The 72,089-nt window shown below is 37.8% G+C and overlaps 2 pseudogenes; both read left to right on the top strand.

Moving 5' to 3' along the window:
* The first annotated feature begins 30,316 nt into the window (after positions 1-30,316).
* Positions 30,317-30,817, top strand: LOC149211911 (amino acid transporter AVT3B pseudogene; annotated as a pseudogene).
* Positions 30,818-31,800: 983 nt separating this feature from the next.
* LOC149211910 (amino acid transporter AVT3C pseudogene) lies at positions 31,801-32,996 on the top strand (annotated as a pseudogene).
* Positions 32,997-72,089: the final 39,093 nt, after the last annotated feature.

Below are 72,089 nucleotides of genomic sequence, written 5' to 3'. Positions count from 1 at the left end.
GAATGTGTTGATTTCCTCGAATGAAAGGAATTGGAATGTAAGGTTTTAACCTTGAAATGGGTCAATGAAAAGCTACACTCAACCATGGAAAGGTTAATCTAGGTTAGTAGATTTCAAATACTATGATAGTGGAGTCCCACCCAATTCACAAAAGAACTATGGAAAGTTTCACAAAACAATGGGGGAAACCATGTACTATCTTAATTATTAGGATTATCAAGTTAATATTTAATTAATCTTGGGATTAGTGACTAATATCACACTGTATTGATCTTTGAGTGGTGAATTTTCAAAGGAATGGTGCTAATAATAGAAGGCATGTAATAAAACTCATTTTTATCACATGACAAGGAGTTCTTCATCGCGTTCTGCCAAGTTGGGTATTCACCTATTTTGCATCTTAGGATGATGGAATTAAGCATGATGATGTGGAGACGTGGAAGAAGAGGACTCTCATTGGATCCTCAAAATTTAATAAATGGTAAAGTGTTGAATCACATGAAGGATCAGGCTCAAGTGTGACCTAGGTTTGATCCCATGTGGCAAGTACCACATAGGTTGCATATGGCCACGTCAAATTCCACATGTAGTCCTAGTTGACATGTACTCCTAGTTTCCGGGGTGGAATGGTGTTCACACGGAAATAGTAGAGAAGGGGAAGTTTCCAATAATTTAGTCACATATTCGGCAAATTACGAACCCCCCATTAGTGGTGAAATTTTGAATAAGTGTACCAAAATATCACTTTTAGTACTAGTGAATAAAATAACCTCACAACAAAAATGGAAGAAGACCCTATATTGTGATGGTAAACACCTGTCTTCATATATACACATAAAATATTAGAAAACCCTACAGAAAAATATGAAATTACACCACAAAATAATGTTGAATGGAAATATAATGTTTAACACTTGCGAGTAGGAAATTCTAACATGGATTAATAACATCTTCCTCTATGGGAGGGTTCTTTTATCCCTTGCATTGTAGAATGTTTTACTCTCTCTTCTCTGTATGCAAGTGGGAAAATATATGATGAATAGAAATTAGACATGGGTTGATAAGTTTGATGATGATAAATAGTCACGAGTAAACGGTGAGGAACAAATCTCTCTATTTATAATAAAATGCTAGGCTAGGTCTTGATATGGTCAAATGACAAAATCATGATCTAACCATTATGAGTATTTTATTATTTTTGGGAGAGGAAAATATTAAATAAATAGTCCATAATCTTTATTTAGTGAACTAACTCAAAAAAATGATTGATCTAGTTAATTAAGAAAAGTGGGTGAAATAATTAATAAATGAAAATGATTTATTAATTATTTCTAGTTAATATGGACAAAATAAGTTTGAAATAATTACTAAATGTTGATTGAATAATTATTTCATGGGACAAAAGTGAAACGATTAAGGAATAATAAACAAATAATTATTTATTTAATTATTTTTATGGAAATGGTAGAAGTGGGTGAAAATAAAATTAACTATTTCCACAAAATGGGTAAATATGAAAATAACATGAAATTAACTAAATGAATTTCTTAGTTTTTTTGTATGTGGGTATATTAATTAAACATAAAGTTTCCTAAGGTGAAAGTGGGGTTTAATGTGTAAGACCATTGATCAGTTGGTACTCGATGGATCTGAGTCGTAAAGGTCTCTTCTATTTCGAATTTAGATGCTACATGGTGTATTTCGATCTCCCTAGTGGAAAATGGGCACGTGATTATGTTTGCTATGATAATAGATTGTCCCCCAATGTTTGAGTGTTAGGAGCATATCATATGACTGAAATACATTACAGTTTTCCTTTTACGAGACACAAGAGGAGGTCATGGAGAGAGAGACACACACTCTACAACAAAGGGAAGAACCACATGATGAGGATGTGAGACCTACTTATTAGAGAAGAGTCTCTAGGTGGTGCATATGTGATTTGAATGAGGAGGGGGGAGGCATACCCATACCCATTGGGACAACTTAGTACAAATAATAACAATATGCCCAACAGTGTGGGTATGAGAAAAATAATACCTAGTACATAATGTGCTTGCATCAATGGGGCAAAAAATGATACAATGATAGAAAGAGTCCCATATACATGTTCCTGGAATGAAAAATCGAGGTATGATACAATGAATATTGTTGAACTAAGTCCATAGGACCAAATGCACCCAAGCGAATGAAAGGGGCCCCCACAATCAATGCAGACCACTAACTCGTGGTGGCTTAATCATGCCCGTGGGAGAGTCAGGAGGGGTTTAACCTTGTGCTTCATAATAAATGAACATAAAATGTATGATGTGCTTCTATATTCTATGATCTGAAATCACCCCTAGGTGACCTCAGGAAATTAATGAAGGTATTACAGACTCATGTGTTGGTGTGTGTGTCTATGTTATCTTAGGCAACGGATCAATAAGATTGCAAAAGACACAGACACTTGAAACAGTAAAAGATCATGGTAAGCAAAATAGAAACACAACAAAATTTAATAAGGAGTTCACCCAATCCTCCTGGGCTATGTCTCCTAGTCCAACCTTCAGTGGTGGCCTTTTCATTATGTTCTTAGAAGCAGAGTCTTACAATAAGGAGCTCAATCTGAGTCTCACTTAACAGAGGATAATCAGTAGGATGGCACTTGGAATTCCCAAGTCCTTAGATTTCATAGACTCCCCTTACTGAATTTCAACCTCAATTGGTCTTTGTCTGCTCGATGTCGCCCTTACTCTGATGGTCAACTCGGCTTCTCTATTCTCTGCAATTTTTCCTCTCTTTCTGTGTCTCTCGGCCTTCGGCTTCTTCACTGCTTCTCTGCCTCACTTTCCCCTTTCCTGTCTCTATCAGCTCGTGGCCTTAAAGCCAGTTCACTCCTTCGACTGTTCGTTTTGTCTTCCCAGCTCTCTGGATCACCTGCCTCTATCTACTGGGACTCCTCTGCCTTGCATCATCGTTGCTACGTAACACTTCGCAAAGAGCTGGCCACCTATCTCCTTGCGAACTGAGTGTCAATTCTTCCTGAACGGTCGTTTTTCCGTTATTTTCCCAGATGCCTGCAAAACGGATCCTTCTGTCGATTCATCAGTCAAATTGGAATTCAAATCTTTATGTGTTGTAGCTTATTTCTCCCTTGGGTCTGGTCATCCATCGGGTTGAACCTCCTCCGTTGATCTGGAGCCCCCCCAAATCCTACAGTCTTTGCTCCTATCTTACGGTTGAGTTGCTCGATCTTTAGCCTGTGATGTAAGCGGTTTTTCTCTCTCCCTGCCGGACACACGTCACTCGGTGTATGGAATCGTTGGATCCTCGGCCAAATCCGCTTATCGCCCGAAATGCCTCCGCTATTCTGCCAGTTTTGAGGGCGGGACCCACCTGTCGGTTTTAGCGCTTTCCCACGGTTTTCTGGTTTCCCTTGTGACAAAGCGCTCGGGGATTTTCCTTCTCAAGGGTTTTTACCCAATGATTAGTGATTAGAGTATCAGAAACAACCTCCATTTCTGGATCTGAGCTTCCTAATTACCGTTTTTTATGCCATACACAGTCTCCATGGGCCAACGGTCAACGCGCTTTGACCGAAGGTCCTCATTGCTCCGTGTTGGCTGCAAATTGCCATTATTCACAGGTTATTTCTGATAGCTATAAGATTTATTGAAGTCTGTCATTCATTCTTAACAATAATGGAATTGTTTGAGGATCCAATTTGGATCACGGCCTTCCCACTGAAAAAGCTTTTGGACCACCAAAAGTTGGTTTTCAAGCATCGACTAAGTGAGGATACAACTTTCTCACCTGTCCAATCTCTATCCATTTTGCACTGCTTGGCTTTGAACCCTTGAGCCCAATTCTGAGGTACTCAACATCTCCCCTACGCGTTGTTCTCACCTTCCTATCCAGAACTGTGCCTTCCTGCAATTCATTAAGATATTCAAGTAGCAGGTCATCAATAGAAGGCAATTGACTCTGTTCTTCAGGATCTTTAATTAACAAAGGTTCAAATAGTCTCAAGCTGTCTGCATTGACGATTGAGTAGATGTGCATATAAGCTGGCAAATCAAGGCGAAAAGAATTCTCACCAATTTTCTCAAGGATCCCGAAAGGTCCATACCCTATTGGTTTTAGCTTCTTACCTTCACCTTGCATCCTGTCCTTGCTGATATAAAGCCAGACTTGATCGCCAATTTGGAAACTATTCTCCATCCAATGCTTGTCATGCCTTTCCTTGTATTTGGCCTGGCTCTTTTCCAGCTGTTCCTGTACTACTTGATGGATCTCTTGGATTTGTTCAATGAACCTAGTTGCCTTGTCCACATCGTTGTGTCCCTCAACTGTTGTGTCCTTACCAAAGACAAAATCCAAGGGAGACCTTGGTGTGAAACCAAAACAGGTCTCAAAAGGAGATCTCTGTGTGGAAGAATGTTTGGCTCGATTGTAAGCATGCTGCACATAACACAAATGTTCATCCCAAAGCTTGGGATGCTTGCTGCAATATCCCCTGAGCAACTGGATCACTGTCTTGTTGACTACTTCTATCTGGCCATCAGTTTGTGGATGGAAAGTTGTGCTTTTCTTTAGTTTGGTGTCCATCAGTTCCCACAGACTTGACCAAAACTTTCCCACAAATCGGGTGTCTCGATCAGATATAATGGAAGTGGGTAATCCAAAATGAACCCATACATATTGAAAGAACATTTTTGTAATTTGTTCAACTGTAATCTATTTATTACAAGGTATCAAAATACACATTTTGCTGAATCTATCCACAACAACATACAGATAATCGTGACCTTTCCTAGATTTAGGCATTCCTCCAACAAAGTCCATGGAAACACTTTCCCAAGGATGAGAAGGAACTGGCAATGGAGTGTACAAGCCTAGTTTTCTATTGCTGGGCTTGCTTTTAGCACACATAGTACACCCTCTTACATATCTAGAAACTATCTCGTTCATTTTTGGCCAATAAAAAAATCTTTGTAGTTGTGCAACTGTTTTACTTACCCCAAAGTGACCTGATATTAGAGAAGTGTGTGCTTCTCGAATTATCTTTACTCTTTTAGTTTGTGGAATGCATAGCTTCCCACAATGATATAGGAGTTGGTCCTTAATGTGATAATCCAATTCTTCTACTCAACTGCCTTGACTTAAATTTGCATATACATCTTTAAAGTCTATATCTTGAGCATATTGTTCAATGTAGCTCTCATGTAACACAGAATTATGCTTAAGTATAGTAGATGCATTTATAATGGGTCTAGATAACATATCTGCAACTTTATTGTGTATGCCCTTTTTATATCTGATGACTAAATGAAACTGTTGTAGAAAACCCATCCATCTATAATGTCTTGATTGTTGCAACTTAGTTTGGGAGTGTAGATATTGAAGTGGTTGATGATCAGTATGTATAATTGTTTCTTTGCCCATTAAGTAATGTTTCCACTTTTTCACACTTTGTACTAATGCATACAATTCTTTATCATATGTGGGATAGTTAACTACTGTATAATTAAATGTCTCAGAATGATAACATATGGGTTTACCATGTTATGTCAACACTACTCCCATGGCATAGTCATTGGCATCCGTTTGGATCTCAAACGGTCTTTGAAGATCTGGCAGTGCTAGTACTGGTGCTGTACTAATCTTTTCTTTCAAAGTGTCGAAGGCTTTCTACTGTTTGCCTCCCCACTGAAACACCTTGTTCAATCCTGTTAAACCATGTAAGGGAGCTGCAATTAAGGAAAAGTTAGAAATGAACTTTCTCCAATATTGTGCTGCTCCTAAGAAGCTCCTAACTTCTGTAGCAGATTTGGGTTTAGGCCAATTTACAATGACTGCCACCTTAGAGGGATCTATTTTCAATTCACCACCCCCTACTATATGTCCCAAATAATTCAAAGATGTTTTTCCAAATTCACATTTTGAGAGTTTAACATGAAGTTTTTCTCTTTTCGAAACATCTAGTGTCTACTTAACATGCTTTAAATGTTCTTCCCATGTTTTGCTAAATATCAGAATGTCATCCAGATATACAATAACAAAATCATCAAGAAAAGGTCTGAGTACATCATTCATTATTCTCATAAAAGTAGCAAGAGCATTAGTTAGGCCAAAAGGCATAACCAGCCACTCATACAATCCCTGCTTTGTTTTGAAAGCAGTCTTCCATGCATCTTGTTCTGCAACTCTGACCTGATGATATCCACTATGCAAGCCTAACTTGGAAAAATAAACAGCTTCTTTCAATTGATCTAATAGATCATCTATGCGAGGAAGGGGATAACGATTTTTTATTGTTATCCTATTCAGTACTCGGTAATGAATGCACATTCTCCATGAGCCATCTTTCTTTCTCACCAAAACGATTGGTGACCCACATGGTGATGTGTTAGGTCTGATGAACCCCTTCTCGAGCAAATCCTGCACCTGCTTCTTGATTTCTGCATTCTCTAAAGCGGACAACCTGTACATCCCAATGTTAGGCAATGGAGCATCTTGCTACAAATTAATATCATGCACTATTTCCTTTTTGGGTGGTAGACCTTTAGGTTCTTGAAACAAGATATCATACTCTAAAACAAATTTTTCTAAATCAGCTTGCTGTTTAGCATCACAGCCCTCAAATAAATTGGTTTTATCAAGTTTCTTTTCCTTTACAACCATCAGTAAAAATTGTTTGCATGAATTTACAATTCGTTTCATCTGCCCTGAGTTTATGAGAGTATAATTATTCTTGAGCTTATGAGCTCTTACAAAGTATTCGATTCCATCTTTAATGAGTAGATACTTGTTCTCAGCTCTATAGAAAATATCTTTTCTATCATACAAGTAAGGACTTCCTAAAACAATTCCACATATATCCAAAGGAATTATGTCTAACTCAACCTCATCTACAAATGCTGACCCAAAAGAAAACTTAAGCTTGCATTGTCTAGTCGCTTGTAGTTATGCTTTATCACTTAACCATCCTAATGGGTATGGTTTCTTATGAGGTATAGTCAATAATCCCAACTTATTCACAATTGCTTCAGAAATTAAATTTACTTGTGAGCCACTATCAAACAAAGTATCAATCTTTTGATGTTTGGAAATAACTCGAATATGGAAAAGCTCATGTCTGTTTCTCTCATTTTCTTCATCAATAGTAGATTGTGCAGAATTACTAGTAGATGCTTCATAATTCTTACCTTTTATACCTGTGGCTACAATGGTTGTTTCATCTCCTGAGTCCGACCCCAAATCTTTCTGAATAGCTGCAACAGTCTTCTTCTTCTTACCCTCAAACTTCTTAAGTCTCAGCTCTGGATGCAGAATCCAACAATGCTCATCATCATGCCCATCCTTCTTACAGTGAGTGCACGAAGACTTGCTTTTCTATGCAGTGTTGGCCTTCCTTTCTTTCCATTTCTGTTTTATTTTCTCCTTATTCTTGCTTGTAGTTGGTTGGGATGATCCCCCAACTTTTGGGTTCCCATTCTTTCCTCTATCTTCTAGATGCGTAGCTTGAATAGATACCTCATCTATACTAGTGGGATTAAACATGAGGATAGTGTGCCTCATGTAGCTATGCAGAACACCGATGTACTTCAACAGAGTCTCAGGTGAGTCTAATGAGATTCCTAGAATCAAAGCTCTCTTCCTAAATTCTTGGGTCTAACTTTGTACGCTTTGCCCTTTCAATTGTCGAAGGGTTTGCCAGCTCATCATGGCTTGCTACATGTAGGCTAGTGGATAGAACTATTTTTTTATTGCAGAAGCAAATTCACTCCAGACAGAAAGAGTCTTGCCATGTCTCTTCATGTCAGCTTGGGTCCTGCCTTCCCACCAAACCAAGGCAGTGCCTCCAAGGCGTAGGCTGGCCAGCTGAATCTTGCTCTTGTCTGAATCGATACTCTACACTCTGCAATAAACATCAATTTGTCTAATCCAATTGTCCAACTTTTCTGCTATCAACTCTCCATCATATATTGGTAAATCAAATTTAACATCTAGTTTAATCAAAGATGTATTATTTTTATGTTCAGGGCTATTAGGAGGTGTGAGAAATTTTTCTTCTTTCCCCTTGCCTTTTGAGTGGTCATGGAGGAGAGACTCTTCTTCTCCTTTATTTTGTTTGGAGCCTGATGAATCTTCATCGTTATGTTTTCTAAAGTCCCTATACATTTCCTCTACCATGGACCTTATGGCCAGGAAACTATCTATAAATTGAGGGTCTGGCCCCACAGAACCTTCCTCCGACATTGTCTTCTGAGGATAGACTCTTCCAATTTCAGGATTAGTTTTGACCAACTCTCCTTCTCTTAATTTGAGCTTTGATCTAGTTAGTATTCAGCAGCTAAATCCAACACAAGCTTGTCTAACCTTAACAACCTAGAGCTCTGATACCACTTGATCTGAAATCACCCCTAGGTGACCTTAGGAAATTAATGAAGGTATTACAAACTCATGTGCTGGTGTGTGTTTCTATGTTATCTTAGGCAACAGATCGATAAGATTGCAAAATACACAGACACTTGAAACAATAAGAGATCACAGTAAGCAAAACAGAAACACAACAAAATTTAATAAGGAGTTCACCCAATCCTCCTGGGCTACGTCTCCTGGTCCAGCCTTCAGTGGTGGCCTTTCTATTATGTTTTTAAAAGCAGAGTCTTACAATAAGGAGCTCAATCTGAGTCTCACTTGATAGAGGATAATCAGTAGGATGGAACTTGGAATTCCCATGTCCTTAGAGTTCACAGACTCCCCTTACTGAATTTTGACCTCAATTGGTCTCTCTCTGCTCGATGTTTCCCTTACTCTGATGGTCAACTCGGCTTCTCTGTTCTCTACAATTTTGCCTCTCTTTCTGTGTTTCTCGGCCTTCGGCTTCTTCACTACTTCTCTGCCTCACTGTCCCCTCTCCTGTCTCTGTCAGCTTGTGGCTTTAAAGCTAGTTCGCTCCTTCGACTGTTCGTTTCATCTTCCCCGCTCTCTAGATCGCCTGCCTCTATCCGCTAGGACTCCTCTACCCTACATCATCGTTGCTACGTAATGCTTCGCAGAGAGGTGGCCACCTGTCTCCTTGCGAACTGTGTCAGTTCTTCCTGAGCAATCGTTTTTTCTGTTATTTTCCCAGATGCCTGCGAAATGGATCCTTCTGTCGATTCACCGGTCAATTCGTACTTCAAATTTTTATGCGTTGTAGCTTATTTCTCCCTCTGGTCCAGTCATCCATCAGGTTGAACCTCCGCCGTTTATCTGGAGCCCACCCAAATCCTACGGCCTTTGCTCCTATCGCATGGTTGAGTTGCTCGATCGTTAGCCCGCGATGTAAGCGGTTTTTCTCTCTCCCTGCCGGACACGCGTCACTCGGTATATGGAATCGTTGGGTCCTCAGCCAAATCCGCTTACCACCCGAAATGCCTCCGATATTCCGTCGGTTTTGAGCGCAAAACCCGCCTGTCAGTTTTAGCGCTTTCCCATGGTTTTCTGGTTTCCCTTGTGATCGAGCACTTGAGGCTTTTCCTTCTCGTGGGGTTTTGCCCAAAAACAGCCTCCATTTCTGGATCTAAGCTTCCTAATTGCCATTTTTGCGCCATGCACAGTCTCCATGGGCCAACGGTCAGCGCGCTTTGACCGAAGGTCCTCGTTGCTTCGTGCTAGCTGCAAATTGCCATTATTCAGAGGTTATTTCTGATAGCTATAAGATTTCTTGAAGTCTGTCATTCATTCTTAACAATCATGGAATTGTTTGAGGATCCAATTCGGATCATTCTAAGTGGATAGTGTGTCTATGTGTTAGAGTCAAAGATAGTAGGGACGGTGCCTCAGATTTGGTACCAATATCCATTATGCCCTTCTTGAGATAAGTTGTGATGGCACTAATGCATTGACTAGGGAAGGTTTGCACTAATGTGGATTAAAACGTGGTAGCGCCACATATGCCACATGTTGGGGGCTTGCTAATGTGGTAAGAGGATTAAAAGGTGAATTTTTGAATGACTGTAAATTTTGCGCCGGGTATTGGATCACAATAAAAATTATATCATCATAAAACTCTCAATGAGCCTAATCCAATGGTGTTTCTCAAAAATTGATTTTGAGAGATCTTGAAATTGATTATTTTTATAATCCCATCTTCATAATGAGACAATGGAGTTAGGTTGATCGAAAGTAATGTCTCTCATTCAACCTCGAAGACTCTAAGTCTTCTAAAAAAGTGGGAGGGTGTGTTAACATAAATTCAGACTTAAAATGGGGATCTATGATAGTACTCATACAATTCAACTTAATTTATGTTTCCTCAACTTTTCTATTTTATCCATAATTGTGATTTACCAATCTCACATTCAATTACTATACTTTTAAATTACATTTTCAATTTATAGATTATTTCCATAAATAATTAAAATATAATAATTTAATTTACAATCATTTTTTTATGAGAAGAATTAAACATCAACCATCCATCCAGAGTTCCTTCAATTATTCACATAACAGAGGTAATTGACTGATCTTTATTTCTTGTTTGTTAATATTTAAGTTGTTATTCTTTTTCAATATTTTAAAAAATAACTGTGTTTTAAAATTAATTTAAGTTTAAAATCAATTTAACTTTATTTCTTTATTTCTTTATATATTCATTTCAGAAAGAAAATATATATATATATATATATATATATATATAAATATGCCAGTTCAATAAGTTAAAAGTCCATTTTATATAATTATGTAATATACTACATTATGCAATAAGGTAGTGAATGAGTAAAAAGTTTAAATCCTGAATACTTTTTTAAATTCTAAACATCTAATTTAATACAGCCAAATTAAAATTTTAGTAATTCTTAATAAACTTTCAATTGAAAAATGCTAAAATAATTTTTAAATGACTAAAAAAATTAGCTAATCTAAAATTCATTTATTCAACAATTTTATTCTTAATCTGTGCATCATTATTCTTCTTTGTCCTTTTTCTTTAATCTATAGATATTCAATTATTAACACTCTTTTGTTTGTCATCCCTTTTTTTATCATTATTGTTTATTCTTTATAAACTAATTAAAAAAATTCTAATCTACTTTAATTGTTTTATTTCACAGTATTTTTTATAACCATTTAATTTATACTCCATAAATTTTATAATTTTTAAATTTCAATTTATTTATAATATTATTATTTAATTAATTTTTTTTGCTAAAGCAAGAGTCGTGCCTTCTATTCCTTATAAACAAAGTTACAAATTACATATAATACAACTGCCCAATGAGACCTAAGGGAAAAAAGATCAACAATCTACTCAGGGCTTGGGCACCAAGCCAAAAACTAGACAAACGGACCAAGAACCCACAAACTTAACTGTGGGACCTCCAAAAAACAAGCTAAAGCCTAAACCGTCCTCGCAGTTTGGAAAGTTCTTATCAGAAGAGACGCATATCGGGACCGAAATAGGTATATTCTCAGATTCCCAAAACGGATCCGATGAAAAATAGAATTCATACTAAACCGATTTCGGGTCCACATGGTGGAATAAACATCCCGCATGTAATCCGCCCGAATGCCACCGATACCGACTTCACAGCGCGACATTTCCGGTAGATAACGGTGAATCTTCACCCGAAAATCGAAAGACCCAAAATTGCAACCCGCCTTTAGAAGCCCGCGAGATCTTTCGCCCACCAGACCCTGAGTGAGTTCCTTTGATCTGAGCCGTCCATTCCGTCGCTTGAACCAACGGTTAGGGATGATTTTGCACCACAAAGACGACTGAAGATTAACGGGAAGCCCCTCCAAGCTGTAGAAAAGATCATGGCCGTTGATCCACCCAGAAAGATCCAACGGTAAAGAAACATATCACATCGCACAAGTTAACCAAACATTAGTGTGCGATGGAGGGCAGTTTTCCGCACCTTCACTCTGCCACGTGTAGGAAGATGTATGGAATCGCAGCCAAATCGCTAAAACCGTATTCCATTTTTGAGCAGTGCGATCCTCCCAATACCGCCAAGAACACGGTTTTCTCCTCCAAGGCCCAAAACTGCGAAGCTTCCAGTAGCCGGTCAAACAATGATTCCTACCTCGTCTGCCCAAATTTCTTTCTTGAACCTGAATCCCAGAGAATAAGAGAGGCTCACCTGTAACTAAGAAACTATGGTATCTACTGCAGTCCCCCCGATGTTGACTTTAGGGTAATTCGCGACCCTCCATGCTAGAGACTTATGACACATATTAAGGCCAAAAGGTTAAGAGCTTGCCTCCATAGCTTTGAGCCTGAACACTTTCATATCTTCTTCCTCTTGTTCACAGCAAAGAGTTCTCAATCTACTTTATTGCAATTCCTGCCACTCCATCGAAACCATGACCTCTGTATTGCTGACCCCCTGGTTGGTAAGAAGATCCGCTAGCTTGTTGGCATTTCTGCAAACATGATGGAAGCTAACAATGCACAGATTTTGAAGGTGACCCTAAATTTTCTAGAAAACCCTGATTAATTTCCAGTGTTTGGAGACTTTCTTTGGCGCTGTCCCACTAATTAATCTCTTCACTGAGTTAATTACTAATTCAGAGTTTACTTCTACTATTACACTGTAGCAATTATCCTGACTTAAAAAATCCAGGCATTGTTCTAAAGCCATTAATTCAGCCATGTTATTGGTGGCTATTCCTAGGTGACAATGGAAGATGAAGATAATACTTCCCTTGGCATCCCTAAGGACTCCTCCGAACCCTGCAGTTCCCAGGTTTCCTTTTGATGCTCCATCAATATTGTATTTTAGAAATCCTTTTGGGGGAGGCTGCCAAAAGTCCTTCTCCATATCCCTATCTGTAACCTTCCTAATAAGACCTTGAGGAGTAAGACCCTGCAGCCCCAGCTGTCTGAGAATTTTTCCATCCAAATCTGAGGGAGGCTTATTAGGGTGGTTGCGAACAGTGGTGCCCACTGTTTCCTTAAGTTGTTTCAGGATTGTCTCAAACAGGTGATAAGGGGGATTTATTTCTCCCTTGAAAGGTCTTTTGTTCCTCTCCTTCCAAACATTCCATATGATGAAGCTTGGTATAAGGGCCCAGGCTAAATTGAGAATCTCATAGTCCGAAAAATTTCCCCTCCAACTATTGAGGGTATTGATAATGCTTCCTCTGTCCCTGTCTGATTGTTGAAAGATTTTGGCAAATATGTCCCATAACCAGGAGGTGAAAATGCAATTGTTGAGAAGATGCTCCATTGTTTCTTCATGTTCCCCACAGAGTAGGCATCTAGAGGGCCCCAGAACACCCCTTTTCCTAATGTTGTCCCAAGTCAGGATTTTTCTGTGGTATACCAACCACATAAAGAGTTTAATTTTCATCCATCCCTGGTGCCTCCAAAGTTTCTGCCAGATTTTGTCTGGAACCTTGGGATCCAGCCCAAGTAGGATGTCTTTAGCTTCTTTAAGATTAAAGGTGCCCTCTTTATTGTTACCCCATCTTAGTTTGTCTTGTTCTTCTAAAACTAAGATCATTCTTTGTGCCACTATTTTCCTTAGCTCCTCTCCTTTTGTTTTCAAGGGGTCGTTGTTTCTACAATCAATGTTTTTCCAGATTCTCCATTTCTCCATCTGTTGGGTGTTCTCCCAGAAGTCCCTTACTTTAGTTAATCCCTGTGAATCTGTCTCATGCTTAAGGTTGAGGAAGTCTGCTTTTAGAAGTATTGGTTCCTGTTGCCACTTATCTTCCCAAAAAAGAGCTAGATTCCCTTCTCTGATTTCCCAGAAACTATTGTCTTGAACTAATCTTCTATTATCCCAGGCTTTGTTCCAGATATATGAGCCCTTAATGTTCCCTGACATTCTTATGAGATCACTAGTTTGCCAGGATCTTGCATATTTTTCTTTCCAGATCTTTGCCCATTGAGTCTCTGGATTCTGAACCCAGCGCCACCATAGTTTGGCCCCTAAAACTTTGCTGAGTATTTCCTGATCGTCCAAGCCCAGCCCTCCATGGTTTTTGGGTTTGCAATTTTTTTCCCAAGACACTAAGGCCCATTTCTTCTTCATCTCCTCCTTACCCCAAAGGAAGTTTCTTTGTATATTTCTGAAATGCTGCAGGACTCCTTTAGGAGCTGGGAGAGCAGATAACATAAAAATAGGGATGGCTTGCAGAACCGCTTTCGTCAGAACCAACCTACTAGCAAGATTTAAAGTTCTGAAGGTCCATTTACTGATTTTATCCTGCAACTTATTAATCAATGGTTCCCAAATGCTTTTAAGCATTGGTCTAGCTGTTAGAGGGACTCCCAAATATTTTGAGGGAAGGGAATCCCTTTGAAAGCCAAGAATTCTGGAAATATTCCTTTGAATCGCAATATTGGTATTAAAGAAAAATATTTTTGATTTGGAGAGATTAACTTCCATACCTGTGGCCATGGCAAAGACTATCAGGATCTGTTTATATGCTGAAGCTTCTTTGACTGTGGGGACTCCTTGTAGCATTGTATCATCTACAAATTGTTGATGAGTTAGAGCTTGACCATTCTCTGATAGTTGAAGGCCTTTAATCTTGCCTGTTTCCTTAGCATGCTTGATAGACCTACCAAGCCCTTCCATCATGAGAATGAAAAGAAATGGAGAGAGTGGATCTCCCTGTCTGAGGCCTCTGGAAGGACTGAAAATCTCAAAGGGAGAGCCATTCACCAAAATAGAGAAGCTGGAAGAAGTAACTAAGGCCATCACCCACCTGACCTAATTTTGATCAAAACCAAAAGCAATAAGTACCTTCTTTATATAGGTCTAGTTTACCTTGGCATAAGCTTTGGCTATGTCTAATTGCATGATCATTCCAGCCTATCTTTTGCTGCTTAATGAATGAACCACCTCTTGGGCTTGAATGATGTTATCTAAAATTTGTCTTCCTTCCACATAATCGGATTGTTCCTCTGAAATTAGGGTAGGAAGCAGAGGTTTAAGTCTATTAGCCACTACTTTGGAAATTATCTTGTAAACCACATTGCAAAGAGAAATGGGCCTAAACTTATCCGGTGTTTGAGCCATGTCCTACTTTGGGATAAGGGAGATAAAGGAGGTGTTGAGCCCCTTCAAAATAGTTCTGTTTAACCTGGAATCCTCCACTACATCCAAGATATCCTGTTTGACAATATTCCAACATGCTTTGAAAAAATCCACATTAAAACCATCCGGGCCTGGAGCTTTTCCATTCTGCATTTCTATGAGGACCTCATCTAGCTCCTTTTCAGAAACTAGTCTATTCAGATTGAAGTTGTCTTCTCTGGATACAACCTTTGGTATGTTTCTAGTAATCATACTGATGGACTGTTCTCTATCTGAATTACTTTCCTGAGTAATGCTTCGGAAGTGCTGAACTAACACAACTTCAATTTTCTCATGGGAGGTAAGAAGATTTCCTTCTTCATTCTTAGTTGAAGATACTATGTTGTGCGTTCTATTCGCCATGGTTGACTTGTGAAAAACTTTGTATTACGCTCACCTTCTTTTAGCCATTGAATCCTAGACTTTTGTCTCCAAAACATTTCGTCTTGTTTACACAAATTCTCCCATTCTTGATGGTATTTATCCACTTGGTTACTTTTGACTTTATCAAATCCATCCTTCATCAGAGCTTGGTTGAGCATCTTCATTTTATTTTCAACCACTTTTTTCTCCACAAAAATATTGCCAAAATCATTTCTGTTCCAATCCTTTAGTCTAAGTTTGATATGCTTTAATATTTTATGAAGAAGAAACATTCTTGATCCCTGTATCTGTAAATCTTCTGACCACCATTCTTTAATATTATGGAGGAATTCTGGGTGGGAAAGCCAGATATTTTCAAATCTGAAAGGTCTGTTTCTGAGGATGCCCATACCTTTGATCTCCAGTTGAACCGGCCAGTGATCTGAGCCTCCAAAGGGGAGAACTTCCGCTATTACTTCCATATTAGTTAGCATCAGGTCCTCTGAGATCATGAATCTGTCTAACTTTGAGGCAACCTGAGACTCTCCTCCTCTTTTATTATTCCAAGTAAAGAGGCCAGTATTCGTTTCAGCATCTACCAGGTCCATATTATCTATAAAAGTTTGAAACTCTAAAGAGTCTTTACTTAGTGTTCTGATTCCTCCTTTTTTCTCCGAAAGAGATTTGATCATGTTGAAATCCCCTCCCATGATCCAAGGTTTTCCTGCATGTCTGTCCCTGAGATCTACCAGTGAGTCTAGAAACTTGATTTTGTCGTCAATTCTTTGAGGGCCATAAACATTTGTGACCAGATAGGTGAACCTATCTCCTATAGGTTGAATGACAACTGATAGATAGTTCCTTGTAGCCTCAACATCTATTATACTAATTTTTAGAGGGTTCCAAAGAGTGAGAATTCCCCCGCTGTATCCTCTGCTTTAACTTCTAGAAACTCAAATCTACTGAGCCATTTACTATGGATTTGTCTTAATTTTTGAATGGAACATTTCGTTTCTTGTATAAAGATTATGTCTGGCATTTCTTTTTGCATCCTGTTACTAAGGATTCTTTGCTTTCATTACTCCCTAGCCCTCTGATATTCCAAGATATGAACTTCATAATTAAAGATTAGTAAAGGAGTAACTGGTTAGATCTTTTATCTTACCTGAGTTTATCATTAGCTTGCCACACTCCATCAAGAGTTCATTCTTTTTTTCCTGCCTCTTTTCTTGCCTGGGTTTCTTATTGCTAGTCCTGAAGTTGTTTTCATCGGCTTCACCCCTCTGTTATCCTGCTTATCTATATTTTTTCCTTTCTCCAACGCATTGGCCTGTGTTTTCCATAAAAACAATTGTTGTATTCTGTTGAACTCTTCATGAGGTACCGAATCCACTCCTCCTGTAGTTCCCTTAATCAGGAACCCTTCTAGATCTAGATTTTCTTTATCAAGGATTTCCTGTAGCTCATGATCCTCCAGGTCCATTTCACTCTGGGTCATTTCCTGATCCATCTCAAGTTCTGTTTCACTCATCATGGTTTCTTTCTGATAATCAGTATCCTGGGTTTGATCACGTTTTTCTTCTTCTTTCTTCTCCCTAGGGTTTACTTCCATTACTTGATCTTCCTTTGTGATCTCTTCGTCTTTCTCAAGAACTTGGAACTTATTTTGACTGGCTTTTAGCCCTTCATCTTGATGATGCTTTGGTCCTTTCTTGCCCCCTTTTCCTCGATTCACTACTTTCTGGAAGCTATCCGTTTCCTTCACTGTGTTAGCCTTGCTGTTATTTACCACTTTACCGAGTGGACAATCTCTAAATAGATGCCCATGTTCATGACATCTACGGCATCTGAATGGAATATGTTCATAGTCTATTGTTTTCACCCATTCTTCATCAAAAACTTCCAGGATCACCTCATCTGGTAGAGCTCCTGACAGATCCATTTCCACACATATCCTGGCAAAGGAAGTATATTTCCCTCTTCTTGTGGCTTCAGAAGCTTTGACAAAACGACCTAATTTATTGCCTATGGCTGTTAATGATTCATTTTGCCAGTAATCAAGGGGTAAAGAATAGAGTCTTACCTAGACCAGTACCAAAGTAAAAGTCTCCCGTTCGGGGACAAAATTCATCATCCATGGTCTCATGTAGAGTCCAGCTGCTGCATAGAAGTAGGGTCCTCCTTCGAATATTATGTCCTTGTCTTCAATATTCGTGAATACCACAGTGAAGAATCCCTTTGACCCAAGATGAAGGTCAATGCTCCCTTTAGGTTTCCAGTGATATTTGATCCATGTCTATAGTGCTTTTTCAGTGGGCCATAGTCCCATGAACTTACAAATAATAACATATGTCATCATGTAATCCCTGTGTGCCTATAGAGCAGGGTCGTTTAAAATAACTCTGGGTGTGATCTTAGTTTTGGGTTTGCAGGGTCCCTTTTGTTTCTTGTCTTTAGTTCCTTGTTTTTTGTCGTCTACCTCCTTGTCCTTTGTGCCATTGATTTCCTTTATATTATCTCCTACTGTCTCCTCTTCCATATTTCTTTTCTCTTCCTCCAAAGCATCTCTAGCATTTTCTAGATGTTTCTTTCCTCTACTAGCAATGGCCTCCTTGTAGGAGGAAGAGGCTCTCCCTCCTCTACGGCCCTCCATGAGGAACCCTAATTGCAGCTCGCTGCAACCCTAGAAGCTGACCTTCGTTGTTTGCCGCCACTCCACTATCTCCCCTATTATTTAATTAATTTATAACTACTATTATGTTTTATATATTTTATAATAATAATAATAATAATAATTGATTTTATATTTTTATTTAATTTTCAAAATTTCCCTTCTAACTTTAACGCTTCAGCGCTTTTCTTTATGTTCTCCTTTCTCCATTTACTCACTCTATTAAAGCTTTCTTATCCTCGACTATAAATGAATTGTCGACTCAAAACATAGGACACACACAAATTTTCAAATTATATCGTATAGTTATAATTTCTTTTAGAGTTACATAAAGATAACTAGAGTCTTGGTGATGACCTTGCTTAGGACTCGTGGAGACAAGTTAAGGTGAGGTATTTTGTATTAGCGAAAGTTTGTTTCTTTATGGCCACCGCTTCGCTTAGTAATTAGTGTGACATGGTTTTTTGTGATGAATTTACATGGGCTCATATTAAGTAATTATATTATGATTATTCTTGATACCAGTCAGTGATGACTATCTTCATTGTTAATTTAACAATTAAATTATCATAATTTTTTAATATATTAATATACATATATTACTACATAGCACAACAAAATATATATATATTAAACTCTTAAAATTTATTTATTGATTATATAATATAATTTATTAAAATGTCGTCTGTTTGTCATATGCTTCTGTTTGAAAGGAGAAATTACATTATATTAATCTTGATTCCTTGTACGCCTCTTTTGGAATATAAAGGGTGTATAAATAATGCTAAACCACACAATAAAATATATGTATTAAAATCTACGTTTATATAATAAAATTTATTTATTGGTTATATAATATAATTTATTAAAATGTCGTCTGTTTGTAATATACTTCTATTTGAAAGGACAAATTACATTATATTAATCTTGATTCCGCTTTTTTTGGAATATAAATGATGTATATCAAGTCTATTTTAATTTTGCTTTTTTTGGAATATAAATGATGTATATCAAGTCTATTTTAATTTTAATTTTATATATATATATAATATTAATGTATATATAAAATCAAATAGAAATATTAAAATAAAATTATATATATATCTATATCTATATATATAAATTTATATAGAAATATATTAATTATAAAGTTAACATCAACAAATTAATGTATAAGTATAAATATTATAATTTATAAAGATTTATAGTGTATAGTAATATTGGTGGTTTATATCTCGATCGAGGTGTAGCACAATGGAGGAAGTGGGATAGGGGAGATGGGACCGGGAAGTGGGAGGCAGTGTCCAAGTGAGTGAAAGGACAGGCGAGGGAAATGGAGTGAGAGGACAGGGGAAAGGGCAAGTGGACGGACAAGGCAGGGAAGGAACAGACCCCGAGAGAAGGTTGGTGGAGACAGATAAGGAGGACAATGAGGATGGCAGGGGGGCCAGCAGGAGGGCAGGTAGAAGGACGCCAGCAAGTGGCAGGACGAGGGACGAGATCATACGGCAAGAGCAGTCGGGAGTAAGTGAGTGTTAATGAGAGGAAGTGGAAGTCAGGGCGAAGGGTCACCATTCCAAGGTGACGGCATAGGGATCAGTGAAGGGAATAATGATGACAGACAAGTGGACAAAAAGGGAAAGGACAGAAAGGGGAGGGGAATAAAACATAAGGGAAAACAGTCCATAGGCAGACGCATGCAGAGGGAGGAGACGAGAACCAAAGAGAGGAAAGGTGGCCGAAGGACGATGTTGCAGCTTGTGGACGAAAGTGGAAACAATTCTGCAAGTTGGTATGTTGCTCCTCTGGCCCTCAGCTTCTTAAGGCATAGGATGTCTTTCTGCATTAATCTAGGAAATTTGTTAATGATAGGGAATGAGTTTGGTAGGGAGGAACCCAACCATTCCTGGGACCCTAGATGGTCGAAAATTTTAGAATGTGTAAAGAAAATCCTGGGGAGTAAGCTAGGAGAGGAGGGGATAGAATCTAGGAATGGAGAGGTCTCCACCACGGTAACCCCAAGAAACAAAACGCGAGAGAGCGAGGCCATAATGACTCCTGTTAGGGACTCCGCAATAAAACCAAAAGGAAAAAATGAAGAACCTTGGAGAGCAATTAGAACTGAGAAAAGAGGGAAACAGGAAAACATAATTTCACTAGGGGCGGAAGAGAATAGGGCCAGGGTTTTGATGCCTAGACCCCTGGAAAACATCCCCACGACCAAGCCTCCCTATGATGCAAGGAACAGTAAACCAGTCTACCCTGGAGGCGGTCATGAGCGAATTCCTCTGTCGTGCTGTTTGAGTGACGGATGTTGTCGAGAGGAAAAAATGACGATAAGAGAGGAAAGAATTAGAATAACCCAAAACTACGAGAGGAGATGGGAAATTCTAAAAGAAACCTTGAAAAGCATTAGTTCTGGCACTGAAAGGGATAACAAATGTGACATAGGCAAATGGGAAATTGTTTGGATGTTTGTTCATTATTAAACTGATAATCGTAATGGTTATGTGATAGGTCTCACCTCACATTACGCCCAACACAGTGAGGAAGACAGTGAACAGAAAGAAGCAACCGGCAGTAGGTACGCAGTCAACATGGTGACCAGGAAGGGCAAGATAGACAAAAAGATGGCAAAGGGGGGCGAGAGGCTCAAGCAAAGAGCAAAGAAAGAGAGGGCGAAAGTCTGGATGTGAACATATGAAAACCCTCATCGACGCCTACATTGTAGGGAACCCACCGAACGTTAGAGCCCAAATTGTTGGATGGGAGCGAGAACTAAACAACAACATAAGGAACCAAGACATCCCCATGGAGGAATGGGAGAGCATGGTTCCAAACCCAGGGAACTCTCGAGGATGGCACTCTCTCTTCAGACAGACAATACAATAGTATTGGGTCATGAAGAATGTGGTGGCACATGCCATGACTCTTAATTGGGAACAAGAAGCAAGCAAAGGACCGGGGGTAAAGGAAGACATTAAGGAAAAGGATCCCGTCAGGGCAGAACTCGTCAGGGAGATTGCAACAGTCCAGATACAAACTTACAGAAACAACTTGGCACTGGGGAGAATTGAACAAACACTTCAAGACATGAAGAGGAGCAAGATGCTCGGCTCCAGTGCCAAAGCGCCAGCCCCAGTAATATCCTCGGACGAGGATTGAAGCAGAGGTCCAGTACATTTTTGTTGAAGTTTTATGATGAACAACTTTTACTTGTTTAATTGGAACAATAGTATAGATAGTAAAGACAATGTTGCTAGATGGATAGAGAAAGACCTTTTCAAATTTTGGACAGGGTTTAATGCAGACAGGTGGCTACCTGGTTTCCTTCGGGCAGGTAAGCCACCTGGAACAAATGGAAGATCTGATTTTGAATAGTTAATATCAATAGAGGAAGCACCACCAAGTTTACAAAAAAAAAAAATATTAGTAGTTTATAAGTGTTTTTGTAATATTAATATTTACCTTCATCTTTTTCAAGATTATATATGTATAAATTTATACCAAGTCAATCAATTTATTTATAAAGATAAATAATATAATCTATAGGATTTATAATATATATCAATATTGGTTAGTTGTTTATACACATCTTTGTAAGCTTAGAGTCCATTATCATCCTTTCCATTACCAAATTTTTATATAATATAATTTTATATAAATATGTATCAATCACAAAATCATCATTAATAAAGACAAATAATATAATTTATAAAAAAATTATAATATATTTCAATATTCAATTCCATCTTAATTTTTTCCACTCCACTATATATATATATATATCTAAATATATATTAATCAGAGAGTCAACCAATTTTTTTTTTTTTTCCCATAAGGAAAAAGTCGTAATTTCTATTATAAGGAAGAAATTACATTTTGCAGATGCGTATCGCATATTCATATGTGGCCACTGGCCAGTCAAAGTTCACAAAAAAAAAACTTGAGTGATCTGGATCTCCTCACAGGGAGTCTGTCTGTTATAGATACATAATTTAAAAACCAAAATTTTACTGCTCTACGCAGAGAGCACTATAGTAGTCATCATGAACTGTACAAAAAGTATGTCAAAAAAGGATGCCATATTCAAAAGCTGTTATTATGGTGGGTCTGTGACCCATTCCTGTTAAGATCTATATAAGGCCTGTGATAATATTGATGGAATGTTCCATCAATCGTTTCCTGTATCAGCCATTGGTCTAGATGGTTGTGCGCTGCTTCTTTTGACAGTTGGTCTGCTTCTGCGTTCTGTTCCCTGTATATATGACGAAAGTCAAAAGATTCAAATGAAGTGATCAGTCTTTTGGCTTCATCAAGTATATTTCTCAAAGAGTAAGTAAAACAATGAGATGTAGAGTTTATCCAATTGCAAACAATCTGGGAGTCACCAAATAATTGGAGGTGTCTGCAATGCTTTTGTATTGCAAAATATATGAGATTTTTGGCTGTGCTAAGTTCAGAAAAATTATTGGTTCCATTTGGAAGTTTAATATGGATCCTAAAGAAGTGAGATTCATTCAAATATAAGACAGCACCCCCGCCACATCCTGTGTCCTGTGCGGAGCCATCAAAGAAGGCCCATGGCTTGGATATATCAATGGTGAGAGGAGTAATAGAGCAGGTAGGTATATTTTTATCAGCCACAGGAAGGATATTGTAGTCAGCAATAGTATGGCTCAGTATGGTTGGCCAGTTAGGGGGCCTGTTATTAAAGATGATATGATTCCGGGCTATCCAAATAGCCCAACAAACAAGCAGGGGTAAGTTTATGTGCTTGTCAGAGTGATCTCTGATCCAATTGCTCCAAGCATCCTTGATGTTTGCCCCGTTCCATTCCTTTAGATCGGGTATTTGAGATGATATATTGTGCCAGAAGGATCTAATGACAGAGCAATGGATGAATAGATGATCAGTGCTCTCCTCTTCACAACAACAGAGGTGGCATCTAAATGGGCCGTGGAAGGATCTTTTCAAGAGGTTTTTACCAGTGGGGACTTTGTCAAATATGATGTTCCACATGAGTAAACGACATCAAGGTGCAGCCTGGAGTTTCCAAATATTATTCCAGTGTGGAAGGATGTCCGGTGGCTTATATGGTTCCATTAGCCTCAGATATCCCTCTTTCGGAGTATAAAGTCCATGTTTAGCAATGGCCCATATGAGTTCATCAGGTCCATCTGATAATTTGATATTAGCTTGTGTGAGGGCCTCAGTAAAATTGTTCCATTCTGTCTGCCACTGATCCGGGATGCCCAAGTATGCCGCAGAGTACCAAGCTTGTTGTAGAAAGACAGTGTTTGCATTGTCACCGATATGATTAATATGAGTTATGCCCCTGTTGTGTAGGTGTCTGATAAGCCCATCCGAGAGTCTGTGCATGTTGCCGCATCCCACCCAGGGATCTATACCAATCCTTACATCCTACCCACTCTTAATGCGCCAGGTAATGCCTTCCCTAAGGAGCGGAAGGGAGAGTAAAACTGCCTTCCATATGTTAGAGATATTGAGTCCTGGGTTGTGTTGCTGTCGGAACCAATCCATGATATGGGAGGGTCTGATATATTTTGCTTGTGCTACACGTGACCAGAGGCTGTCGGTAGTTAGGAGCTGCCAGCCGAGTTTAGTAGCTAGGGCTTTAGCAAACAGATCTAGTCTCTTGATACCCCATCCACCCCATCTTTTGGGGCTTGGCAATGGTGTCCCATTTTACCCAGGCAAAAACTCTCCCAGGTTGTTGTCCATTCCATAAGAATCTGGTGCAAATGCTCTGTAATATGTTTAAGACTCCTCGAGGAATCCAAGCCAGTGTCATCCAGTAAACAGGTGTGGCTTCGATGACAGCTTTGATGAGTATGAGGCGACCTGCTCTTGAGAGATATTTGTGATACCAGATATGGAGTCTTTTCTCCACCTTGGCAAGGAGCCAAGTCCAATCTGTTATTTTGTAGCCGAGAGGTTTCAGCCTGTATCCCAAGTACTTGATGCCGTCAGTAAGCATGGATGAGGCGAAAGGGAACCGCTGGGATGCATAAGTAGATTCATGGCGAGAGCAGCCAACTGTCGTAATAGTGGATTTACTGTCATTTATCATCATCCCAGTTGCTAGTTGAAATAGTAGAAAGATATTATGTAGTGCTGTGATATCACCCAACCCTCCGTTGAGGAATATAAGAATATCATCCACAAACAGTAAGTGCGTAAGGAAAAAATTATCATATATACATATACCAGAGAGTTGATGCCTGTCTTTAGCTGATATGATAAGTCTGCTCAGACCTTCCATTACCAGCAGGAATAGGAGAGGGGAGAGGGGGCAGCCCTGTCTTAGCCCTCTTTCCGATGTGAAGAAAGGAGTGGCCTCCCCGTTTAGAAGAACGCTGTAAGCAACCTCAATGATACAACACATGACCCATTTAATGAAAGCAAAGGGAAAGCCGAGGTGTGTCAAAAGTAACCTGATGTATAACCAGTTTACTCTATCAAAGGCTTTTGAGAGGTCAACTTTGAGGATCATGCCTTTTTGCTTTTTAATATGAAGGGTATGAAGGAGTTCCTGAGCAGTGGCTATGACTTCATGAATCTAGCGATGGTCAAGGAAGGAAAATTGTTCAGATGAGATGTGGCGAGATAAAATAGGCTTCAGTCGATTGGCAATAATCTTTGCAATGATCTTGTAGAGACAATTGCAGAGAGATATGGGTCTGAAATCATTGAAAGATGCAGGGTGGTCAACTTTGGGGATGAGGGCAATGAAGGTGGATTTGATGGCCGTGGAGACCCTGCCAGATTTTCTGCAAAGTTCAATGATTTTCAAAAGATTGCCTGCCAATATGTCAAAGAAGGCAATGTAGAATTCAATGGTCCAGCCATCAGGGCCTGGACTTTTATCCTTCTTGAACCATTTTATGGTTGCTTCCAGCTCGGCCATAGTCACCTCCTTAGTGAGATCATCGTGTTCCTCCGGATCAACGAATCTGGGGAATTTCTCAGCCACTCTCATAATTTCAAGAATGTTTGATTCACGGGGGGCTTTATAAATATTCCTGAAATGATCAGTAGCTAGCTTAGATAGATGCCTCTGAGAAGTAACCATATGATCCTGTTCATCTCTTAGTTCCCGTATAGTGTTAATAGCCTTTCTCCCATTGGCGAATCTGTGATAGAAACGAGTGTTGGCATCCCCTTGAGCGAGCCATATGGCTCGGCTTCACAACCTCCAGCTTTCCTCTCTGTCCTTTAGGATCTGGGATCGCTTTTCTATAAGAGACATGTATAGGTTTTTCCTTTCCTGTGAGGGAAAAATGCCCCCATCCTCATCTTCATGTGAAGCAATGATCTCTTCAGCCTCCCTCAAGGATTGATCATCACGGAGTCTCTTTTGGTGTGCCCAAATCTTAGAGATCCTTTTGAGCTCCGATAATTTCCTGATGAAGCCCTCAGTGAAATATTCTCCCTCATCGATAGGGTGACTCTGCCAGTAATCGGTGACCATCTGAATGTAGGAGGGGTCTTTTAACCAGGAGGAGTTGAATTTGAAGGGGCTCTTAATTTTGTTGTGAATATCAGAGAATTCCGAATATATTGGTCTGTGGTCGGATATGCCACCAGAGCCCACCCATTGCCTTATACGAGCAATCCTGTTATGGAGGGGTTCTTTAATAAGAAATCTATCGAGCCTCCTGGCAAGACTCTGTTCACCACTTCTGTTGTTTGACCATGTGTGTTGTAATTTTGTCATGGGGGTGTCAATCCAGTGGTGTTCATCCAAAAGGGTAGATATAGTATCCGAGAAAGGATCAATCCTGGCTGCGTGCCCCCATGATTCACAGAATCCCATGGTGAAGTTCAAATCCCCTCCCAGGATAATGTTATCCTGTTGAAAGAGTACATAGTTCAAAAGAGAATGCCAATAGGCAGCCCTGTCAGAGCAAGGGCCATATACATTGATGAGTCTGAGTTCCGATTCCATAGACAGTACATAGGCATCGATGCCAATGAAACCTCTTCCACCCCAGGTGTTATTGATTCTCAGCGCTCTGTTGTTGATACCAATCGCCAAACCACTGGATCTCCTGGAAGCGTCAATAGCGTGAAAGGTCCAGTTGGGCAACCAGGCCTCGAGGGTTGGAATAAGGGAGTCCACATTACAGAGGGTTTCTTGCAGAAAGATAATGTCAGATAGAGAGAGGGAGAGAAGTCTCCGAAGTGCTAGTTTTTTGGGTGTACTAGCAAACCCCCTACAATTGAAGGACAAAATCTTCATGACGGATGATTGGCAGGGCTTTTCAACGCTCTAAGGGCCCTGAAGATGGTCTGCTATCGTCCAAGAGCGACTTCAGCATCAGCAGCATGTCTAGCTTTAGATAAACGGGAAGGACGCCCCCGCGAGAGCTTCTGATGAGAAGGCGAAGGGTCGAGGTCCAGTCCAATGGCGTCAGAACCATACCCTCTATTCCGGGGGCGGAGAGAGTACTGGGGGGGGGGCCGGGGAGGCAGGGGCCGGCATCGGGACGATCGACTGCGAGGGGATAGATGGCAGACTCGGTGAAATGCAAGTAGAGGGGGAGGGGATGGGACAGTTAAGAGTGGAGGGAGGGAAGGGAAGCCGGGAGGAGGGCAATGATGATACAGATGCGAGAGGAGGAGAGGATACATCCCGATGCAATGAGACAGAGGCAGCCAGATCATGCATGGAAGAATAAATAATAGAAGAGGAGACAGCTGAAATACCCGGTGAATCGTCACCCGCCGGATCAGAGTCATCTGGAGCGAGGGCAGGCGATGGACGGGTAGGATCCTCCGCCAGTGATCCAGCCGGATTGGGAGGAGCAGCTTCAGCCTGTTCAGAAGTCTCCGCGGGCATCGCAGACTGAGTATGGGCAGGAGGAGGGGAGGGACGATCCTGAGCAGCTTCCTGTGCTTGTGTCAGCCCTTTTCTCAGCAGTGGGCAGTCCCGATAGAGATGACCCACCTTATGGCAACGACGGCATCTGTAAGGAATTCCTTCATAGTCTATGTTCTGCTTCCTGGAGAAGTCCCTCCACTGTATTGTGATGAATTCTTGAAGTCCTCCCCTGGTATCCAGATTAATGAGAAGCCGCGCATATGCCATCATACCTGTGTGAAGATATGATTTGTCATAATCCATGTAGACGCCGATAGCATTACCAATTCTACGGAAGATATCTTCAGACCAAAATTGCAGAGGGAGGTCGAGAAGTCTGATCCAAACAGGGCCAATTCTGATCTGTTCCGTGGCCGGATCGAACATGGGAGTCCAGCGCTTGAGAAGAACCGGGGCATGTTCAAAGTGCCAAAAAGAGGAGAGAACCCAATTTGTGTGATCGGCACGAGCGAACCGTAATGCGAACCATCCCCTCACAAAGGTTTGCACGAAGGGGATGTCAACCAAGTGTTGTCCCCAAACTTCTGTAGCCCAGGCTTTCAAACGTGCAGCTGAGTAATTTTTGCCTCTGATACGACCCACAAGAACCCTATCTGCAAATTCCATGATGTCTCCCCATTGGATGTCCTCCTCGAGCCGGAGGAAAATGTCCTCCTCCCTGGATCTGAAACAACGGTACTTTTTACCTGGGCCTGTTCTCGGCGGATTAGGCAGGGGTGGGTTCGGTGCAGAGGAGGAATCAAGCCCGCGAAGAGGGTTAGAGGCGGGAGCAAGGGGAGGGGGGGTGGAAACAGCGACGGGAAGTGAATCGGAGAGTGGAGGAATATCAGTGAAACAACCTGAATGTGAGCCGGCGGCAGGGAGGGGGGGGGAGGGGGAGCAGAAGACGGAGCGGCAGAGTAGGGCCAATGAATCGCAGCGGACAGAGAGGAACTAGGGTTAGGGTTAAGGCAACCGGCGACAAAACCCAGAGAGGCCGGCGAGTGAGGCGGAGTAGACAAAGCCGGCCAGGAGGGGGGAATATCCGGGAGAATAATGGGAAGGTGTCGCTGGGATTCACCGGCAGAGTAATCAACCAAATTGACCGCGGGATCCGGGAGAAACATACCTTATGAGGTGGAAAAGGGCGTACGCCAGATGGAGACGCCTTCCAGCGGATCTTCGGAGTAATCGACAGCATCTTGGTCCTCCATGTTGCCAGCTAGCGAACCCCTCGGAACGGCGAGCACCTCGAACCACAGGTAACCAGGGAAAGATACGGGCTGCGAACGCGAGGCGTAACGGCAGGAAGGATATCAAACGGCAGGGGTAGAGCGATGCGGAGACGGAAAGTTGTAGAGCGTTGGATGCTGGTGGGCTGTCGAGAAACGGCGACGGATGCGAAGGTAGGTAACCGGGAGAGGAGCAGGGAACGGGCACGGTGAGCTGCAGACAAGGGTTTCACAATCGAAACCCTAACCGTATCTGCCTCGCACTGCAGTCGCCATCAGACTCCCTCAGAAACATATTGTTGTAATGTCCCACGTCAACCAATTTATTTATAAATATAAATATTATAATTTATAAAAATTTATAATATATATTAATATTGGTGGTTTATAAATATAAATATTATAATTTATAAAAATTTATAGTATATATTAATATTGGTGGTTTATAAGCATCCTTAAAATATTAAAATCCATACGATTAATATAAAAATAAATAATATAATTTATAAAAATACATAAATTATATCAATATTCAAGTCCCTCTTAATTCTTTCGAGCTCCGTGATTTTATATATATATATATATATTATAATTTATATACATTTATATTAATCACAAAGTCAATATAAAGATATATAGATTATAATTTATATAGATATAAATTAATCACAAAGTCAACAAATTCATTTACAAAAATAAATAATATAATTAAAAAAATAAATAATATAATTTATAAAAAATTATAATATATATATGGGTGGTTTCTACCCTTCTTTATAATTTTAAAGTCAATCCTCATCCTTTCCACCGCCACGATAGATATTAAACTAAAGATCATTTGGGTGTAATCACAAAGTTCACAAATTATTCGCTGAGCATGATGGTGATCCTGACCGCGTGTACGAATATATAATTTATTTGCGGGTACATATCAATATGAGGAATCTCGTTTGTTATACGCGTCTTTTCCGATACGTGTAATAACAAAATTCACAAATTATATATATATATATATATAAACCACCTTGATCCTTTCCACCCCTACGCTTATCGAATATAATATTTCCCATATACATATCAATATGAGGAATAGCACTTTCCTGCAATAATCAAGATATCATATATAAAATGGGAATTATATATATTTATTTATTTTTTATTTTTAAATGTATATTTCTTTCCACTGCGACAATTTTTACGCCGTAAGGCGTTCCCCTCTGAAACCAACTCTCCTTTTAGGTTACGTGTCCATTTGTTAGCGCTTGATTTAGTTGTTAGACGATTAAACAATTTTAAGCCATCGGATTGATTCCACCGAAACGTTATAAGAATCGCAACTGGTTGATTCCACCGAAACGTCATAAGAATCGCAACTGGTTGAAAGCAACAGGACCTCGGTCTGGGCATGCGGCCTCTCTAATTCTTATTTTGAGGGTTAAGAAGCAATCATCTAGGGTGTAAGCATCAAAGTTGTGATAAAAAGCAGTCACAAATTCAGACCACCCTTTCATTCTATTTGTGTTTCTTCAAATGCAGATCCTTCCAAGTGTGGGGTGGAAAACATATTTACAGTCGAAAATGGTATCGATTGTAGGAGCAGGAGCGCTGGGATTGACCTACACTTTCATGAAGACTGGATGGCTCTCAGGACTTATTGTACTGGCACTGGTGGCATGCATTGCCTATTATGGCATGGCGCTGTTGGTGTGGTCTAAGAGGGCCCTCAAAAGGCAAGGATTTCAGAAAATAGATAGCTTTGGAGATCTGGGCTTTGCTGTTTATGGAAGTACAGGGAAAGCCATGGTGGATTTTATGGTGGTCCTCTGCATGGCAGGAGTTTGTGTGGGTTATCTCATATTCATAGGGAATACTCTGTCTTACATGTTTACAGGATCCAAGCCACAGCCCAATCCCAAATCCCAAGAATCCTCGTTGAATCCTCATGGAGTCTATTTTGTCTACCTCGTTGGATGTTACCAGGAAGGTAGGCTTCATATGGGCCATTTTTCCACCGGAGCTCATCATGAGTGGGATTCGAACCCTTACCCATCTGGCCCCTTTTAGTATTTTTGTAGATATCGTTGACATTTCTGCAATGCTAACCGTTGTGGTGCAAGATGTGTTGTCCATATTGAGTACTGTGGGTCCAGATGTTCAGGCTTTCACTGGTTTCTCTGCTATTCCTTATGGAGTGGGTGTAGCAATCTATGCATTTGAAGGGGTAAGCATGATTTTTCCCCTGGAATTAGCTATGGAGAAAAAACATAGATTTGGTGGAGTTTTGGCCGTTGCATTTCTCTTCATTGCTCTCATTTACGGGGGTTTTGGAGCGTTCGGGTATATTGCTTTTGGAAGTGCAACCAGAGATATGGTGACTCTGAACTTGGGGAAAAGCTGGATCACAGATTTTGTTGAGATTGCCCTATGTCTGAACCTTTTCTTCACATTTCCATTGATGATGAATCCTGTTTATGAAGTCATAGAAGGGAGGTTTAGCAGAGGGGAGTTTCCCTTAATGATCAGATCTCTTGCGATTTTCTCGATAACAATAGTGCCAATTCTGGTCCCTTCATTTGCAGATTTTTTTTATCTCTGATTGGGAGCAGTATTGGTTGTATTTTAGGGTTTTATTTCCTGCTCTGTGTCATTTGCATGCTTGTTGGCATGAATTATCCCTGATATGGATCCTTTTTGATGCCTTGCTCATCGTATTCGGCATTGTCTTTGGCATTGGTGGGTCAGTTTCGTATATTACTCAAATCTGTAGCAAATAAACATTCTTGTAAGTGGCCAGGGCGGAGGTTCCAAGCCATCTCAAGAACATGAAAACCCAATGAGCATGAAGTTATATTTGGGCCTTGAGCTTCACAGGTTCAAACCAAAATTAATGTAAAGATGTAATATTATTATCGACTGCCAAAATCAAAGTGTAGTGCTTGTATTTATCAAATTGCTTATGTTGCTATCAATGCAATCACAGCATTAAGAATGGATTTATGGTTTCTAATATGGATTGTAACTCTTTTTATTGGATATCATTCAGTGCTATCATTTTCTGATACTGATATTTTTGAAGTTGCAGGTAGAAGCACATAGTTTGTAGGCTAAGGCTTCAGTAAACAGGAAAAATAATTCTAATTAGGTTGTCGGACAGTGGTTATTACAGGGGATTTTCAATTCCCATAGTGTTAGCCCTCGCTGTTTTTTTTTAATAAATAATCTTTTGTTATAAAGCAGCTTCTGGCAATCTCTAAATATACATGTCTTCAAGTAGGCTTTAAGGCTTTGACTACTTTGACATATCCTTGGATGGAATATTCAGCCCATCCATATACATGGAAACTACTTGCAGAGGAGAAATAATCTCTACAAGTGGGGTGCCTTGGCGGAACTCTTTCATGCAGCCTCTCTGATTCTTATTTTGAGGGTTAAGAAGCAATCATCTAGGGTGTAAGCATCAAAGTTGTGATAAAAAGCAGTCACAAATTCAGCCCTAGTAGTCACCCTTTCATTCCATTTGTGTTTCTTCAAATGCAGATCCTTCCAGGTGTGGGGTGGAAAACATATTTACAGTCGAAAATGGTATCAATTGTAGGAGCAGGAGTGATGGGATTGACCTACACTTTCATGAAGAATGGATGGCCCTTAGGCCTTATTGTACTGGCACTGGTGGCATGCATTGCCTATTATGGCATGACGTTGTTGGTGTGGTCTAAGAGGGCCCTCAAAAGGCAAGGATTTCAGAAAATAGATAGCTTTGGAGATCTGGGCTTTGCTGTTTATGGAAGTACAGGGAAAGCCATGGTGGATTTTATGGTGGTCCTCTGCATGGCAGTAGTTTGTGTGGGTTATCTCATATTCATAGGGAATACTCTGTCTTACATGTTTACAGGATCCAAACCACAGCCCAATCCCAAATCCCAAGAATCCTCGTTGAATCCTCATGGAGTCTATTTGTCTACCTCGTTGGATGTTACCAGGAAGGTAGGCTTCATAGGGGCCATTTTTCCACTGGAGCTCATCATGAGTGGGATTCGAACCCTTATCCATCTGGCCCCTTTTACTATTTTTTCATATATCGTTGACATTTCTGCAATGCTAACTGTTGTCGTGCAAGATGTGTTGTCCATATTGAGTACTGTGGGTCCAGATGTTCAGGCTTTCACTGGTTTCTCTGCTATTCCTTATGGAGTGGGTGTAGCAATCTATGCAATTGAAGGGATAAGCATGATTTTGCCCCTGGAATTAGCTATGGAGAAAAAGCATAGATTTGGTGGAGTTTTGGCCGTTGCATTTCTCTTCATTACTCTCATTTATGGGGGTTTCGGACCATTCGGGTATATTTCTTTTGGAAGTGCAACAAGAGATATGGTGACTCTGAACTTGGGGAAAAGCTGGATCACAGATTTTGTTGAGATTGCCCTATGTCTGAACCTTTTCTTCACATTTCCACTGATGATGAATCCTGTTTATGAAGTCCTAGAAGGTAGGTTTAGCAGAGGGGAGTTTTCCTTCATGATCAGATCTCTTGCGATTTTCTCAATAACAATAGTGCCAATTCTGGTCCCTTCATTTGCAGATTTTTTTTATCTTTGATTGGGAGCAGTATTGGTTGTATTTTAGGGTTTCTATTTCCTGCTCTGTTTCATTTGCATGCTTGTTGGCATGAATTATCTCTGATATGGATCCTTGCTGATGCCTTGCTCATCGTATTCGACATTGTCTTTGGCATTGGTGGGTCAGTTTCGTCTATTACTCAAATCTGTAGCAAATAAACATTCTTGTAAGTGGCCAGGGTGGAGGTTCCAAGCCATGTCAAGAACATGAAAACCCAATAAGCATGGAGTTATATTTGGGCCTTGAGCTTCAGAGGTTCAAACCAAAATTAATGTAAAGATGTAATATTATTATCGACTGCCAAAATCAAAGTGCAGTGCTTGTATTTATCAAATTGCTTGTGTTGCTATCAATGCAATCACAGCATTAAGAATGGATTTATGGTTTCTAATATGGATTGTAACTTTTTTTATTGGATATCATTAAATGCTATCATTTTCTGATACTGATATTTTTGAAGTTGCAGGTAGAAGCACATAGTTTGTAGGCTAAGGCTTCAGTAAACAGGAAAAATAATTTTAATTAGGTTGTCGGACAGTGGTTATTACAGGGGATTTTCAATTCCCATAGTATTAGCCCTCGCTGTTTTTTTTTAATAAATAATCTTTTGTTGTAAAGCAGCTTCTGGCAATCTCTAAATATACATGTCTTCAGGTAGGCTTTAAGGCTTTGACTGCTTTGACATATCCTTGGATGGACTATTCAGCCCATCCATATACATGGAAACTACTTGCAAAGGAGAAATAATCTCTACAAGTGGGGTGCCTTCCCGGAACTCTTTCATGCGGCCTCTCTTATTCTTATTTTGAGTGTTAAGAAGCAATCATCTAGGGTGTAAGCATCAAAGTTGTGATAAAAAGCAGTCACAAATTCAGCCCTAGTAGTCACCCTTTCATTCCATTTGTGTTTCTTCAAATGCAGATCCTTCCAGGTGTGGGGTGGAAAACATATTTACAGTCGAAAATGGTATCGATTGTAGGAGCAGGAGTGTTGGGATTGACCTACACTTTCATGAAGACTGGATGGCTCTCAGGCCTTATTGTACTGGCACTGGTGGCATGCATTGCCTATTATGGCATGACGCTGTTGGTGTGGTCTAAGAGGGCCCTCAAAAGGCAAGGATTTCAGAAAATAGATAGCTTTGGAGATCTGGGCTTTGCTGTTTATGGAAGTACAGGGAAAGCCATGGTGGATTTTATGGTGGTCCTCTGCATGGCAGGAGTTTGTGTGGGTTATCTCATATTCATAGGGAATACTCTGTCTTACATGTTTACAGGATCCAAACCACAGCCCAATCCCAAATCCCAAGAATCCTCGTTGAATCCTCATGGAGTCTATTTGTCTACCTCGTTGGATGTTACCAGGAAGGTAGGCTTCATATGGGCCATTTTTCCACTGGAGCTCATCATGAGTGGGATTCGAACCCTTACCCATCTGGCCCCTTTTAGTGTTTTAGCATATACCATTTACATTTCTGCAATGCTAACTGTTGTGGTGCAAGATGTGTTGTCCATATTGAGTACTGTGGGTCCAGATGTTCAGGCTTTCACAGGTTTCTCTGCTATTCCTTATGGAGTGGGTGTAGCAATCTATGCATTTGAAGGGGTAAGCATGATTTTTTCCACTGGAGCTCATCATGAGTGGGAATCGAACCCTTACCCATCTGGCCCCTTTTAGTATTTTTGCAGATATCGTTGACATTTCTACAATGCTAACCGTTGTGGTGCAAGATGTGTTGTCCATATTGAGTACTGTGGGTCCATATGTTCAGGCTTTCACTGGTTTCTCTGCTATTCCTTATGGAGTGGGTGTAGCAATCTATGCATTTGAAGGGGTAAGCATGATTTTGCCCCTAGAATTAGCTATGGAGAAAAAACATAGATTTGGTGGAGTTTTGGCCGTTGCATTTCTCTTCATTGCTCTCATTTATGGGGGTTTCGGAGCATTCGGGTATATTGCTTTTGGAAGTGCAACCAGAGATATGGTGACTCTGAACTTGGGGAAAAGCTGGATCACAGATTTTGTTCAGATTGCCCTATGTCTGAACCTTTTCTTCACATTTCCACTGATGATGAATCCTGTTTATGAAGTCCTAGAAGGGAGGTTTAGCAGAGGGGAGTTTTCCTTCATGATCAGATCTCTTGCGATTTTCTCGATAACAATAGTGTCAATTCTGGTCCCTTCATTTGCAGATTTTTTATCTCTGATTGGGAGCAGTATTGGTTGTATTTTAGGGTTTCTATTTCCTGCTCTGTTTCATTTGCATGCTTGTTGGCATGAATTATCTCTGATATGGATCCTTGCTGATGCCTTGCTCATCGTATTCGGCATTGTCTTTGGCATTGGTGGGTCAGTTTCATCTATTACTCAAATCTGTAGCAAATAAACATTCTTGTAAGTGGCCAGGGCGGAGGTTCCAAGCCATGTCAAGAGCATGAAAACCCAATAAGCATGGAGTTATATTTGGGCCTTGAGCTTCACAGGTTCAAACCAAAATTAATGTAAAGATGTAATATTATTATCGACTGCCAAAATCAAAGTGTAGTGCTTGTATTTATCAAATTGCTTGTGTTGCTATCAATGCAATCACAGCATTAAGCATGGATTTATGGTTTCTAATATGGATTGTAACTCTTTTTATTGGATATCATTCAGTGCTATCATTTTCTGATACTGATATTTTTGAAGTTGCAGGTAGAAGCACATAGTTTGTAGGCTAAGGCTTCAGTAAACAGGAAAAATAATTTTAATCAGGTTGTCAGACAGTGGTTATTATAGGGGATTTTCAATTCCCATAGTATTAGCCCTCGCTGTTTTTTTTTAATAAATAATCTTTTGTTGTAAAGCAACTTCTGGCAATCTCTAAATATACATGTCTTCAAGTAGGCTTTAAGGCTTTGACTGCTTTGACATATCCTTGGATGGACTATTCAGCCCATCCATATACATGGAAACTACTTGCAGAGGAGAAATAATCTCTACAAGTGGGGTGCCTTGGCAGAACTCTTTCATGCGGCCTCTCTGATTCTTATTTTGAGGGTTAAGAAGCAATCATCTAGGGTGTAAGCATCAAAGTTGTGATAAAAAGCAGTCACAAATTCAGCCCTAGTAGTCACCCTTTCATTCCATTTGTGTTTCTTCAAATGCAGATCCTTCCAGGTGTGGGGTGGAAAATTGGATTTCCTGATAATCCTTCGTATGATTAAATGAAAGAAACTTGACAATTTTCCTATTGAAGCCCCTTGATTTAGTCTCTCTTTTGACCCTATCAAACTTGGGATTGGGAACACTCTCAAGATGCCACTAATTGATACGGTTTCTTTCTTTTTTGACTTGATTGTCATGATTCCCGTGATTTACCATTCTCCCATTAATGTTCCCTGTAAAGGGGTTTCAATCATGATCATTTGTATTCAGCCCTCCCTTTTGTAGTCTTGGGATTCAACCCCCCTTTTGTAGTCTTGGGGACTTTGCTGACCTTCACCACTACTCTCGCCTGCCTGTATCCTTCTGTCAATTGCTATAATCATTATACACAGGGCTTGGTTCATTTGTTCCATGGTGTCCCTTGTCATATTCAAGTGAGTCCTTGATGGTGTAATTTATGTCCTCCAATTATCCTCCCATGAGTAACTTAGAATGAAGCCATAGTTGGTATTCATCCCTGTTATGAACCTAAATCGAGATATGTTTTTATTTCAAAAACCATAAGAGACTCACAGTATAAAACTATTACCTGGATACTATTATCTATAATCTGAAGCTAATAGGGTGCTAACAATAGTAAACAACAGAAAAAACATGAGAAATAAACTCAGCACCAGCAACAACAATGCAGTAATAACAGTAGAAATTCCAGCAATATTCAGCAATACATTTGATAACTGATTCTAGAGGACTAATTGCAGAATCAAGTCTGCAGTAGTTACTGGCAACAGCAACTGGATACTCAAAATACACAACACACAAAACTGAAAGCTTCATGAGAACATAGGGATGCCAACTCAGGTCAACTCCAAGGGAAGTATGGTCGCTGCTTCAATTTTTTTTGTTGTTGACATGCTACCTGCAATAATATGGCTCTGAAAAGCCCTCTACACTAATGCCTAAGAACCCTTTTTATAGCTGATTATCCCAAACATTAAGTACTAGTTGAAATATCAAATTTAAATTAATTAAATTGTAAAATGATGTAGAATGATGATTGAATAATGTTACAAATCTAAGTTACAACTCAAATTTCCAAGGCCAAAACCCTCCAGAAGTGCCAAGCTGAGTTCATGACTGCACAGGATGAAAGACTCAGAATAACATCTGAAATTCTTAATAGTATGAAAATAATCAAACTACAAGCATGGGAAGAAAAAATTAAAGAGCTGATAGAAAATCTCCGCGCTGTGGAGTTCAAATGGTTGTCTTCAGCACAGTTTAATAGAACATATGGTACCATACTCTACTGGATGTCACCGATCATTACTGCATAATTCAGCCCTAGTAGTCACCCTTTCATTCCATTTGTGTTTTGTCAAATGCAGATCCTTCCAGGTGTGGGGTGGAAAATTGGATTTCCTGATAATCCTTCGTATGATTAAATGAAAGAAACTTGACAATTTTCCTATTGAAGCCCCTTGATTTAGTCTCTCTTTTGACCCTATCAAACTTGGGATTGGGAACACTCTCAAGATGCCACTAATTGATACGGTTTCTTTCTTTTTTAACTTGATTGTCATGATTCCCATGATTTACCATTCTCCCATTAATGTTCCCTGCAAAGGGGTTTCAATCATGATCATTTGTATTCACCCCCCTTTTGTAGTCTTGGGATTCAACCCCCCTTTTCTAGTCTTGGGGACTTTGCTGACCTTCACCACTACTCTCGCCTGCCTGTATCCTTCTGTCAATTGCTATAATCATTATACACAGGGCTTGGTTAATTTTTTCCATGGTGTCCCTTGTCGTATTCAAGTGAGTCCTTGATAGTGTAATTTATGTTCTCCAATTATCTTCCCATGAGTAACTTAGAATGAAGCCATAGTTGGTATTCATCCCTGTTATGAACCTAAATCGAGATATGTTTTTATTTCAAAAACCATAAGAGACTCACAGTATAAAACCATTACCTGGATACTATTATCTATAGTCTGAAGCTAATAGGGTGCTAACAATAGTAAACAACAGAAAAAACATGAGAAATAAACTCAACACCAGCAACAACAATGCAGTAATAACAGTAGAAATTCCAGCAATATTCAGCAATACATTTGATAATTGATTCTAGAGGACTAATTGTAGAATCAAGTCTACAGTAGTTACTGGCAACAGCAACTGGATACTCAAAATACACAGCACACAAAACTGAAAGCTTCATGAGAACATAGGGATGCCAACTCAGGTCAACTCCAAGGGAAGTATGGTCGCTGCTTCAATTTTTTTTGTTTGTTTGTGACATGCTACCTGCAATAATATGGCTCTGAAAAGCCCTCTACACTAATGCCTAAGAACCCTTTTTATAGCTGATTATCCCACTTTAGCATCAGTAATCTTCATGTCAGATAACTAGGCTTTATAGAAAGCTTCATTAACTAACAGAAAATTTGTAACCATGTAACCTAAAATTTATCTTAACATGAAGTCTGTTAACTGACAGGAATTTATAAATGACTCCAAATTTTGAATGATCCACATAAATTTCTAGTGATTCTCATATAGCACCAATAACTATCATTAAAAGCAGATATCTTTAGACATCGTACCAACACTAATGTAAACATTAAGTACTAGTTGAAATATCAAATTAAAATGATGTAGAATGATGATTGAATAATGTTACAAATTTAAGTTACAACTCAAATTTCCAAGGCCAAAACCCTCCAGAAGTGCCAAGCTGTGTTCATGACTGCACAGGATGAAAGACTCAGAATAACATTTGAAATTCTTAATAGTATGAAAATAATCAAACTACAAGCATGGGAAGAAAAATTTAAAGAGCTGATAGAAAATCTCTGAGCTGTGGAGTTCAGATGGTTGTCTTCTGCACAGTTTAATAGAACATATGATACCATACTCTACTGGATGTCACCCATCATTATTGCATCTATAGCTTTTGCCAGGTGTGCTATTATAGGGGATCCACCGTTAACTGCCACAACCATATTTACAGTGCTTGCAACATTCCGTGTGATACAAGATCTAGTGAGGTTTTGGCTATATTAATTCAGGTTAAAGTCTACTTAGATCGTCTGGACAAGTTCTTACAATATGATGAGCTGAGACCAGATTCTGTAGTGAGGAAAGCACTTGCTGGACCCCAGTATACCATCGAAAATCATCAAGCCATACTCAGCTGGGATCCATAAACTTCATTGACAAAGCCAACATTGAAGGGAATAAATCTACACATTAAAACTGGAGAAAAGGTAGCAATTTGTGGCTTAGTGGGATCAAGGAAATCTTCTCTGCTATATACAATTCTGGGAGAAATCCCAAAAATTTAAGGAGATGTAAGTTGAACATTAACTACTCTTCTTGAGCAAAAGTAACCATTTCATAGTTCAACAAGATTATAGATGCAGCTTTTTTGCTTTCTATATACATAAATTCTTCCATAAACTTTTTGATTGGACTACGTGCAGGTTGAAGTATATGGCAATGTTGCCTACGTGGCACAAACAACTTGGATTCAGAGTGGTATTGTCAGAGATAACATACTCTATGGTAAACCAATAGACAAAATTCAATACAAAAAGGCAATAAAAGCTTGTGCATTAGACAAGGATATAGAGAGTTTTGCTCATGGAGATATGATGGAGATTGGGGAGAGAGATTGAATATGAGTGGAGGACAAAAACAGAAGATTCAGTTGGCTAGAGCAGTATATAACGACGCTGACATTTATCTATTGGATGGTCCCTTCAGTGCAGTCGATGCTCATACAGCTTCAACTCTATCAAATAAGGAGGAGACATTACATAAGAGAGACTCCAAGACTTGCTAATATTGCTTGTTGTAGTATGAAAGATCTGGTTTACCTCTGTATCAGATCTATAAAGATCTTAGAATGAGATCCAGACATATTAATGTGAAAATTTCTGTGCATATTAAATATAAAAGATTTGAGTTTTGGGTTATCAAAGCTGTAGATTGAGAACTACATGGATTGCTTGATAGAATGGTTGGTTCGATTTGTATATCAAGATTGCTAGCTTCTTTGTGGTGGTAGTGTGAGATCAATTGGGAATTGCTACTCGTTTCATACTTCAAGAGGGAAATGAATTTCCCAATGATGGTGGTGATGAAGGAACCCAACAAAAGCATAGAGAATAGCATAGTTGATTGAATAAAAAAATCAATTGTGTAAATATAAATAACACACCCTACAAAGTGATGTCTTCTTGAATATTGATCAATATGAATGATTTTCCTTTCACAGTTCTTATGTTTTGATTCTTTATGAATAGGAATTGATTCATTCAACTAAAATTGGTATTGTTGATTTTGATGGTACTTTTGTTCTCCAGCTTGATGATTGGGTGGTGTGCCGAATTTACAAGAAAAATGGTCATTCTCAGAGAGTACAAGGGGTAGAACGAGATGAATCACCAAGTTCAGATGAAGTGATGGCTTCTTTCCCTGATATTGATCAGCAAAACAAACTGCAACTGCCCAAAATTGCCTCTTTCAGTGGGTTGTTGGAGAGTGATGATCCTTTCATAGATGGTTTTTTAAACGATGAAGCCATGGATGGCAATGGAAACAGTAGCAGACCTCTCAAGTCCAGTCCTCCAACCTCTCTCACAACAATTTCAGCAATAACAATGACAACAATAGCGATTGCCGATATGAAGTTGTCCGAAAACAAGAAGAATTAGCACTGGAGAATGACAGTGAATTCAGTTCTCTCAAGAGGACCCTCTCCTTAGCATATGGGCACGATGAAACCAACCCTGCAAAGAGATTCAACAACATGCAGAACAACTACAGCTACAACGTCAACAATAATGTTTCAGCCTTGCTTAATTCAATGCAGCCCAATCAAACTTTCCAACAGCAGAATTTCCTAAGCGCATTGAATGACATTCAACAGAATTTCAGACTTCCCTACATTTAGAACATGCATTGGACCACCTAAGCAAACAGGAAAAAAAATTCAACAGCTGCAAAGCCACTGACGTTTGACACACAGACAATATATCTAGGACAGTGATTTGATCTTTATCGAGTTTAAATGTCATAAAAACAATGTATGAAACAACTAAATTCCCCCATTTCACAATTAGTATAACAGCACATGCATGAACACCATAACATTAGAAAACTAGCACGCCATGAATTGGGCAATGGAATGAAAACATACAGGACAGTGTTCATCCCTCCTGATCAGATTGACATGTACTGGAACCCTCTTGTCTGCTGGCTCCAATTCTTTAGGGCATTCAAACTTCTGGATACTCTGCAGAAAAACAATTCAATGCCTATAAAAAAATTTGCAATGTAGCATGAAAATCAGATGCTTGTTTAAACTGACATAATATGTAGCTTTCATCATAAAAATAAAAATGCTAGCACATACTACTTCACATAGCATTACCATTTAGAATAACCATAATTGTCCAAAAGACATAACTGGCACAAATGACGCTTGAATGAAAATAACACTGAAGCACAATTCCCATTCTAAAATCTAATTTCTGCATCCCTGTAATAAAAGTGGCATCATATAGAATGCTTCAAGATAGGTCTGCAATTAGCTAAGTGATTGGACTGTTGAGAGGCCATGATGGATGAAAGTTGTATATATTATTGTTCTCCAAGGACCACGGAGCTAACTGAAATCCATTTTTATATGATTTGTGACACAGGCAGAGTTAGTCAATATTACCATACTTGCTGAAAATAGAGTTTCAGATAACAATGTGATATGGTTTAAGGTCTTCAGATCACACCAGAGTTTGAATTGAACATTGAGGCTTATGATAAATACAACAAACTGTATCTTCGCACATTGTTTGATTTCTCCACAGGATTTGGTTTTGCAAGGATCATAAAAACAATGTATGAAACAACTAAATTCCCCCATTTCACAATTAGTATAACAGCAAATGCATGAACACCATAACCTTAGAAAAACTAGCACGCCAATACAGATCTCCTTCAACTGCATAATTTTATGATAAGTAATTGTGTCCTTACATTCGAGCTCCATATCTTCAACTACTAATATTGCTCTTCCACATGAGGTCGAAAGGAAATTTGCGTTCATTTGGTTCCAAAGTTGGAAGAGCTTCAAAATCATTGTCTAAAAGCTATATCTTCTGTTTTAATCTTCTCCTTCTCCTTTGTTTTGTTGGGCAGTACCAATGGAGATATGAGAAAGAGATGTCTCTGTGTACGATGTTGCCATGGAATATAATAGGCATAGGAACAATGTGGGCTGGAGGACAATACAGAGCAACTTCATGAGCCCAAGCATTTTTTTTCACCTCCTTATCAACCACCTGTAGCTTCTCTGCGTCATAAGGAATATATCTTGGCAGGTATTCAGTTCATCACAATGTGACATGGTTTAAGGTCTTCATATTTCTAGGCAAATACATTAGAATGTTGTTTGAAAAGATTAACATACCTCTCCTTACAATTTTGTATATCGATATGGATACCCAGTTGTTGTTCGCGTGAATTCATTTATTTAACTTCACCTTCAACTAATCAATCTTTAAGGTATCTAAACAAGTTCAATGGATATGTATGACTACTTTTATTCCATTTCATAGCCACTTTAACCCTCGAATAGGGTTTTCGGCATGACTTCCTCAATTCAAACTCATTATCATTGACCCTTGCTTTCAAAAAAGCCCATTCACATTTCAATATTCTTCCACACACTATGCCTTTTATTTGTTTTCTTAATGCCATGCCATATTTCTAGGAATATATCCTGCCAGGGATTCAGTGCATAACAATGTGATATGGTTTAAGGTCTTCATATTTCTAGGCAAATACCTTAGAATGTTGTTTGAAAAGATTAACATCTGGAGGACAATATAGATCTCCTTCGACTGCATAATTTTATGATAAGTAATTGTGTCCTTACATTCGAGCTCCATATCTTCAACTACTAATATTGCTCTTCCACATGAGGTCCAAAGGAAATCTGCGTTCATTTGGTTCCAAAGTTGGAAGAGCTTCAAAATCATTGTCTAAAAGCTATATCTTTTGTTTTAATCTTCTCCTTCTCCTTTGTTTTGTTGGGCAGTACCAATGGAGATATGAGCAAGAGATGTCTCTGTGTACGATGTTGCCATGGAATATAATAGGCATAGGAACAATGTGGGCTGGAGGAAAATACAGAGCTCCTTCATGAGCCCAAGCATTTGTTTTCACCTCCTTATCAACCACCTGTAGCTTCTCTGCGTCATAAGGAATATATCTTGGCAGGTATTCAGTTCATCACAATGTGACATGGTTTAAGGTCTTCATATTTCTAGGCAAATACATTGGAATGTTGTTTGAAAAGATTAACATACCTCTCCTTACAATTTTGTATATCGATATGGATACCCAGTTGTTGTTCGCGTGAATTCATTTGTTTAACTTCAACTAGGCAATCTTTAAGGTATCTAAACAAGTTCAATGGATATGTATGACTACTTTTATTCCATTTCATAGCCACTTTAACCCCCGAATAGGGTTTTCGGCATGGCTTCCTCAATTCAAACTCATTATCATCGACCCTTGCTTTCAAAAAAGCCCATTCACATTTCAATATTCTTCCACACACTATTCCTTTTACTTGTTTTCCTAATACCATGCCATATTTCTAGGAATATATCCTGGTAGGGATTCAGTTCATAACAACGTGATATGGTTTAAGGTCTTCATATTTCTAGGCAAATACATTAGAATGTTGTTTGAAAAGATTAACATCTGGAGGACAATACAGATCTCCTTCAACTGCATAATTTTATGATAAGTAATCGTGTCCTCACATTCGAGCTCCATACCTTCAACTACTAATATTGCTCTTCCACATGAGGTCCAAAGGAAATCTGTGTTCATTTGGTTCCAAAGTTGGAAGAGCTTCAAAATCATTGTCTAAAAGCTATATCTTCTGTTTTAATCTTCTCCTTCTCCTCTGTTTTGTTGGGCAGTACCAATGGAGATATGAGCAAGAGATGTCCCTGTGTACGATGTTGCCATGAAATATAATAGGCATAGGAATAGTGTGGGCTGGAGGACAATACAGAGCTCCTTCATGAGCCCAAGCATTTGTTTTCACCTCCTTATCAACCACCTGTAGCTTCTTTGTGTCATAAGGAATATATCCTGGTAGGGATTCAGTTCATCAAAATGTGACATGGCTTAAGGTCTTCATATTTCTAGGCAAATACATTAGAATGTTGCTTGAAAAGATTAACATACCTCTCCTTAAAATTTTGTATATCGATATGGATAACCAATTGTTGTTCGCGTGAATTCATTTGTTTAACTTCACCTTCAACTAGGCAATCTTTAAGGTATCTAAACAAGTTCAATGGATATGTATGACTACTTTTATTCCATTTCATAGCCACTTTAACCCTCGAATAGGGTTTTCGGCATGGCTTCCTCAATTCAAACTCATTATCATCGACCCTTGCTTTCAAAAAAGCTCATTCACATTTCAATATTCTTCCACACACTATGCCTTACGGCGTTTTCTTTGCAACATTAGGTGCAAATGCTAGTTTTACTACTATTAAATCAGTAAATAAAAAATTTATTTTTAAAAATTAATAAAATTAGATATCATTTTTGGGATTCAACTGCGTTAAGTAAGTCATTCACGTATGACCATGTCCATGAGAGGTAGTCATAACTGACTAATTTCTCATGATTTTTGAATAGTTCACTTAGCACTCATTGCATCGGGTGATGCTCACAGGGGTGAAGAAGTGGGATTGAAACTAGTGAAATGAATCACATAGCATCAATCATCACTTCCGCGGCTTGCACCCGGTAACCAGGACTTCCCAGGAGGTCACCCATCCCAGATCTTAATAAAATATTTAACTAATTTTATATATTCAGGGCTATATTTTATTTTCCCACTTTCGCATTATACAATTTTTTGGTGAAATTTATAAAGAGACTTAATTAGAATTATATAATAATTTTTTAGGGATTCAATTTATGATTTTGCATTTTTCCACAATATTCTTAAGGGGAAAAGGCTCTGTAGCTAAGTGTGCAGAGGCCTAGAGTAGTGTCCACAGATGAGTGGACGGACCCTTGCAACTGAGTGCACGGGAATTTTTGAGTCTGTAAATTTATATGAAACATCAATAAAGAAGACCGTTATAGAAATTCCTATGTTTTATCTCCATACTTTTGTTATTTATGATTGCGATATATGATGTGATGAATGATGTATTGATGCCCGAATTTACTGGATCCGTCTTATTAACTGAACACAATTAATGTTAAATGATTACGCGAAGATCATAATACTTTATGTTATGTTTATTGAGCACTTAGGTAGATCTGAGTAAATACTAATCTAAGGTCAATTTATGGTGCGCGTAAGTGGCTAATTCATCTATTTAGGGTCCGAAAAAGTCAATCGTATTACAAATTTTTTTTTATTACAATTTTTTTTTTTATTACAATAATGAATATGAGTATTCATTAGTTTGATTTAAGATTTTATTCCTATGCTCAAAAAGCTTGGAGAGAAGCCTCCCGAGCTCACTGTAATTTTGACAACGTAAAAGGCTAGGAAGGTCAGTATTGCAACAAAGATTTTGAAACTGAGATCTAATGTGGTTGTACGTGGGGCACTCTAAGAGGAAGTGATTTTCATCCTCAATGTTCGTATTCTCACAGAGATGGCAGAACCTTTCCATCCATGGTGTTTTAGGAACTGCCCAACGATCCGTTTCACTATGGAGCTCATGAGAGTTCGTTCTAATCTTGGCTATATTAATTTTCTTCTTTGAGCTAGTTAAAACAGAGAGATACTTTTGATCTTCTAGGGTGGGGTTGACGACCTCCTTATAATATCTTAATTTTCTTTTAGTTGCTAAATCTTTCTCACACCACATTTTTTCTTTGAACTCAGAAGTAACAATATTTTTAATGTTATTAATGTTTTGCAATGCAACATTCTTGTCGATCTCCTAATGGTTTAACCAGGCCCTGGTGTCTTTATACCAACCTCGTTTGAGCCTTAGGTGGTTTTGGCTGGAATTTAAAGCTAGCTTAGGAAGTATATGGTCTCCTATGTTATTGAGTTTGTGCTTGTACAACAGAAGCTTAGTCATAGCTAGGCTCTCGATAGGGGAAAAACCCACTTCTATAAGGAGAATAGGATAGGGTGTGTTGCTTTTAATTTTGAGGTTATACGTTATAAAACACTTCTGGATTTGCTCAATCTTTCTCCAGGATTCTCTAGAGATGCTACAACCCCAAACCTCACATCCATATAAGATAACTGGAGTGACTAAAGTTTCAAAGAGAAACTTCTTTCTATCCCATATTACGAGGTTTTCCGTTTTACAATTATTTTCAGGACCAAAATAAGCTTTCCATCCCCCATTAATCCTTTTCTCAATGCTATAGTTCCAGTTGAGCTTGTGATGAATATCAATTCCTAGGTACTTGTAGGAAGACATTTCCTCCAAATTACTATTGTCATACATAAAATTAGCGTAAGTGTCCTTCTTGGATTTGATAATTATAACTTTTGTTTTGTCAGTGTTAACAATCATACCCATGGTAGCGCAGAAATCCTTAAGAAGTATAAGTTTCTTATCAAGATTAGATGGGCACCTTGCGAGAAGAACAATATCGTCAGCGTAGAAAAGAAGGATGATGACTATCCCAGCTAAGATCGTGTCAGCACATCCTGCTTCCTCTAAACAACCTTCTAGCTTGTCGATGTAAATGAAAAATAGGGCAGGGGAGAGGGGGCAACCTTCTTTAACTCTTATATTACACTTAATATCTTTCGACCAACCCTCATTACTCTTTAACTTGGCAATTAAATTCTCATATAACCTTATAGCGGCAGCTCTCATGATGCAGGAGCATCCAGCTCCGAGGAGACAAAAGGCGGTTGACTGTCTCGTAGAGAAAACAAGAACAAGCCGAAGACTACATGCATAGCTGGACAGGTTATTAGACTTGTCGTTTTTTTTGGTTTTCTTTATTACTTGTTTCATTTTTCCCAAAAGGCCGTTAGAGACCATAGAATTACAATTGTGAATTGTTTTAGTTTAGGAGATAATCAACAGTTAGTTATCATTTTTGTAAAAAGAAACTGGCTAGCAGTTGTACAAATTCTGGTTGGACAGTTCAACCGAAAATGGAAGCAGTTATGCTTTCCAAGTGTTAAAAACAAAGGAAAAAAATAGTGAGAGGGAGAGAACCTCCGGTACGAAGAAACAAACAGTGAAACGATCCTCTGTAATAAAAACAAACAAAACATTTGCTTTGCCAACTAATAGTCCATTGTTAATGATTTCATACGTATTTTCATATTTCTTTCTGTTGTGATTAAAAAGCATTTGAAGCGACAAGATATCAAGCTGTAACAGGAAACGAGAAGAGAAAGGTGTTGCTACAGGCAACCATTTCCAGCAAGGAGAGGAGAACCATTCAACAGTCACCAACGAACGACCAGGTAACAAAAATACAACGCTTTCATCCCATTTATAAGATAATACAAGTACAGGAAACAAGTGAGAAAAACAGTTTGGTTTAATTCATCAAATAACCACCGTTCATTACAAGCAAAAGCACGCCACAAGATTTTCTGAGCAGATGACACCCGCCAAAAAAAAACTCTTTTATAAACGTAGCCACTTAAGCCAAATACAGCAGAACAGGGCTATACGAGCCACAAAAGACAGAAAGGAGCACAGTCCATTTACGACTCAGGTGACTGCAACTATAACGGGACAAGAACCAAGAACATCAGAACCCTCCATAACCTAACAACTGAATCATGGTCGAAAAGACCCTACCCGTTATGTGAGACTGGGCGGGTTTCGAACTGTTAACCGGAGACTGTAGAGTGAGAAAACCCTCGGTGGCCAGCCACCTTAACAACCTACAAGCGGAGGTGGATGAGGGTTAGTGCAGAGCCAGAACGAAAGACGAGCTAAAACAACAGATGAAACAAGCCATGAAACCCAATGGTTCTTACCTGTAGTTGACAAGGCGACTTTGCAAAACCGAACCCAACAAACAGAGCCTGAGACAAGGAGCGAGACTGTAAGAGTCTATAACAGGTGTGAAGGCAGAGTAAAGCATAGAACCGTTGCATACCTTTGAAGGCAAGGACAAACGAACCGAGCCGGAAGCGCAGAACTAGAGGATACCCTGTCACAGTTACACGCCAACTAATTATCAGAGCCGAGGAACAACCCATGTGACAGAAATTGTCCACAGAAACATCAAACCTACCATTGCACAGAGCAGGGAATCGACAGGGATGTCGCCTTCATAGAAGTTCAACGCACAGAACAGTGAACCTCCAGCAAACCACAACGGAGCAGAGCTCAGAGTCGAGCACAGTGAACCACCAGCAAACCACAACGGAGCAGAGCTCAGAGTCGAGCACAGTGAATTAACAAAAGTGACAATAAATGAGAATAGGGTTTGTCAAAAGGCCGGAGCGGCTAGACCGAGAAGACTGACAGGTGGCGTCCCTTAACCGGTGAGGAGGGACAACAATCAATACAAACAGATTACAAACGAGTTAAGATCTACGGAGGGTTAATATCATTGCATATAAACACGACAGCTAACCTAACCAAAGGTTAATCACCGATGGGTCGAGAGGGGCCTGTAACTTTTGACACGGTTACCAACTACTACACATTAAATTCCACACGTTTGTAAACGTTGGGGGGCTGGGCCATAAAAAGTGGTATCAGAGCAGGTTGGCGAATAGGAGCAAATGGAGGTTGGCAGAAGAGGAAGAGGAAGAGGAAGAGCGGTCCGGAGGATAGCAGAAGAGGGACTCCGTGAGGAGATTCGCATTTTGCGTGAAAGATTGGCAGTAGTAGAAGCTGGGGGAAGGAGAGACCCAACAGATGATAGTGATGAAGATGTGGCAGAACCAGAAGACGAGTTTGAAGGGGTGACACCAGAATTCCGGTTATTAAAGTCAGTTTTGCTGTCCAGTCATAAGCCAAAGCATGAACTACCCACTTATGACGGAAGTTTGTCTGCAGATGTGTTACTGGATTGGTTGAGTGAAGTAAATAAGTATTTTGAGTTTGAGGAAACCAGTGAGGACAAACAGGTGAAGTTCGCCACCACAAAGCTGAAAGGACATGCATCCTTGTGGTGGGACAACATTTAGGTGGAAAGGAAAAGGCTACACAAACAGCCTATAAAGAAGTGGGCCAGGATGGAGGCAAAACTGAAGGAGAAGTTTCTGCCGAAAGACTATCAGATCATGTTGTATAGGCAGGTGCAGAACTTGAAGCAAAGAGGGATGACTGTTAAGGAATTTACAAAGGAGTTCTATAAGTTGAATCTGCGAGCAGGATATGTGGAAGATACCCCAGAAAAAACAACCAGATTCGTGAATGGGTTGAGGGGGGAAATACTGGATGAAATCGGTATCCTCTCACCCAGAACTTTGGATGAAGCTTACCAGTTTGCACTAAAGGCGGAGGAGAAAATTAACAGGAAACAGAATGCCAGGAGAGGAGGCGGAACTGGCAGAGGGAAAGGTAAGGTTTTTGGCAGAGGCCGAGGTGCAGGTTCAAGTGAAGAAGGCAGCAGTTCTAAGTCTGCAGGCACAACGGAGAAGGACAATAGCACTAGAGGAGGACGACCAGCCCAGCGAGGGCGAGGAAATGGTCGGGGCAGGGGAACTGTCCAGTGCTATCGTTGCCACAAGTGGGGACACAAGTCGTATGACTGTCGTGAAGGTGAACCGGTAGGCGGAAGAGGAGCTTATGTTGCTCAGCCAGAGGATGCTGAGGCAACACCTCAGGAAGTGGAGAACGCACCAGAGACGGGTGAAGCTTTGGTGTTGAATAAGGTGTTGTTGAAACCAACAAAAGAAATTGCAGAACCTGACCAGCGAAAGGCTTTGTTCCGAACAGTTTGCAAGTCACAGGGTAAGTGCTGCAAGCTGATCATCGACAGTGGAAGTACCGAAAATTTAGTGGCTGTAGAGATGGTGGAGAAACTAGGATTGAAAAAGTTGAAGCACCCCACTCCCTACAAAGTGTCATGGCTGTAGAAAGGACATCATCTGTTAGTTGATGAACAGTGTGAGGTGGAGTTTCAGATAGGCAGCTATAAGGATAAAATTATCTGTGATGTTATGCCAATGGATGTCTGTCATATATTGCTAGGACAACCCTGGCAGTTTGACAGAAGCACAGTTCATGACGGGAAAACAAACTGTTATAAGTTTGTCAAAGATGGGATCAAGCACACGCTTGTACCCATCAAAGAGGAAAGTGCAGCTGAAACCAGTGGGGTAAAAGCATTGTTGATGGGCGGAAAAGAATTTATAAAACAGATTGAGGACAGTGATGTAAATTTTGCTGTCATAAGAAGGCCAAAGGCAGTGATACTGCATACACAGATTTCAGATCTGCCCGAGGAAATCCAAAGTATGTTGCAGGAATTTGGAGACATCGTGGTGGATGACCTTCCGGATGAACTACCCCCCAGGAGAGGTATTAGTCACTGTATTGACTTTATACCAGGGGCAAGTCTGCCAAATAAAGCAGCTTATCGTATGAGCCCTAAGGACCATGAATAAATTAGGAAACAGGTCCAGGAGTTGTTAGACAAAGAATTGATTAGAGAAAGCATGAGCCCCTGTGCAGTACCGACCGTTTTGGCTCCAAAGAAAGGAGGAGAATGGCGAATGTGCACGGATTCTAGAGCCATTAATAAAATTACTGTTAGGTACAGGTTTCCCTTGCTGAGAATGGACGACATGATGGACTGTTTGAGTGGGGCGGCTTATTTCTCGAAGATTGACTTGAAGAGTGGATATCACCAGATTCGAATTCGGGAAGGAGATGAGTGGAAGACAACTTTCAAGACGAATGAAGGCTTGTATGAGTGGCTGGTGATGCCATTTGGGTTGAGCAATGCTCCCAGTACGTTCATGCGCCTGATGAATGAGGTGCTGAAGGAATTTATTAGGAAGTTCGTAATAGTTTACCTGGATGACATTTTGATTTTTAGTAAAACTAAGGAAGAACATTTCAGGCATGTTCGAAGTGTGTTGAGGAAGCTGCAGCAAAACAAGTTGCTGATCAATCTGAAAAAGTGTACTTTTTTTCAGCGGGAGTTAGTGTACCTGGGTTTTGTAATTGCGGAAAATGAACTGAAGATGGACCCAGAAAAGGTGGCAGCTATAGTTAGCTGGCCTTCTCCAAGAAGTTTATTTGAAGTCCGAAGTTTCCACGGACTAGCAAGTTTTTACAGGAAATTCATCAGGAATTTCAGTGAGATCTGCGCACCTATGCTGGATACGATCAAGAAGGCAAATCAGCCTTTTCACTGGACCGAAGCAGCGGAAAGTGGTTTCCAGATTTTGAAAAGGAAGATTACCGAAAGGCCGCTATTGAGGTTGCCTGACTTCAACAAACTCTTTCAAGTTCATTGTGACGCCAGTGGTACAGCCATTGGGGCAGTACTTAGTCAGGAGGATAGACCAGTCGCATATTTTAGTGAAAAGCTGAACGAGAGTAGACAGAAATACTCAACCTATGACAAAGAGTTCTACGCAATTATACAAGCGTTAAAGCATTGGAGACATTACCTGTTAGGTAATGAGTTTGTTTTATTTACGAATAACTCTGCATTACAGTACATCATGCATCAACATAAATTGAACCATAAGCATGCAGCATGGGTTGAGTATCTACAGAATTTCACGTTTGTACTGAAACATATTAGTGGGCAAGCGAACAAGGTGGCAGATGCGCTAAGTAGGAGGACCCTACTCTTACAGGAAAGTACGATGCAGGTTTTAGGCTTTGAGCACCTGAGGGAACTATATCAAACAGATGTAGATTTTAAGGAGGCCTATGAGGCTTGCCAAAACCCTCTGTTGAGAAACAGTAGCCTGTGGTTGGACTACAATTTACAGGAAGGGTTGCTGTTTAAGGGGGGACAGTTATGTATTCCCAACTGCTCTATGCGAGAGAACATTATTCAGGAAAAACACAGTGGGGGTCTGGCTGGACACTTTGGTATAGACAAGACAATTTCACAGGTACGACATTTCTATTTTTGGCCAAAGTTGCAACGGGATGTGCAAAGGTACGTAAGTAGGTGCAAGGTTTGTCAACTGGCAAAGGGTCACAGTCAGAATACAGGTCTTTATTTACCATTACCCATTCCGAGCCGACCGTGGGACTTCGTCAGCTTGGATTTTGTTTTGGTCTTGCCTAAGACACAGCGGGGTTTCGATTCAGTAATGGTAGTGGTAGATCGATTTTCAAAGATGGCGCACTTTGTACCTTGCAAGAAAACCAGTGATGCTACTTATGTAGCACATTTGTTTTTTACTGAGATCGTTCGACTACATGGTCTCCCAAGGTCCATCATCTCCGACAGGGACGTAAAGTTCACCGGACATTTTTGGCGAACCCTGTGGAAAAAGTTTAACACCCAGTTACAGTTCAGCTCCGCTTACCACCCGCAGACTGATGGCCAAACTGAAGTGGTAAACAGGAGTCTGGGGAATTTTCTCCGGAGCTTAATAGGCGAGAATTCACGGACGTGGGACCGTGTACTAGCTCAGGCGGAATTCGCATATAACGATTCACCTAATCGCAGCACCGGTTATAGTCCCTTCCAGAGTTTGTATGGCATGCATCCACGTGGAGTGCATGAATTACGAGATTTGGGGAAGCTCGAAAAACGAAGTGCTGATGGGGAAGATTTTGCCCAAGCAATGAGCAACTTACATGAGCAAGTAAAGCTGAAATTACAGGACAACAGTCAAAAGTATAAACAACGAGCTGATTCGAAGCGTCGGGAAGTTCAGTTCAACATTGGAGATGAAGTCCTTGCGTATCTACGTAAGGAGCGGTTTCCAAAACGGGAGTACAACAAGTTAAAGTATAAAAAGATCGGTCCCTACAAAATCATTCGCAAGTTTTCTGCAAATGCCTATGAGCTACAGTTGCCACCAGGGACCGGTATTTCTCCCATTTTTAACGTGGTAGATCTGTTCCCTTATGTCACTGATCTGGAAGACAACGTAGCAGCAAAGCCACCGTGAGACACCAGTTGTGAGGAAAGTTCATGGATGAGACAGATGCCAACGGCACCACCCCTTGAGATCGAAAGGATCCTTGACACACAGGTAGCTAGGCGCACACGCAGGAAAGAATATCTGCGGTACTTGGTCAAGTGGAAGGACCGTCCGATAGAGGACAGTTCGTGGCTCGACGCAACGCAGATACAGAAAGCAGGCTATTCTGTCGACGACCTCATGGAACGGAGCCATGACTTTTTTCCACCCCGGGAGCCTGATGCAGGAGCATCCAGCTCCGAGGAGACAGAAGGCGGTTGACTGTCTCGTAGAGAAAACAAGAACAAGTCGAAGACTACATGCATAGCTGGACAGGTTATTAGACTTGTCGTTTTTTTTGGTTTTCTTTATTATTTGTTTCATTTTTCCCAAAAGGCCGTTAGAGACCATAGAATTACAATTGTGAATTGTTTTAGTTTAGGAGATAATCAACAGTTAGTTATCATTTTTGTAAAAAGAAACTGGCTAGCAGTTGTACAAATTCTGGTTGGACAGTTCAACCGAAAATGGAAGCAGTTATGCTTTCCAAGTGTTAAAAACAAAGGAAAAAAATAGTGAGAGGAGAGAGAACCCCCGGTACGAAGAAACAAACAGTGAAACAATCCTCTGTAATAGAAACAAACAAAAACATTTGCTTTGCCAACTAATAGTCCATTGCTAAATTTGATTTCATACGTATTTTCATATTTCTTTCTGTTGTGATTAAAAAGCATTTGAAGCGACAAGATATTAAGCTTTAACAGGAAACGAGAAGAGAAAGGTGTTGCTACAGGTAACCATTTCCAGCAAGGAGAGGAGAACCATTCAACAGTCGCCGACGAACGACCAGGTAAAAAAAATACAACGCTTTCATCCCATTTATAAGATAATACAAGTACAGGAAGCAAGTGAGAAAAACAGTTTGATTTAATTCACCAAATAACCACCGTTCATTACAAGCAAAAGCACACCACAAGATTTTCTGAGCAGATAACACCCGCCAAAAACAAACTCTTTTATAAATGTAGCCACTTAAGCCAAATACAGCAGAACAGGGCTATACGAGCCACAAAAGACAGAAAGGAGCACATTCCATTTACGACTCAGGCGACTGCGACTATAACGGGACAAGAATCAAGAACATCAGAACCCTCCATAACCTAACAACTGAATCGTGGTCGAAAAGACCCTACCCGTTATGTGAGACTGGGCGGGTTTCGAACTGTTAACCGGAGACTGTAGAGTGAGCAAACCCTCGGCGGCCAGCCACCTTAACAACCTGCAAGCGGAGGTGGATGAGGGTTAGTGCAAAGCCAGAACGAAAGACGAGCTAAAACAACAGATGAAACAAGCCATGAAACCCAATGGTTCTTACCTGTAGTTGATAAGGCGACTTTGCAAAACCGAACCCGACAAACAGAGCCTGAGACAAGGAGCGAGACTGTAAGAGTCTGTAACAGGTGTGAAGGCAGAGTAAAGCATAGAACCGTTGCATACCTTTGAAGGCAAGGACGAACGAACCGAGCCGGAAGCGCAGAACTAGAGGATACCCTGTCACAGTTACACGCCAACTAATTATCAGAGCCGAGGAACAACCCATGTGACAGAAATTGTCCACAGAAACAGCAAACCTACCATTTCACAGAGCAGGGAATCGACAGGGATGTCGCCTTCATAGAAGTTCAACGCACAGAACAGTGAACCTCCAGCAAACCACAACGGAGCAGAGCTCAGAGTCGAGCACAGTGAACCACCAGCAAACCACAACGGAGCAGAGCTCAGAGTCGAGCACAGTGAACTAACAAAAGTGACAATAAACGAGAATAGGGTTTGTCAAAAGGCGGGAGCGGCCAGACCGAGAAGACCGACAGGTGGCGTCCCTTAACCGGTGAGGAGGGACAGCAATCAATACAAACAGATTGCAAACGAGTTAAGATCTACGGAGGGTTAATATCATTGCATATAAACACGACAGCTAACCTAACCAAAGGTTAATCACCGAAGGGTCGAGAGGGGCCTGTAACTTTTGACACAGTTACCAACTACTACACATTAAATTCCACACGTTTGTAAACGTTGGGGGGCTGGGCCATCATCTCAACTCAAAAGGAACCTTTAGCTCTTCTAATCTGTTCCAAAGGTAGTTTGTAGGAACCGTATCGAAAGCCTTTCTAAAGTCCACAAAGCAACAAAAGAGATTGGATTTATCGTTGCAACATTCATCCACAATGATCCTAAGCGTAATGAGGTGGTCTGTTGTTGAGTGCTGCTTTCTAAAACCCACTTGGCCTTTAGCCCACTTACCTTCACTTTCAAGCTATATGTTAATATACAAGAATATTGATTATATAATATAATTTATTAAAATGTCATCTGCTTGTAATATGCTTCTGTTTGAAAGGAGAAATTACATTATATTAATCTTGATTCCGTGTGCGCCTCTTTTGGAATATAAATTGTGTATAAATAATGCTAAACCACAAAACAAAATATCTATATTAAACTCTAGGGTTATATAATAAAATTTGTTTTTTGGTTATATAATATAATGTATTAAACTGTCGTCTTCTTGTAATATACTTCTATTTGAAAGGACAAATTACATTATATTAATCTTGATTCCGTGTACGCCTTTTTTTGGAATATAAATTATGTATATCAAGTCCATTTTAATTTTAATTTTAACTTTAATTTTAATTTTAATTATATATATATATATATATATATATATATATATATATATATATAATTTATATAATTATGATGATGTTTAACGTCTACTGAGACCAAACTTTGGCCTATCGGACCTAAAGAAATGAATTATTTAGTTTGATTTAAGATTTTATTCCTATGCTCAAAAAGCTTGGAGAGAAGCCTCCCGAGCTCACTGTAATTTTGATGACGTAAAAGGCTAGGAAGGTCAATGTTGCAACAAAGATTTTGACACTGAGATCTAATGTGGTTGTATGTAGGGCACTCTAAGAGGAAGTGATTTTTATCCTTGATGTTCGTATTCTCACAGAGATGGCAGAACCTTTCGATCCATGGAGTTTTAGGAACTGCCCAACAACCCGTTTCACTATGGAGCTCATGAGAGTTCGTTCTAATCTTCGCTATATTAATTTTCTTCTTTGAGCTAGTTAAAACAGAGAGATACTTTTGATCTTCTACGGTGGGGTTGATGATCTCCTTATAAACATATATTAATTATAAAATCAAATCAAGTATAAATATTAAAATAAATTTATATATATATATATATATATATTAATTATAAAGTTAACTTCCGCAAATTTATTTATAAGTAAAAATATTATAATTTATAAAGATTTATAGTGTATATCAATATTGGTGGTTTATAAGTGTTTTTGTAATATTAATATCTATCTTCATCTTTTTCAGGATTATATATGTATAAATTTAATCAAGTCAATCAATTTATTTGTAAGGATAAATAATATAATCTATAGGATTTATAATATATATCAATATTGGTTGGTTGTTTATACACATCTTTGTAATCTTAGAGTCCATTATCATCCTTTCCATTACCATAATTTTTATATAATATAATTTTATATAAATATATATCAATCACAAAGTCATTATTAATAATAAAGACAAATAATATAATTTATAAAGAGTTGTAATATATTTCAATATTCAATTCCTCTTAATTTTTTCCACTCCACTATATATATAAATATATATTAATCACAAAGTCAACGAATTTATTTATAAATATAAATATTATAATTTATAGTATATATTAATATTGGTAATTTATAAGCATCTTTGAAATATTAAAATCCATACAATTAATATAAAAATAAATAATATAATTTATAAAAATACATAAATTATGTCAATATTCAAGTCTCTCTTAATTCTTTCCGGCTCATGATTTTATATATATAATATAATTTATATAAATATATATTAATCACAAAGTCAACAAATTCATTTTATATATAAATAAATATAAAAAAAATTATATATATTATATATAATATAATTTATATAGATATATATTAATCACAAAGTCAACATATTCATTTATAAAACTAAATAATGGAATTTATAATATATATCAATATTGGTTGTTTATACAAGTCTTTGTTAGTCCCTGCCTGGGACTAATAACGTTCCATGTGTTGACTTCCTATTAATTTGAGTTGACCGGAGCATTTAGTTGATGTTTTTCGCTTTTACCCAAAGTTTTATTTTAAAGCTTTGATGTTTTTTGCTTTTTATCCAAAGTTTTATATTGGAGGTCTTATTGCCGGGTTGCTGAATTTCCAAATCCAAATTTCGTGACTTTTTTGTTTTACCCAAAGTTTTCGGAGGTCTTATTGCCGGGGATATCGATTGTTGTGACAATTCATCTTACCCAAAGTCGAGTTTGCAGAATGTTGTGACAATTAATTTTATCCAAAGTCCAATTTACATGTTATGACAACTGATTTTAAGTTTGGGGCAAAGTTTTTTTAATATATGTTGGAGACTTAGAGCAGGTGGCAGCTTTTGGTCGTGCACAACAGCCAGCTGTTGGTGTCAGGAGACTTCTAGCAGGTGACTTCTAGCAGGTGGCAGCTGCCGGTGCTTGTAATACCGTGTTGAGGGCAACCGTTTTCCTTTCTAATTTAGGAGATTATGCCAAGGAGAACACAGGACCAGGACCTGTGAAGCCTGGCGTCGATACAGTGGATCAGACCGTGAAGACCGTGGTTGGCTCTGTCTATCTCAAATTTGATGGAAAAACCCCTTGAGATTCTTCATTTCCGTGATCGAAAGGTTTGTATTGTTATCCCCGTTACAAGTCTTATTGTTAGGTTTTTTTTTCTTCAAAGCTCTGGCAGAGCCGCGCAGGGTTTTAATACGCTCTGATGTATAATCATGTGCCGTCCAAAGAGTCTCATGGCGCAGCCTTAGTCTTTTGTGGAATACAATTTATAAAAGTATCTTATCTGCAATTTGTCAATTTGTTAACTTATAAAAGTATCTTATCTTATCTGCAATTTGTTCGGTGAATTTTCGGTGAATTTTATTTTTAGCTAGACGTGGTAGTTGGTATGAAGAGCATGGCGCCTCAAACATGAGGCTGCCTCGCATGGTTATTTTTGAACGTGGAAAGCATGGCGCCTCAAACATGAGGCTGCCTCGAACATTACTTAGCTTTCAAGTATTTCTCTTAAATATTTTTTTCCATCGTCGAGAATATACTAAAAATATATATAAAATTGGTATTCCACAATATTCTTTATCTTATCTCTTTGCTTAATATATGCACGCAAATAATTGATAAATCTTATCTGTTTTCTTAATATATGCACGCAAATAATTGAATTTATCATATGTTAATATGCTTCTTCATTTTTAAAATCTTTAAAAATGGTGAAGGCATTTTCTCTATCTATATTTAAAATAGAAAAAAACCCAATCAATTTGAAATTGGTATTAGGATTTATAATAATTAATTTAAATTTTAATCGTTATGAATTACATTTGGGCTTTATTTGAGACTATTTTAAGTGATATGTTTTATTCATTATAAGATATATATATATATATATATATATATATATATATTTTTTTTTTTTTTTAATTCCATCTTCATATCTAAATTTACTTATAATAACTTAAAATTCATTTCACATTCCTAACCTTAAAATAACAAATTCTTTTGACATTCCTAACTTTTAAATAACAAAATCCAAAATCCAACTTTTAAATAACAAAATCCAAAATCCAGGCAACGTGAGAAACATAAATTATATCTATATATGCGTTCATTTAATATTCTGAAAAGTTAATTCCCAAATTCCCAACGATAATTGCACAGGAATATATGTTAATATCTTTGATTGAGATTATTAGACATTGATCTCATTTTGTGTACGTGCATCACCAAAAGAAGCCTATGTAGGGACATCAACATCTACATTCTCTCTTCTTTTCCATATAACAAAAATATTGATAACATTTATGAATATTTAACCGCAGGTTTTGCACTGGAGATTGTGCTGCTATTAACTATTTTTTTCTTTTAACTTTTTTTAACCTTTTTGGATTACTTTTCACTTTTATGATTAGAACAGTTCTAGTATTGACATTAACATTCCCAAGATATACCTCAAAGGAAAAATTCTGCTATTAACTATTTTTTTCTTTTAACCTTTTTAGATTACTTTTCACTTTTATGATTAGAACAGTTCTAGTATTGACATTAACATTCCCAAGATATACCTCAAAGGAAAAATTCTGTTACAAAAACTTACGTCTCTCTCATTAATTTCTCACTCTAAAATGTATTGCATACCCACACTTAGCCTTTCTTGGCACACTCTTAATCCCCACGGCCTGCGATTCCTACAACAAGAGGTTGCAATATGCGTGTACTAAATACAAATACAGGAAGCAACATATTTCTGCATCCCAACGGTATTATACAACTAATTTTCATGTTAAAAGTTGGCCACCTTCAATAACTAATTTTCATGTTAAAAGTTGGCCACCTTCAATAACTAATTTTCATGTTAAAAGTTGGCCACCTTCCGTGGAACGAAACGAGAAGTCTTTAAATAGTCTACTGACATGTTGACTGTTTTCACAACGTGTTGAGCTGACTTAAATAGATGGAGAGCGTTTGTATTGTTGTTGTGGCAGACCCCTGAATTTTTTAACAAATTACACATTGAATTTGCATGTTGCAGAAAACGTTTATATTGTTGTTGTAGCAGACCCTGGCTTGTTGTGGCAGACCCGGCAGGGACTATCCGCTGCATGCAGCACTTGTTATCTTAAAATCCCTCCTCATCCTTTCTACTACAACAATTTTATAAAAAATAATTTTATATAGCTATATATTCATCAGAAAATCAACAAATTTATTTACAAAAATAAATAATATAATTTACAAAAATAAATAATATAGTTTATAAAAATTTATAATATATATGAATATGGGTGGTTTCTACCCTTCTTTAGAATTTGAAAGTCAATCCTCATCCTTTCCACCGCCACGATAGATATTAAACTAAAGATCATTTGGGTGTAATCACAAAGTTCACAAATTATTCGCTGAGCATGACGGTGATCCTGACCGCGTGTACGAATATATAATTTATTTGCGGGTACATATCAATACGAGGAATCTCGTTTGTTATACGCGTCTTTTCCGATACGTGTAATAACAAAATTCACAAATTATATATATAAATATAGACCACCTTGATCCTTTCCACCCCTACGCTTATCGAATATAATATTTCCCATATATTATATCAATATGAGGAATAGCACTTTCCTGCAATAATCAAGATATTATATATAAAATGGGAATTATAGGATATCTTTCTTTTTTTAATGTATATTTCTTTCCACTGCGACAATCTTTTTACTACTATTAAATCAGTAAATAGAAAATTCATTTTTAAAAATTAATAAAATATTTAACTAATTTTATATATTCAGGTATATATTTTATTTTCCCACTCTCGCATTATGCCATTTTTTTTTGTGAAATTTATAAAGAGACTTAATTATAATTATATAATAAATTTTTAGGGATTTAATTTATGATTTTGCATTTTTTCATTATATAAAGTTTGAATTATAAATTTTTCATTAAATTTAAAAAACAAACAAATTATTTATGTGGTTGTAAATGTTGAGTTTTTATATAAGCATTTAATAGAGCAGATAGTTTAATTAAAATGTATCTGTGTATTTATTATATTTGTTGAATTATTGTTACATTTAATATTGCAGAAATTATACTTATTAAAGGTGAAATATAATACTAATTGACAATGAGAATCATAGGGGTGAATAACACTATGAGAAAATAGTGAGAAAACATAAGTTCTCGATAGATGCAATAATACTATGGAGCTATATGCAAGACACTCAAATAGCTCCATTTTTGTGAACTTTGGAAAAAATTTAAAAACAAAAAAATGCTTGGAGTACAACTTTAATGGTTTATATCATAATTTGAATAACTCGGACTTATTCAAACTTTTCTCAAACCTCTTAAACTATAACTTGAAGATGGAGAGAGTACATATTTGCATTGTTGACATCGTAAATATTAGATTTAGAGAAAACAACTATTGGAAAAACCATAGAAAAGAGTGTAAGCATGACCCATATCCCATGACCAAGAAAGTCAGAAGAGGAGCAATCTAGCATAACTAAATCCTTATTTCTCTTTGAATATCTATAGAGTTAAAGACCTTGAAAGGAATAAAGACATACATCCATGATTTTATTTTTTTATGACAAATGTATGGGAGGAAGGGAGATTTGATTCCATCATCCATGATTATCAAGGAATTTTCATGTATACCACTAGAATTGATGTCAATGGAAATATCTAAATTTAAGGATAAAAATTTGACATGTTTCAATAGAAGGTGATTATAAACATTGGAAAGCTAAGTTATGTAACGTTGAATATATTGAAATTATGTAAAGTGGAATTGAAGGTGTGAGGTATGTTGACTGAAGTAAAAAAGTTTTGCCAAGTTCTAATTATTGTAGTTATACGTACTACCAAAATCAATCAACATTGTTACATTTTTCCTTTTGATATATCATTCTATCAGACAATAGATGGAAGGAAGAACGGAGTAAGCATTTCAAAATGCCACTAATTTCATTATGAACTTATTCATTTTCCTCTTTCTAATCTTAAAGTCCATCCATGAATTTCCATCTCCCTACGACTAAATTTCAAAACTTATTTTCCCTTTACAAACTTCATACTTTTCTGCCTCATTTTCACTCACCCTAAACCCAAAAATAAAGTAATTCACCTCCCTTATAATGTTGATTCACTCCATTTTCCTCTTCTTTTTTGTCAAATAAACCTTGCTTCATAATGAAAATATTTCATCTATGGTCCTTCAAATTATTATTTTATACTCACGTTGGATGATGGAGGATTCATTAAGGCCTCTCTTCTAACATGTCTTGACCTATCGACTTCGAAACATCATCTGGGATCAAAACTATAGATATTTCTAGTACCTTGAGGCTTGCATGCCTTAATGGCAAGTTCTCTCACCAATAAACAATGAGAATACATCAATGTCCCCTGTTTGTTGGATCTTCTAGGTGACTCGACTACGACACATCTATTCGTACCTAGTAAGATGTACTTAGGCATCTTGACTCTCATTGACATCAATGGTGAGTAGTCTCATGTTGGTTAATGACATTCATTAATGGTCGGTAATCCAACAATTTATTTATATGTTCGACATCAACACATCTATTCACATAGATAAGAATTATGCCATTGTGTGGGAATGAATGAAGAATATATGATTTCAACAACTTGCAGCAGTGTTCTAATAAATCAGGACTCAACTACAGAGTTCAACAACAGTAGCATTGTCCTAGTAATAAAGATTCCAATTTCAGATAAGATTCATCCTCTATTCATATAACCAATAGAAAGAAGAAGCATGTCAGATTTTTTTCACTTCACATTCCATGATTGAGAAGCAACAACCACATTCTTTCATATACATAGCTTATCCACTTTTCAGGTAGGTGAAGGTATGTTGTTTTCTAATCTTTAATCATGTAATTCCCTAAATGTTGAAATTATGATTTTGGAAAATCCCTCACCACATTTATATTCCCTTTCTCATTTGCCAAAAACTAAAAATATATTTAGTTTGGGGGAGGGGAAATATTCATTACTTTTTTTTTCCATATTACATATTCTTCATACATTGTTGACCAACATATCTTTCCCAACCAACTATTATTTCATTTTGATTCCAAAAGTTTATATGTTTTGCAATGATCAATTGATAAGCACATTAATGGCTGGCAACCACTATGGGGCCTTAAAAAGGAATTCTCAATGTGTTCAAGTATTTTGATGCAACAAAAATAAGAAAAATATTGTTACACAAGAACCAATACTCATAAATTTTTGGTTGTCACACAAGAACCAACCATAAAAAATATGTTGCAATCAAATGTCTTTCAAAGTACACTTTGCAAAGAGAATAAAGTTATCAAATGATCTAATTATGCAAAGTTAAAAGAGAAGCAATACAAAGCCAAAGTTCATATAGAAGCAAAACATTTCAAGAAGATCAAGTTATGATTAAAGGAATCAATGCAAAGTTGCATGAGGACATGCAACATCTTCAATTGGGGGGAAATGTTTGGCCTCCAAAATGTCATCCTCTTTCACCCTCATTTCTATCATTTTACCATATTCCATAGCTCTTTACCATATTCTGCAGCTCCATAACCCTACATTAATACCATTTTCATGATCATATGGGTTTATCATTATTATTTTCCAAGTCATTTATTTTAAGTATTTTAAGAGAATTTATGATTAAATATTAGAAAATTGCCATATTTTCATATATATCTAAAAGCGGGATGAGTTTTATGATGTTGCAGGCCTATTTGAACATTCTAGAAGAGTCTTATTTGGCCACTCAACCACAAATTCGAATTTCAATTTCAACTCATGAAGATTTGTGGAATATTTGTAAAAGATTTGGATCATTGACTAAGCACATTCAAAGGAGAAGAATCATGGATGTTTTGATATGTGTCTCCTAAAGATGTGTGAGAGGATTTGTATCTCATATTTTTAGGTAATTGGTTGTAACCAAAAGAGATAATTGTGGATCTAGGAGATATTTGTGGATCTACATTTATTGATTAGTTATCTTAAGTTTTTGTATAAATAAGAGTGCATCCTTCATTCAAAGGTGTTCCATCCAAGATATGAGATATTATAGAATAGATAATAATGGAGAAGAAATGATTAATGTAATTTATAAAGTGAGGATAGAGAGGAAGAGATTTTAATTATTTTAATATCTTTGGAACTTTCTTCAACTTCATTTTATGGAATACATGTTGTTTCTTTGATCTCCAAGATTTGATAATTGTATGGTGTGCTTGCTGAGGAGTTGAGGACCCCCATCAACCACAACTTGTGCACATCTTTCATTTGTTGTAAATGTTTATATTATTTCCTCTATGCAAGTTTAGTTTAGTTTCTTTTATGTTATTTTGATTATATATTTTTTTTATGTTCGTTTCATTAATGTTGTTTTGTTAAGATTGATTTAATTTCCTCATGTTTGGATTGGATTGGCACACTAGTAATCTCATAGACTACTAAATTAAATTACTTTTTCATTTCATTGCTTAGATTAGAATTGTTTGTTTTCATAGAGCTAGTCTTTGAGAGCGAAAGTGATTGAGAGAGAACATGTTTGAGAGAGAATGTGTGCACTTGTTTTTAATTTTCTTTCATTATTCGCTTTGTAATTAGTTTCAAGTTTCTTGCATTATATTAATCTATTCTGAGAAATGATCACCTATTACATATAGTACACGTATACCTCATCAGTTCATGAACCCCGGGTTGAAAATTTAATGACAGAGTTTTAACTCAAAATTAAATCAGCCAACAACAACCATTACATACTAAATGCCAGACATTAGATCCAAGGTCCATTAACTTAAACCTCATCTCTTCTTTCCATTTCTCATAGCTAGAATCATTAAGAACAAACATACCTTTATTGTCCATATTTACTGACTTGGCTTAATGTGCTACATATTATTCCTGACCTATGGATGAAGATATTACCAAATAACAGATGCATCACTTTCATGATTTAACCTTTTCCTTTGTGTTGCCTTCTTTTTGTGCTTTCTTTCCATTGTCCCTGATCCACTCTCAAGCGGTTAAGCTTCTACTGGAACGACCTGTTGTGATACCAATTGTTAGGAAAAACACTGAGAGGTGGGGGTGGGCGGGCGGGCGAGGGGGTGAATCAATATTTTTAATTCTCTTTAACATTCAATTTCATATTCTTAATTATGTACGCTAATGTTTTTTATGCAACCAACATATGCATGTGACTCTAGTGAATGTAAACTGCGTATATCCATATTACTTAATTTATCATAACTTCTATCGGTGAGTTAGCTTAACCAATGCATTATTAATTCATTCACCATCTAGAATGCAGTAAACAACAAATCAATCACAACACATAAGAAACACACATAGAACACTAGGATTTAAGGTGGAAACCCAATGTGGGAGAAAACCACCGTTGTCGTCATATTTGCCTTCTTATTTTATTATTAAGAAAACGTCAGTACATCTTGCACAAGCACAGGATCTTATGAGTACACAGGCATCCACCTATAGGAGGTTACAACCTCAACTCGTTCTCTTGAACCCACTAGATGGGAGCTACAACCCCCTGATCTTGTTTACTGGATCCTACCAGAAGGGAGCACCTACCCCCTGAACAAGTTTATCAGCTACCACTAGAAGGAAGTTTCAACTCCCTTACTGAAAGATCCAACCCTTAGCGCCCTTCATGGACCACGTTTCACAATATTTCAGACTGGATCCACCTAACTCAAAACATAAAAACTTGTAGGCCACCTTTCATCATATTTTCGAACTGGGCCCACACCCAACAATAATCCCAATACCAAGTAACAAATCTGAAACCAAAAACTGAATCAAATCATCCAATCTCTTGAACAAACCAAGATACCATACTAAATCAAAGAATATTGAATCAATGTTGAATCACCATAACCAGATCATACCAATGCACAACCACTCATCAATATACTAAGATATACACCGTTAGTCATCATAAAAGTGTTGTCGCTACAAACCCTAATCAGATTTACTTCATAATGTATACACTCTTGTTCTGAATAAAACCCACTTATATAGACGCTTCCTCTATATAACACCTGCATCTAGATCTTATATTACTGATCACTTAATCATGAATTAATGTAATACTGAATTAACCACTGAACCATACATAGATCATTGAACCAATCACATATCACCACACTGTAGCATCATTACCTATCAATATTCCATTCCACATTTAAAACAATCAACACGGTTAGACACATATCATCAAGATAGAGATCTCATTGATAGGCAACACCAAATACAATAGAACTCATCAACTTTCATCATCAAGAAACACTGTAAACCCTGACCAAATCTAACTTAGAATATATACATGACTGTTATTAAGAATACCTGCATATGTACGTGCTCATAATATTTATCACTCGCATACAAATCTCAACATACTGAAAAACATATCTTAGAATATATATTCAACTTTACATAGATAGATCCGCATATGTACGCAACCATTTAGAAGAAAACTAGTGTATAGATCTTAAATCACTAAAACATACCTTTGCTGCAACCACAACCTTCACTATCACACATTCATATCATAACATCATCATAATAATAGATACATCATTATTATCTACTTATAAATTTGCAAAAAATAAATAAATCAAGCATATATGTCAACATATCTTCATATGTTTCATATTTGAGTCTTCTCCATGCTTCCTGTTGCACACATGCTCTAGATCATATCATACATACATAACCCATTACTTGCACACATAACACCTTGATCTATGTCTCCTTATATAGCTTTAGCCTTGGCCAATACCTTAGGTAAATCCCTTGGTAATGTCATTAATATTCTTTGATGGGATCAAGTAAACGTTCCCACAACCTTTACTATGGGCCAATACCATGGTAATGACATTCGGTATCTAGATTACCATGGTTCGGATTATGTACGTGAATTTTCCTCGCCAATCCTGCGTATGTATGTGATACTTCTTCACAGGAACCATGTATATTTCTTAAACTTCACTTTTGTCATCCATTTGTCACTGAATTGACATTTCTCTATCCACAACATTTGTATCAATCTGCACTAGTTCCATAATCATCATATAATCACATCAAGTACATATTTGTTAAGTAGGTTTCTGTTAAGGACAACACATTAATCATAATGCCAAGAGGCTCTCCTAATCATGTCAAAATATGGGGTTGTTCACTTACATTGGTGGAGATGAATCATTTCTTTCATTAGAAGTGATGAACTAGATGTCTTCTTTCTTTTTGGAAAGCAAGGGGAATTTTTTTTCTATCCTTTCAAACTTCTCCATCATTTCCGCCATGTAGACTAGGATCTCATGATGAGTGTCAGAGCTTTCAATGAAGACTCTGCCAATAAGAATTTTGATGTGTTAGTATAAAAAAAATCCATGACTAAGTAGGAGTGCCTATTTCAGGAATCCGTTTCCCAGTATTCATTTCAATGTGTTGATTAGGGATTAACCTAATTTTTCATCACACTTCTTCTTCTACTTCTATAATGGCGTGTTTGCCAAATTTAGGTATTACATATACATATCAAGCCATGGATTTTCTTGAAACTTCCTGGGTTAGAGAATGTGAGGAGGGTGGTAGAGTGGTGACTGGGCCCACTGAGGAGCTAGTCCTGCCCCTTTTTCTACCTTTATGGCCCAAATATATTCTATGTCTAGCCATCAGAGTCTGGGAAGTGAGTGACTGGGAGGAGTCAAGGAGGTTAAGACACACAACCAAGGGTTAGAATAATAGCAAGTCTGAAACCCAGTTCGATGAGAGAGTGTCTTGATGATGACCTGGAAAGAAATCAAGGGAGAAGTGTTAGTAAGCCTACATGGAGCAACAAATTGGGATGACCATAAGAAGGGGGATTGAAGAAAATATTAAATAGTAGAGAGTTAATATAGGGGGTAGGAGGAATAGGAAAAATAGTGAATAGAGACTTATACATAAGTGTTAAAGAAAACTTAAATAATGGCATGAGGTTACTCTTGTAAGTATATTTTTAACATCTTATTTCTATTTATTTTTTATGAAAATACTTTCTTAAATTATGGTGGGAAGTAATTGGTGGTATATATGTTATTTTCTTGAGTAAAATTTATTTTCAAGTATTTTATTTTTGTATGGTTTTCCTGCAAAGCTTAAGAATAGGAAATCACTACACAAATATCTAAAAATCATGCATGAATATTGCAACCATATCCATAATTTATGACATAAAACATTAATTGAGTTATCCACATGTCATTATATTATGCAAATGATATAATAAGGCCATCAAGTTATGGTCCACTCAAATGTTTGATAATTATTTTTTAAAAATATTTAAAAAAATTATTTTTCAAAGTTAAACATTATATTTTGCATTGGTCAATGCTTCACTAATTGGAGCCTTTCTTTGGCAGAGACTAATACCGATTCCATAACCATATTAAATTTAATTAATAAGCACATAAAAACTTAATACTTACAATATAATACGTTTATTAACCATGGATATCCACCTCCACTTAACCATGGATATTATTAACTTGTAAATAGGTTTTGTTACAATATCGTGGGCCAATACCATGGATTATCAATACCACATACCGAAAAAAATAACTCATTTCATAATAAAAAATTAAAATGTAAAATATTTTAGACATTACATATAGCATTGACTACATAGATTGAAAATTCTCCATCATGTGGATGGAGGGAGGTAAATAGAGGGAGAAGGAGAGATGCAAGGAGGGAGATACTGACAAAGATGGAGGGAAAAGAGAGAGAGAGATGGGTAGGGGAGAGAGAGATGAAGGTGTAAGAGAGAGGGAGAGAGAGGAATGAAGAGAGAGAGGAGGGGAGGAAGAGGAGAGAGTGGGGGAGAGAAATATGGAGTTTTAGGGGGAGAGAGGGAGCGAAGAACAAAGACATAAAAAGACAGAGGTAGAGAGAGATGGAGTGACAAGGTTCAAATGGAGAGAGAGGGAGAGAGGAAAGGAGGGAAGATAAAGAGATGTGAGAGAGAGGGAGAGAAAGGGAAGTGAGAGAGGGGGAGCTATAGAGGTGGAGGGGGGAGAGAGGGGCAGAGAGAGAAGGAGAGAGGGAGGGAGATAATGAGAGTTGGAGGGTAGAAAGAGAGACGGGGGAGAGAAAGGGAGAGAGAGCAAGGAAGAGAGATAGGTTTTTTGAGGGAGAAGGAGAGAGGGATGGAGAGAGAGAGGGAGATATGGGCCCAACCCAGATATGCTATGTGTATATAAAAATCAACCTAGATCGATCTTAACCTCGGATCTATTAAGTGCCGAAATGGATCAAATCTCTTTTCACTTTAAAAGAGGTTTGCATCTCAAGAGATTTGATCCATCTTAATGCTTGATAGATCAAGGGTTAAGATGGATCTAAGCTGGTTATATTTACCGATAGTATCATAATCCATGGGTAAATAGAATAAATTATGACACCATGGATAAATATAATAAATTATGATACCATGGGTAAATACCATGGTTTACAAAATCCATAGATAAATACCATGAGTAAATATAATAAATTATGATACCATGAATAAATACCATGTTTTACAAAATCCATAAGTAAATACCATAAGTAAATATTATAATTAAAATAATAAAATTAAAATCATCATATTGAAATTCTAACTTTAATATTATAATTTATTTGATTTATTATCCTACATTATCTATAATTTTAACAACCATTCATAAAAAATAATTATTAACTACCATAATTATTTTCCACCTCTCCCTTCCCATTATGATTATGATTATCAAATAATCATAGAAGCATGTTCGCATGCCTTAACCCTTGGCTTTACCATCCGTAAATGTTGGCACATACATGCAAGGAACCGCCTGGGCAACATTCAACAACCATCATTAATATGATGGGATTTCATTCCTATGCTCTAGTTCATTACTCCTAGCCCAACCCTCCGCGGGGAAATTAACAATAATTTATTACTCAAATATTATTTATCAAATTTATTTCATATCTAATTTATAATTTTATATATTTATTTTAATATAAAATTTATGATTTTATGAATTGATTGCTTGATATTTGACGATAGTAATGTTCGTCCTCTAAAATTAATAAAAGTTTTTTGACAAATAAAATAAATTATATTTTAAATATTTTTAAAATTGTATTTTTATATTAAAATATGATGAAAATCCAGTACTAAGGTCACTCTAAGTTTCCTAATTCACGAGGTTTTAAGGAGTAATTAAATTACAAAATTTGGTACGAATCAAAATATTTAAAGCCTAGAAGAAGAAGAGCTTTATGCTCAATTTTATATAATTTGATCATCCAAGTTTAATCAGGAAAAATACTATAATGTTGTGTCGTTGCATTGTTTAGAGAAATAAATGGTAGAAAGGGTCCTTGTATTTCTACGTTATGGAATAGTTAATGACCATTATCTTGGAAACACTATTAGAGGAGTCTAGTTAACTAGAGAACTAACTATGGTAAGGAATGTGTTTACCAAGGAGTATAACAAACAAAATAGTTGGGTTAATTGATATTAATTCATCTAAAATAGATATTGAGTTATTATATTTTATTGTTATATTATTGCGGTAGATTAGGCAATTTAATTATAATTGTGTCTTTTGTTTCCTAAATATATTAAGGATATCTAGTTTTAGAATCATCTCATCTTATACATTTATTATATTGTAAAAAGAGGTTAGCTCTTCAAAGATACTTCTTTCTTATTCTTATGTATTTCTATAGGTTTGGATTGATTTCTCTCTATATTTTTAGGTTGTTGTCTAACATTTGGTATCAGAGGCTACAATCTAAGGGTTTTTTCCCTTCAATCAAGACATCATGGTATTTTCGTTATAATTTCTTTTTTTAGAGGAGATTTCAAATAATGAAATTTTGAGACGAATAGGAAGAAATATTGAGATATATGTGATAAAAATTTCAAGTTTTAGTTCATTGTATTTTTTAGAACATGGTCTATGGAAGCTAGGGTTTGTGATTAGTGCTAAAATCGATATCAAATGAGTCATCTTCAAACTTTTAGTATTATTTATTTATTTATTTTTTCAGATAATCTTAAGATTGTGAATATTTCAATTTCTTGAGTAGACACAACGAATCATATGTGGTAAACACTTTGGGTTTTATATCATTATACTTTTTTAGATATGTCTTATGGAAGTTAGGCATTTTTTCTAGTATTGAAATGAGTTTCAAATGATTCATCTAGGAATTGTCATTATAACTTTTCTTTCTTTTGTGAAGTTTCAAAATAATAAATTTTCAAGATTTTGAGAATACATATGTAAGTACACAAAATATAATTTTTGGGTTTTGAAATGCTACAATTCTTGATAGGATTTTGACATGCTTCCATTTTTAGTGTACAAGTTGTGCAAATTAGGGTTCTTTATTAGTTCAAGAACTTGTCTCAAATATGTGTTATTGCTAAAACTATCATATCTAAATATCATAAAGTCCAAATTGGGTTCCACTAATTTATTTGAAAATAAGACAATCCTTAGTATTTTAAGTAAAAAATTGAAGTAGAATTGAAATATTGAACATGTGGCATTCACTATGGGAAGTTACCATAACTTTCACTTGGCACATCAAATTTTGTTCAAACCCATGGAATCATAGAGAAGATATATTAGAGAAGTAAATTATGAAAGTTCATACTTATAAAAGAAAAAATTTTGTAGATACATTAAGAGAAATGTTAGCTTTAGAAAAATCTCCAAACCAAGGTTTAAAGGTACATAACTTATCAACAATGTAAATTTTGATTGGAAGATAATTTTTATTCATTCAAAATTATGTTAAATATAGAAAGGGGAGTATTACTATTTTTCACATTGAAATGGATATTACAAAATTTTCTACTCCATGTAAAATTCTAGAGAGATCAGTTGTGACTCGGGAAGAAAGAGAACAAATTTTTCACTAGCTATTCAAATTAGAGAAGTAATTTAATGAGTTGAACATTAGGTAAATAACGGGTAATGGTTCAAATGATAATAAGGAATATATGGAAAAGAAGATGAATGAAATAAGGAATATATGGAAAAGAAGATGGATGAAAGTAGTGAAAAAATGGAAAAAAGGATAAGAATTGTAGAACTCCATGTCCACCATCTTCGTATGTGCCCTAGATGGGAGATTCCATAAAGGAGATATTAAGATGCAAGGAATTCATCAAAATGTGGAGAAAATGAATATCGAGCCCTACAATCATGA

The sequence above is a fragment of the Pinus tabuliformis genome, chromosome 1_1 (genome assembly GCF_031772625.1).
Source record: "Pinus tabuliformis cultivar Carrire ecotype Pingquan chromosome 1_1, CPIR1, whole genome shotgun sequence".
Lineage (NCBI taxonomy): Eukaryota > Viridiplantae > Streptophyta > Pinopsida > Pinales > Pinaceae > Pinus > Pinus tabuliformis.
This window is presented reverse-complemented; position numbering and strand designations above follow the sequence as displayed.